Source organism: Pinus tabuliformis, chromosome Q (assembly GCF_031772625.1).
Source record: "Pinus tabuliformis cultivar Carrire ecotype Pingquan chromosome Q, CPIR1, whole genome shotgun sequence".
Classification (NCBI taxonomy): Eukaryota; Viridiplantae; Streptophyta; class Pinopsida; order Pinales; family Pinaceae; genus Pinus; species Pinus tabuliformis.
In genome coordinates, this window is record NC_142296.1 from 1,040,276,433 (window position 1) to 1,040,348,521 (window position 72,089).

Genomic DNA, 72,089 nt, shown 5'->3' on the forward strand with positions numbered 1-72,089 from the left:
CCGAGAAGCATGATCAGTCTCATAAGACAACGAATTCCGCGCACACCACCCCCACCTACACCACCACCGATTTCACCATATTCACCCCTGTCTCCACCCACACCACCTTCGCCACCACCACAGTTCAATATGGTGAACGCGATAAAATTGCTGGTATTTAGAGGAGTAGGGAACGAAGATCCAAACCAATTTTGGTTCGTAGTAAAGGCTGTATGGGAAGCACAAGGATTCATGGATGACAATATAAAGAAGGAAACGTTGGTAAGCATGTTATAGGATCATGCACTAACATGGTACATTAAGCATTCTAATGACCATCCAAATGTAGGGATCGCAGATATCCAGGCCATGTTGAACAGGGAATTTAGCAGGCCAAAATCAGAGACACAATCGATTATCGGGTTTAAGGAAATCATGATGCTTCCAGGCGAGACCCCATGGGACTTGGACTAGAGACTGAAAAGTATGATTCACAAAGCCAACATGACCTTAATGGATGGCCAACACTGCGCATGGCTTGTAGCATCACTAACACCGCATTTAAGGATGACACTGTCACAGTAGAAGCTATCCACCCAGGGCAAAGCTTTAGAGATTGCGATGAGACTGCACGAGACCCCAATACAAGATCCTGGTCTGGGAGTCCAACAAATCCATGCGCAACTGCAAAATTTGTGTCTGGAATTGCAGAGTTTGAAACATAACAGGACAACTTGGGTAGAGGTGTATGAGGTGGTATGGTGCATAAAATGCAAAGGCCAGGGGCATGACAAGGACCACTATCCAGTCATCGTGAACTACTTGGCAAGAGGAGGGCCAATGCCATTAAGACCAGAAGCAAAAGAAGGACTAAGAGTGGTGCCTGTATTATGGTGTGCAATTTGTCAGATAGGAGGAAAACACACTATAGATAATTGTCACCTATTACAGAAGTATACGCAGACGTCCCAACAATTGTTCTGCAATTTCTGTAGGTTGGTAGGCCATGATGAGTGCACTTGCAGAAGTTATGAGCTGATGATGGATCAGACTCCTGCCTATAGAGTGTAGACCAAAACGCCAACCTTCGATCCAAGTGCAGGGATGGCACACATTGGATTTCATGGGTGTGGACAAGGTCGAGGTGGAATGGGACCAGGAAGAGGTCGTAGACAACTGATTTGTTACAATTGTGGAGGGCTAGGGCATTATGCCCATGATTGTACAAATCTGATGAGAGCATCATGTTTATATTGTACCCAATTTGATCATGAGATGGAGGACTGCCCTACATTGATAGAAAGGTTGCACGATAAAGGAGTACTCCAGCCTCCCCCGACTCAGAACCTACAAATGATGAGTTCTAAGCCACGCGAAGAGGACCCAAATGTAAACATTGTGCTTCAAAGTGGTATCATGATGGGAGATGACAAAGGTAAGCAACCTGAAGAAGTGTGGGTTTGCAAGGCTCCTACAAAGGAACCTGAAAATGATTTGGAGTTTGTGAAGGAGAGATTCATGGAAGCTAAGAAGAGTTTCACAGAGGCCTCCACTTCAGGTAGTAAGGATCAACTAGAGCCAGAGATGGATCCCTCAATGATCACTACCTTTCTGGAGACATGTATGAAGTTGCTGCGTGACAACAAGGTTGTGAAAGGACTATAGGAACTTATACAGGAAATTATCACTAGGTGCACTAGGTCAAGACAACCACGCGTAGTCCGGAAGCTTGAGAAGCATAGATCGCGAATAGGGAGGGAAATGAGATTGACTGCACAAATCAGGGAGTATGAAATGGATCAAGTAATTTTGGATCTAGGATCGGATGCGAATGTATTGCCAAAACATACATGGGAACGTATGGGTAGGTCTGCGTTGTAATGGTCCCCTATTCAATTGCGAATGGCGAACCAACAGAAGATCCTACCGATGGGAAGATTGTAGGGGATAATAGTAGACATCGAAGGTGCGAGCGCACTTGCAGATTTCAAAGTGATAGAGATTTTCAATGACAGCAATCCCTATCCCACTCTACTAGGAATAGATTGGGCCACTGATATGAACGAAGTCATAAATCTGAAGAAGAACAAAATTATTTTTGAGAAAAATTCAATGCGCGTAGTTGTACCTTTAGACCCTGTGGAAGGATCATGCTACACAGAGCCAGTGTGCGACGATGAAAGCGACGACGAGCTAGACTGTATCTACAAGATAACTGCTCAAAAATAGGATTGGGTGAATCCTACAACGGATGGTTGGATTTTGTGGGAGCGCGAAAGCTCCTACACATCAGATTCGGATGAGGAAATAGAATGATGGTAGAACCGATTACACGAGGTAACCATGCTTAACTGCAACATGATGGTAAGATCACTACGCTGTGTGACAACAGAGGTAAGGGATCTGCCTATGTATGATGGGTTGACAGCGGTGGATGAATTTTTGAACAAATTTGAAAGTGAAGTGCCAGAATAGCAGTGGTTTGATGCTCTAAAGTGGCCACTGCGTGCTACACCCACGAGGTGGTGGGTACACATCAGAGAAGCTTTGAGGACTGCCACAGATGCAGAAGGATGATGCACCTACGATTTGGGAAATCATAGATGTGGCTGGCAGACAAATATGACAGACGGGATGATCCACATACACACCTCGCTAAATGGACCAAGGTCTATGTGGAAGAGCCACAGCCTGAATGGGTGCATTTGTTCTGTCATACCCTGGATGTCATACCCAAGAATTGGTAGACTGAGACGAAGCTCTGCCATGGTACGAGCGAATGGGATATCTTGCGCGAGGGATTTCTATTAACTTTCATGCTTGAAGACCGTTGGTGGGATACTGTTGATGATTCCCTACAAGCAGTAAAAGCAACTATCTTCAAAATACCCCAGGAGCCAATAGAAGTGCTTCAACCAGAATGGGTGACACAGCTGAGCTACGCGCTGGAGTGTTACAATGTAAATGTTGAGGGGGATGATGAGGACCCACGAAATATTAACATTTTAGAAATGGAACGTTGTTGCGAGGTTCGAGGACCATTGATTGAGGATCCTGAAATTACCATGCTGCTAAAAACAAAGTAGGTAAACATTGGAACGGAGGTGGAACCAAAGTATGCAACGCTTGGAGACTATTGGGATGATGCTACGCTAGATAAGGTCGCTGAGTTACTCTGCGAATACCAAGACTTGTTCCCGACCAAAATTACGAATTTAAAAGAGATCGTTGATGACTTAGGGATGATGAAGATGACCCTGAAACCCGACGCGAAGTCGGTTAAGCAGAGGCCTTACCGCTTGAATCTGAAATATAAGGAAAAGGTCTGTGAAGAATTAGACAAAATGCTCATAGCCAGAATTATTGAGCCAGTAGTCCTATGGTAGTGTAGGATAGGAAGCAAAAGGGTGAAATAAGAATATGCATGGACCTCAGGAAGCTAAACGACGCCTGTGTACACGACCCATTCCCGACACCATTGACAGATGAAGTATTGGAAAATGTTGGCAGCTAGGAAGTATACTCGTTCGCGGATGGCTTCTCAGGGTACCATCAAATCAAGATCATGTCGGAAGACAGGAGCAAAATGACCTTCACAATGGAATGGGGCTGCTTTCAATACACTGTTATGCCATTTGGATTGAAGAAGGCGCCAATCATCTTTTCGCACATCGTTGTTGCTACGTTCAAAGAATACATCCACAAGTTCTTGGAGGTCTATCTGGATGATTGGACTGTCTTCGGATTAGTTAAGCACCATGTAGCAAGCTTACACTTGATGTTAGATACTTGCCGATGACACCAGATTGCGTTGAACCTTAAGAAGTGCACATTCCTCATTCCCTTTGGAAACTTTTTGGGACATGTGGTCTGCAAACAGGGACTGATGGTGGACCCTGTGAAGATTGTTGTTATTCTAAATTTAGAAGCACCATGAAGTGTTAAACAGCTGCGCGCTACCTTGGGACACACCGGGTACTACAGAAAGTTTATATAAAGCTATGCCCAATTCACCGTGCTAATGGAAAAACTATTGAAAAGGGATGTTACATTTTATTGAATGACGATTACATGAAAATTTTGGATGTCCTGAAGGGGAAATTGGCCTTCGCTCCAATCATGGTCTTCCCAATATGGGATGTGGAGTTTCATGTCCATGTTGATGCATCGTGTATCGCGCTTGGAGTGGTGCTCACATAGGAGGGTGAGGAAGGCTTGGATAACCCTATTGCGTTTGCAAGTCAGAGTTTGTCCAAAGCAGAGAAGAAATATTCCACCATCGAGCACGAGGGGTTAGCGATGGTGTACGTGGTCCAAAAATATCGACACTATTTGCTCGGAGGACATTTCAAAATGTATACTGACAATTCCGCATTGAAATACCTGGTCAATAAACTTGTGTTGGGAGGGCGCATATGCAAGTGGCTCTTATTGTTCCAAGAATATGATTTTGTGGTTGTAGTAAAGCCAGGCCTCTTGAACGCAGGACCGGATCAATTATCGCACATTGAGACGGGTGAGGAAACTGCTAATCTAGAGGAAGGATTACCTAATGCACAGCTCTTTGCAGTGCGCGTCGCGGATGGGCACTTCGAAGATATAATCCATTTTTTGACAACAGGGACTGCACCGAAGGAATACTCTGTCCAACAGAAGAAGGAATTGGTGGTGCGCGCGGTTGATTTTTATATCATTGCGGGGCACCTATACAAAATGGGAAATGATGAAATATTTTGAAGATACGTACATGAATTTGAACGAAGTTAGATCCTCGCGGAACACATGGGGGTGCTGTAGGAGGACATTATGCAGGACGAGCAACTGTGCAAAATATTCTCTGCATAGGGCTGTGGTGGTCAACCCTGCACCAGGATTCGAAAGCGCACTCTAGGGCCTGTTATATATGTCAAAGGACTGGAAAACCATCACGGAGGGATGAGATGCCATTAAATCCACAAATGACACTATAGTCGTTCAAAAAATGGGTAATCGACTTTGTGGGACCAATCAAACCTCAGGGAAAGACGAGTGTGCACTACATCATCACTGCAACGAAGTATCTGACAATATGGGCGGAAGTGCAGCCAATCAAAGACTACACGGCCACTACGGCTACGAAGTTTTTGTTCGAAAACATGTTAACTCGAATTGGTTGTTCGAAAATCTTAATGAGTGACCGCGGAACACATTTCCTGAACGAAACTATCAACGCGATCACAGAAGAATTCTAGGTGTATCATCAGAAAAATACACCATACCACCCATAAGCAAATAGGACTATAGAATCTTTCAAAAAAATATTGGAGACTGCGCTGACCAAACTGTGCGACGCGCAGCGAAATGATTGGGACCTGCATGTACCTGTCGTACTATGGGCTTACAAGACAACATGTAAGAATCTGACAGGACAGACACCCTTCTGGTTAGTTTATGGCATGGAAGCCGTCATGCTGATGGACTATATCATACCTAGTATGTGAATAACAACGCTCACAGGAATGACAGACCGTGAAGCTCTGGAGGAACGGCTCGCGCAATTGGAAGAACTTGAGGAAGAACAGTTTTTGGCTAGATTTCATCAGCAGGTACAAAATTAGCGTGAAAAATCCTAGCACGACTTCCATATCAAGTTGCGCACCTTCAAGGTAAACGACTTAGTGCTGTTGTATGACAGTAAGTTGGAAAAATTTCCGGGAAAATTCAAAGTGCATTGGCTGGGACCATACATGGTTAAAGAGGTCACAGATGAAGGCATGGTCCAGCTAGTCAAACTAAATGGGGAACCCTTCCCAGGTAAAGTAAATAGCAGCCGCTTGAAGCCCTACATGGGTGGGTCGGCTATCTGACTAGTCGGATGAAGCACAGTCTTTGCGACCTAAGGAGTCGGACAAGGGTGCGGGATTATAAAACTACGCCGCAGATGCCGGTACCAATGTAAAGAAACAATGCGGCTATATAATAGTCTCAACAATGGAACCATTTGTTGGCTTGTTGGGGCTTGACCCAGGTTCAGAGGTGATTTAGCCAAACAAATCCTGGTACTACTGGCCCTTTTGGAAACAGTCCGCGAAGCACGGACTGAGGTCTCACTCGAAGTAGTATGGGAGGGTGCTAGAACAAATTTTCCACACCCTGGGGATATCTGATGGCTTCAAGTGGTCCGCGGTTCGACCCTGCACGCACGTCGCTACGCGTACTTACCCGTACCTCGCAGCCTAAGATGCTGCCTTCGCGCAACCCTATTCGGGGGCCGAACAATGTTATTACCAAAGTCCTTACTAATAGCTCGATATTAGTTGATTAACTTAGCTTATTTGTATGCTTTCAGTTATACTTAACAATATTCACCATCCATACAAGTGTGCGCAGTAAATAAACAATATAATTGCAAATGAGATCAAACATGTAATAATTCAGAAGAGATGCACAAAATTTGTAACAAAACCTTTCTTTATTAATCTTTTCTCCTATTACAGACTCAACTCTACCCTGCGCACTCACCTGCAGGGTTTTGCTCACTTAACTGCAAACTCTACTAGGCCTTTGTGCACTGAGCTACAGAGCCTCTTCCTACTACTACGACCCAAGACACACTTATATTTCTTCTTCTATGCTCCGCTATCTTCTCCTATCCATTCTATTCTATCATGATCTGCCCTCTTTACAATTTAGAGCCTCGCTCTATTTATACAATCCCCATGGTCCGCGGACCATGGGTAGGCCAACATTACATTCAAACTTAGGGCGGACAACCCTATGACTCTAACATACATTCCACGCCCACAATTCACGGAGCTTTACAATAATATCACTCAAAACTTGGGATTTGAGCCCCGAAACATGTTGTGGGGGGATTCCATTCCCAACAGGGGTCAAATCAATTGAATGCTTGAGCTGACACCGTAGAGATACCCCTGCAGGTGAAGAGAATATGTCTCTATATTCTTCCACAACCTTATCTAATTGCCTTTTCTATGTGGAGGAGCCATGTGTAGAGGCCATGGTTGTGGCGACAATATTCTCCTTACTTTGAGAGTGAGATAAGAAGAAGAAAAATTCCTAATCTAGGAGATGACCTTACGAAATTTCTTAGGAAAGATTAAAGAAATGGAAGTAGGTGGGGCTAACTCTAGTATCATTTATAGTTGTGTGCCCAAAGTAAAAATAAAACTACAAGGTATAAACGCATACACAATATGACACTCCGACAAGTATGGTTAGCCTAATAGAGCATTACAAACTTCAAGGGGAACAACATCACACAAGGCCCTTATCCTTGAAAGGCTTGATATTGTAGGGAAGGAAACAATGTTGGTTGATATGAAAATCTCTCCCTTGGTGGAGCCACTAGATGGTGTATGGTTGTAGGTGTGGTGTTGTTGGCAGGCCCAAACGCTTAATGACCTTTGATGAGATGACATTCTTTTTACTCTCTTTATCAACAATGAAACACAATGGATCACCCTCCAACCACATTTGTGAGTGAAAGAGTTGCTCACCTTCCTCTAGATCTCCAGGCTCACTTTATTGCACTTTGGTGGTGGAAATAGTGGCATTGGGTTCCTCATCAATGATTTGTTTCCCCTTTTCTAGGTCTGGTTCATAGTCGGAACCTGCGTCTGACTCTGAGGCTTCTTGCTTGACCACCAATGATGAGACATTCATTAGTTTTATGAGTGTGGCTCTTGTGGAACTTGCATCACTTTCTTGTGTATTTCATCATCTTCCTATTACCATTCTTTGTTTGCGGCTTATATGCATTGTCCTAGGGTAATCCATGTTGATTTTCTAGTGCTAATTAGACAAGCATAATTTTTTTCAACTGATAAATATTTTTGATGGTATATTATATTACTTTAACACACTCCAAAACATCATTAATTAATTATGCTTATAAAATTAAACTGGTTAAACATTGACTATCTCAGAAATTCGACTCTTTTAGTGCATAAATCTACATGAGGCTGAGAAAGGTAGGATCCAGGACCAACATCAAACCACGCTTAACCTGGTAGCTAGCCCTACCAGGTCGGGAGAGGGCTTTCTCCTGGTCAATCTCAGTGAAAATATGAGCAACAAGGACTTGCGATGACTGATATGCTGACTGATTTTAGGCTAGGTATGTGTGTGAAAGAATTGGATTGAATAAAATGATGTTTTTGTTGGCTCAAATGGAAAAGCAGATTTTGGGTGCAGGGAATGAGGCTTAGTTTTGCAGAGATCTCAATGGGGCAAGGTAGGCAAACTGATTTGGCACTTTAAATTGAATGAGATGGAGAGATTAGATAGGTGAGGAGTTGAAGAGGGCAAGAAAGCTCAGGGATCCTCTTCAAACAACTGAAAACATCAAAAGCTAAAGCAAACCCTAGGTAGAGCACTGCATTTTCAATGGATTCTACCTTTTCCCTTGTTTGTTTTAGTTAAGAAGAAACAAGATAGATAATGGCATACATAACACATAAGTAAATTCACAATTACAAAAGAAAGCACTATACCAAGACAAAATGCCACATGAATCCCAAAGAGTGTTGCAATCCCTGGTCTCAATTCCTTAGCCAAAATGCTGATATGAGTATACAATGAAGCTCCTTGCTTTCTCAAAAGTCCAACCATGCTAATGACTGAAAGATCACAAGATATAGACAAATCATAACTCATCCTAGCCTCTAGGGTTTGAGTTCACAAGTTTAGGAGCTGTTTCAACTAATTCTAAACTGAGAACTAGAAATCAGGCAGTGGAACAACTTGCCTCTAGAAACTAGGGAACTGATTCATTCAGTTTCAAACAACTTTTTGATAGATGAATCTACCTCCATAAGTGAAAATTTAACATATTTACATCATGATCCATCCATTTACATTAAATTACATCATAATTTTGACATTAAGAAGGAGAAAAAGTCAAACTGTCAAAAACTAGGCGAAAAATAGAGCATTCTTGGTCAAACTGAGCCAAATTTACCCAATGCGCCGCGCCAAATTCTCTATGTGTAGCGCCTGTTTGAAGCCACTTTTGGAGGCCTTCCTAGTGTCCAAATTTTCTCCAAGTGTGCTTGTTGGAAAGTTCTGCCTATCTACTTTCCAACCCAAGTGGAATTTTTGAATTTTTCCTCCATTTTCCCCTCCAAAATTTAGTTCTCCCAACACTGCTTCCTGTGTGTCAAAATAGGGGCAGTAAGGTCATTTTTTTAGCGTTTTTAACCTTTTTGTGGGCTCAAAACCTGTCAATATTTCTTGTCCATTGGTAGGAAAGCATATTTTTCCATGCCAAATCCAAAAATTCTGAGTTTTTATCATTTTGAGGCTCCCATCAAAAGCGAGCACCAGGTGGCGCAGCGCATATGGCAGAAAATTCTGTTTTTTGAGCCAAAAATTCCAAAAATGCAAAAAGTGCCCCAATTTTTTTGAAATTTGTGCTGAGTCTTCTCCATCAAGTGTTGTGGTGGACCAAGGAAGCCTCAGCCAAAATCGGAAGTCTATCTTGCTCCTTTTGCCTCCTAATTCTTGCCTTGCAGACTTTGTTTCTCGCCATGTAATGATAAGCCATATGCCTCAACAATGCCTTCTCCTTGTTGGCCTTCTCCAACCTCCTCTCCAAGTGGATATTAGCTCTTTCAAGCCATGACTCTCGATCGGCATTGATTTCTTACTCAAGTGATGTGAGCTTCACCTTCCTCCTTTTGGCAGCTTGGCGGTTTTCCTGAATGTTTTGCAACTCCATAATCGCTTTCTGATCCTCAAGCTGCTTGTTTCTCTGCTCCAGGTTCTTTCTATCCACTAGGCTCTTTCCAAGTTGAGGGACAAAGCATTGATGTCCGCCTGTTGCTCTTTGATGAATTCTTTGAGATTTGAGCTTTGTGGGCCCAAATCAGTATCATCGTCATGAATGAGAATGAAATCAGTCTCCTACTCACTTGAAGGCCCCTCATCATGTACTGGTCTCTTTCCCTTGTCCTGAACCTGTTTTGCTAATGAAGGAAGCGAGACCCCTTCCACCCTGGGTGGATATAATACTTGCTTTGCTGCTGCGAACAACTGTCTAGTGCCTTTCTGATAGGTGATAAACACCGGCATACTAGTGGTTTGTGTCTCATGACCCTCATGCTGATGTGAAGGTCCACCTGTCTCATGCAAAGCTTTTGGAGGTCCCTGAGGAGCTGTGAAGAGCTCACGAGAAATGAAATCCTTCCAAGTGATGCCCTACAAACCAAGCTGATGGATGACCACAATCTTAATGAGAGAAAAATGATATATACTGTTGAATTTCTGCTAAGGAGTCTTATGTTGTACTAGGGTGGTCATCTTCTCAATATTTTGGCACATGAAGTAGGGGAGATTCATCATTCTCACCCTGGTAAAATGCATCAGCAACCTGATATGATAGGCATATAAACAGGAAAACCGGCCCTCACAGCTAAAATACTTCATTATCAGTTTCATCAAAGGAGCATAGGAATCTTTCAGGTACTGAAAAGGAAAAACTCTACTGAGTTATCTCAAATAACCGGGCTTGATGTATGGTTCATAATGTTGCCTGTCAATTTTTTGCCTTTTGTTCCATTGCTCTCCAATATTAGGAATACTGGTCGCTAGAGAAATAGATTCTGGTGTTAAAGTGAATGTTACACCAGTTAGAGTGGCTTGACCATCATGTAAATGAAGCACAAACAACCGGGCCAACTCATGGTGAAACTAGACTCTAGCAACCATCTCATAGAACTCATAGCAGGACTGGTGCTGGAAACATGTCATGGTGAGAGGGCAGGCCTGTAGCTCAGCAAGGGTAGTAGGTTCCTCTCGTATGTGTTTGCCACCTCTATGAGGCCTCCTTGGTGCATGTACCTCTATTGGAGAATCACTATGTGTCTCCTCTTCATGACCATATGAAGCATCAGACTCCATTTTTGCTAGTGAGTGAGCTTTCTTGATGAAGAGTAGGAAATTGATCGTGTTTTTTGATTTTCTGCCACCAAGGGAAAAGTAGATGAGGGACTGTGGAGGGAGAGAGTATGAGGGATTTTGGGACTGTTAGGACAGGGTGTTGTTAGGGAAACAGGGGATTAGGGAATGATATGTAAGTTTTAGGGACAACAATTAGGGTTTTGGGATTTGTAGTTAGGATTTAGGAAATGGGAACTGGGAATAGGGATATATGTTTTTTTTTGGGAATATGGGAGTTAGGGAATGGGGAAATAAACTAGGAAAATGAGTGAGGGAGTGGAAAAATGAAGAGGTGGAAGAATAAATTTGACAACAAAATGATAAGTTTCAAACCCTAAGCAATAGTTTCTTAAGAGATGCAAGAGGGAGGGTTTGATTTTTGTTTACACAACCACCATAAACTTCATGACAAACTCCTTCACTAGCCAAGAGGAGAGTTTAACTTACTTGCTCACTGGAGGTTTTGGGCGATTTTTGCGATTTGAGGAAGTTTTTTAAGTGAAACAGGCTTGGCAGCTCTATGCGTCGTGCCTCAAACCCAATGCGCCGCGCCCTTTGAGTGCGTCGCACCCGTTCAATTTTGCACTGGAAATTGCGGCCCTATGTGCCGCGCCTACTGTGTGCGCCGTTCCTCTCACCCAATGTGCCGCGCCTACTGTGTGCGCCGTTCCTCTCACCCAATGCGCCGCGCCTCTGATTTTGCACAATTTCTCTCCAATTTCACTTGTTTGCTCACACACGGCCTTGCTCTACTCACACTTTGTTCTTTGAATGCAAATGAGTCTTTCAATTGAGAAAAATGATTTATACCCAAGAGCTTTTAATTTTTGTTTCATAAAACCCACTTTTACAATGTTTGCAAAGTGATTTCACTTTTCAACTCTGTTTTTTGAAACTTTTGACTTTATTTGAGCTTGTGATGAACTGAATGACTTGTGTTTTGTTTGCTTGGCAGGGGATTGGAGCTACTGAGGCTAGGGAAAGTGACCAGGATTGCAGGTGAAGTGATTTACATATGAAAGAAATGAAATTACATGAATTTATACAATAAAACCTGAAATACTCTGTTTTTCCTCAAAACAGAGTTTTGAGGAAAAATACATCTCTGAGCACTTTTTTATAAAAGTTATTAGTACTGGAACTTCCTCATGTGCCTGCTGGCTGTTATTGGACATTTTGAAAACCTATTTGATGAAACCCTAGACCTAATGACAGTGAAACCCTAGAAAAGACTTTTGCAAATTTTGACGACAAAAAGTGACTGCAAATGATTTTGATGAGTAAAAATGGGCCAGCAGGTAAAAGACATGAGGGAAAATGTAGGAGAAGCCACTACCGTCAGATGATCCATGCTCCTAATGGAATGCAGCTGACTGGGCGGGACACCTAATATGAAATGCAACAAGAGGATTTGATCTCTGACGGAGGGATGAAGATACCGACACTAACTGACTCCTTAGAAACCTCAACCTCTTCCTTAGATTACTTTCCACGTGTGAGAGAGAGAAAAATGTGAGTAATGAGTGAGTGAGTAAATGAGAAATTGAAGTGTCTTTTTATAGTGACATTAGGGTTCCAAAGAGTCACATAAATTTGCAAATTGACTCAATTTTCTTTCTTCTAAATAGTTGGGGAATACCCCTCACAGCTACCTAAAGATCAACATGAATTAAGCTATAATCCATATACATATTGTTTGACTTTGTTAAATTGTTCCTTTGTTATTTGTGCAATTTAGGTCACCATGAATTAGGTTATAATTCACATACATACTATTTGACTTTGTTAAATTGTTCCTCCATTATTTATGCAATTCTTTAAATAAATTTAGATAGAAGTAAAAATTAAATAGGTAGTACATTATTTATACTTGGGTAATTAAACATGTTTACCAGGAAACTACACACCATAATTTATGAAATTCTTTGCATAAATCTACATAGGAGTAAAAGGAAATATGTTGTACATAAATATTGTAACAACCCAAAAAATTTAACACTCCTTATCTAGGAAAGTATTCACTTTGACTTCCTTAGAGGTTCACTTCACTGAAAATTTCTTCATCATAAGAAAATAGTGAATGAACTTGCTATGTTAATGTATCCATAAATTTCATGTTCTATTCTAGAACTATGTAAAAATCATTCTACATTAGAATCATGGAAAAGATATAGTCACCCACTAGCCAAATACCCTTTGGAAATATTGTTAGGCGCCCCCTGACCAGGGTAAAAGAAAAACTAGTTCTAGGTCAACAACTAACCAAGTCGTCTTTTGGATACAAGTCAATTTTCCTTGACCAATAGTGAAACCCTAGGCCCATTTATCATTCCCCCATGTTGTCTCATTGCATTTGAATGGTAAAAATACTTTCCCAAAGATTTGAGGAACACACTCTACCAACTAGAAAATTAACCCATAGAAATATGTTCAGAACCCTCTAACTAGGGGAGCACTCCAAGCCCTGATGTTATTTGGGCCATTGTAATCCAGTAAATACCTTTGACCTAGAGATAATGTCTACCCTGATGTTACAACATCAACACTCCCTTTCAATGAGGAAAGCATTTTTATCCACTCTAAGCTTGTGCCTGAAGTATAAAAACTTCATCTAACACAGAGGATTTGTGAGAATGTTAGCAACCTGTTCACTTGTAGAAATGTATTGGAGGCTCACTACTCACTTCTATACCGTGTCTCAGATGTAGTGGTACTTGATCTCAATGTAAGGAACTATTAACTACCTCTTAATTCCTACTTCCTTGTAATGAAATGAGGTCCTTGGAAGTATACACTCCTCCATTATCTAACATCAGAACTTTCGTCTCATATCCTATCAAGTTCTCTACCTAAGCCGTGAACTCTTGAAACCTGCTAAATACCTCATCCTTGGTCTTCATGAAGTGGATCTATGTCTTCTACGAAAAATAATCAATGAATGTCAAGCAGTACAAGAAACCACCCAAAGATAATATTGTCTTTGATCTACATATATATGAATGCATTAGACCCAATATCCCATTTGACGTACTATCACTGCTTGGAAGATATCCCTTGACATTCTTTCCAAGTTCAAAACCCTTGCAAACTCCTTCATGCTATACCTAGAGCTCAATATGACCTATAACCATTTTCCTCAATGTTGGCAAAGATTGTAGTGTATGTGAGAAAATATTTGATTCCATAACTCACATAGATTGGTGTTATCATGTACCGATGAGTGGGTTGATTGTCCTATGAGTTTGTACAAGCCTCCCTCTCGAACACCAATCACCTTTGCATAATCTATGCATGAGCCCTTATTCCATACAAGGGCTTTTCCATTAAAAAATGAAACTCTTACCCTTTATCTTCCAAGGATGAACTAGAGATTAGGTTCTTTTTCAAACATGCTACATGAAACACATCATTTATATGAATAATTTTTCCTGGCTCCAACTGGAAAGATGTTGGCCCAATACCTTTGACTGCATACTTGGTATTGTCACCCATGTCCACTTTCTATGTTGACTTCCTCTCTACCAATTCTATGAAACTACCACAGTCACCTATCATATGTCTAGAGGCACCATTGTCCACCAACCAAATTTCACTATGATCTGCAACAATGTTTGTAAGGGAAGAGGTAATCCATATCATTTGTACTATCATCCCTATATCTCTTTTGATGTGGATGCTTATTATCATTAATTTTTTCTACTGAAGCATGCTACTTGCCCTTTCTCTTCCTATCATTCTTCTCTTTAGGACACTTATTTTTTATAATGTCCAAACTTGTGACAACCAAAACATTGAATCTTTGACATATCCTTCTTCTTCTTATTCTAAATGGGACCAGGTTCTACATGTATTCCTTTTATGAAATTTTCCAAAATTTCTTCTTCCTTTACCATTCTTCATATGAGCTACAAATGCTTGGGACCACCATCTTGAGGTCTCTAAATATTCCCCTTTTATACTAGGCTAGACTCCTCTTGGGTACATGAAGCCCATCGCTGATCAAACTTTCGAATTTGTGTTCTACCACAAATTCTTGATACAAATGAATCCCATGAATTCAGAAACCCATTAATGGTCACAGTCACAAGTTCTAATTCATCAATATTTTCTTCAATGGCATTTTACTGATCTCTCAACTAAGAGATCCTCATGAAGTAATAAGCCATAGTATCTGATCTAGACATATAAATATTACGAAGTTGATTCCTCAAGATCATCTTCTGACCAATATTGTTGACTGTATACAACCCTACTAGGGCATCATATATTTTTTTTTAAGTCCTCAGCCCAACAACAAATGGAATCAAATGGCCTTTTATGGATTCAACAAGAATCCTCTTGGCCTTAGTTTCCATCTTCTTATGCTTAAAATTTCCCTCATCATCATGAATTTCAATAATATTTCCTTCCACGTGTTCCATGACATCATTCTATTCAAGGATGTGATCCATTCTGGTCCTCCAAGCCCTAAAAATGGTTTCACCTTCCAGCCTATCTTCAAGCTTAATAGAGCGATCCATCTAGTCAATGATATAGTCATAAATCGAATTGAAAAATAGATGTCTTCAAGGGGTGATCTCAATGGGATTTCTTACCTAAAGCTCTGATACCATGTTGATTTTTTAGTGCTAATTAGACAAGCATATTTTTTTTGCAACTGATAATTACTTCCAATGATATATGATATTACTTTGCCCTAGGGGAAAGCTCAATTAGTGACCGAAGTAATGTGAAATATGTGAAAACTAAGAGATCCAAGGTTCAAATTCCCCCGATTGTGACCCGATTTATGGAGAGGAGGATAGGTCGTAGATCCCCAGAGGTTTACCAGAGGTTTACTAGTAGTTACATGTCAGGCAAGTTGTTGGGTTCCTCTAGGATACAAAAACAAATTATATATGATATTACTTTAGCACACTCTAGAACATCATTAAGTAATTACACTCAGAAAATTTAATTGGTTAAACATTGATTGTCTTGGTAATTCGACTCCTTAGAAACTTTGGTCTCTTCCTCAGATTACTTCCCATGTTTGAGAGAGAGGGAAAAATGTGAGTGATGAGTGAGAGAGTAATGATAAGTTCAAGTGTCTTGTTAAGAAATCCATTAGTGCAACAATGTAGCATTTTACTGTAATTGATTTCTCTTATTAGGACATTATCTTGTGATATTTCATTATTAGTTCTTCTTCCAATTTATATTGTTCTTATCAACAAGACTAATTCCAATCAATAAACAAACAAGGACACAAGATGTAGGCACACAACGAACGAAAAACCCCTAGGTAGGGGAAAACCCAGTCAAGAAATCATCCTTCACTAGATTCAAATCAAAGTGAGATAACCTAGACCAAGACAATGACCTCCTTCACTCCATCAAGTCAACCTATTTAATCTTCAATCAACATCAATGAGATTTAAGGTCAATGTATTCATGATAGAGATCTCATTCCTCCTTCTACTTCAAAAAATTCTCGGCCTGTAATACTTTCTTCCTGCAGCTTTCCTCAACTTCGCATGAGTGACAAATGATAGAAATTTGTTCTCCTTTTCTTAATTAGCTTCCCTGTACTTCAGATTGTCAAAATTTTAGAGTGTGATCATTGTATCATAAGGTCGAACTAATTATTATATATATAGTGGTTGTACCTCCTTCATGAGATTGACTAGATAAATGTTGAGGCAGACTTGACATGTTGGAGATCGCCTTGACTTGTTGAAGAGGCCGACTTGATGGAGGAATATGACTTTACAAAATATTTTTCTTTCTTTGACATAATGAGCCCTAAGAAGTGTCTCTTACATGAAAACTTTGACATTGACTTAACAAAAGGATCCTAGAGAAAATAATGAGTGCTTTTACCTATTAACCATTCACCAAAGCATGAAACTCGTGCTTTAATAAGTCAGTTTAATAATAATACAAATTTATTTTTGGAAATATATTGCATCATGATTCAAGTACAATTATGAAGACTGACATTAGTTACATTCTTCAACACTCCCTCTTAACTAGGGAGATATTCATAATTACATACATATGAAGTTACTTGGACGATTTCAAAATCAAATAAAATACGAAGAGTTCCAACACATTCAGTGCTACAGACTAGATACCTGCCCAAAGTAATCTATCTGGGTGGGACTAAGATGTACTCAAGCTTTCATCCACTTTAGGTACCATCAGGCTTACTTTCTAACCATCAACCCAGGGATCTAGGTATGTATCCAAGGTCAGAGCTCATGACCAATGCCACCCTCCCTCTTCAGGATCTAGACATCAACATGTTGAAATATGGCAACAAGAATATTCCAATTTAATTTTTCCTTGAATTAAATTGTGAATTAAAATCGAATTTAGTCTTAACAACTACTTGGAATTAATTAATTAATTTATTTTAAATTAATTAGTTGGAGAAATTCAAGTTAGAATTCTTTCTGAAGTCATGCAAGAGTTATCCCTTAAATTAAGGAGATAAGATTGAGTTATATTTGAGTTGTAATTAGTTAACTCAGTTTACTGAGTTAAGTCCAGTTAAATTAGTTCTAAACTATTTGAGTAACTAATGGTGAGTTAATAGTCAGTTGATGCATTAATGCACTCAACTAGTGCTACTCTAGTTAACTGAAGATTCCCTCATCAGAAACTCATGCATGTCTATTATGAGAAAGACCCAGTTGAGATTAATGTTCAAGGACAATGTACTATTAGTTTCATGTGTTTTCTCATGGATAAAACTCGTGCATGCTGTCAAGGATTCATCCTTGAGGATTGTGCAGTTTTGAAGGATTAGTTTTCCACTTGGTAATAGGCTAATCATCCATAAAGGAATAGTGCAAGGAAATAGGAGCTTGGAGGGCAGAGAGGAAGGTAGGAGAGAAGCCAATATTTCCTGTGAGTATTTGTGAGGATTGTACTGAGAGCTAGCTACTGTGAGAGCTAAGGCTTTGTATAACTCTTAGGTATTTCCACCATGTATGATAATACAATAGTGTAGGGTTTTTATCTGAGGATTTCCCCAAAGTATTTTCATGTGTATTGTGCCATTGATTCTTCTTCTTTTGGTTATATTTTTCAGCTCGATCTTTAAGCTTCCGCAAATTGATAATAGAAGTAGGTTATAGTATTCTGCTTTGATTTATATTGCATTATCAAGTTAACCTACACAGATTTTCTACATGGTATCAGAGCTATGAACAGTATATTGAGAAGAGAATTCAAAGTTTGAAGTTTGGGGTTACAGGTGCAAATCAAATTCATATCATACTTCAAGGTTGGCCAATGGTGTTCTATGGCTTGAGACTTGAGTATGTCTTGGAAGGTAGCTCGAATTACATAGCATGGAAAGACAGAATGGAGGTTGTATTAGAAGACAATGGCTTGAAGGAATTCATTGATCAAGAAATCCCAAAGCCAGCGTCAACTAATGCACAAGAGTTGGCTGAGTGGAAGAAGTGTGTGGTGAAGGCGAGACAGATCATCCTTGAGGGAGTTCAAGACCATATTGTCTTGAGTCTCCATGGGAAGGATACTCCATTTTCAATGTGGAAGACATTGAAGGACCTCTACCAGAATAGTAGCGAGCAAAGGAAATTGACACTCAAGGATAAGCTTCGAAGAATCAAGATGGAGAAGGGAGATACTATTTCCACATATCTGAACAAGCTCACCACCTGCAGAGATGAGCTTGGCAGTGTGGGAATAACTATTGTTGATGATGATATGGTGAGCCTCAATCTCCTTAACCTTCCAAATAGTTGGAATAGCTACCAAGACTCTATGAATGGAAGGGAGAAACTGCCAGATTGGGAACGATTGTAGTCAGATCTTATGCAGGAGGAGATCAGGAGGAGCACACGAGATGGTTCTTCATCCAAGAATGATGATGAAGAAAATCTGGGCTTAGCAAGTAATGCAAGGAAAGGGAAGGGGAAGGCTTCCCATTTCAAATCGAATTCTTCTCATGGAGGGAAGAAGGGTGACATGTCTAAATTAAGATGCTTTAATTTTCACAACATGGGACATTATGCGACTAATTGGCCATCGAAGAAGTCCAAGAAGGGATCCTCGGAAGGATCAGAAGGTGAGGCATTATCCTCTCAGTTCGAAATGGACTTTACCCTCATCGCATGCATGGTGTCATCGATGATGGGTTGTGTCTAGTATATTGACAGTGAAGCCTCATTCCACATGACCGGTGATAAAAATTTATTCAGTGCCTTGGAGGAGAAAGACCTCAAGATGCACATAGATATGGGTGACGACGGAAGGTATAGTGTTTCAAGAGTGGGCATGGAGCTCCTCTCACCTTGACAGATGTGATGTATGTGCCTGGACTGAAGAAGAACTTGGTATCAGTCGTGATGTTGGAGGACAAAGGCTATGATGTTGTCTTCAGTAAAGGAAAGGCGTTCCTAAGACACATAGACATGGGTTAGACCAAGAGGATAGGGATTCGAGTGAATAATATCTATAAAATAGAGGTAGATGATTGTGTAGCATTGAGTACGAAAGTAGAATTGCAAAGGCAAGACATTGGCGAGTTGTGGCACGGGCGATTGGGCCATTTGCATCATGGGGCTTTGAAGATAATGCAACAAATATCTATAGGACTTCCCAAAGGTAAACTTGAGCAAGTTGACACATGCAAAGGTTGTACCTTGGGAAAGTACACCAAGTCTTCCTTTCATGATTGAGACAGTAGAGTAGAGGCTATCTTAGAGTGAATTCATACTGATTTGTGTGGACCATTTTCAATGGCATCCACATCGAAACAAAGGTATTCTGTCATTTTCATTGATGACTATTCTCGTAAATGTTGGATTTATTTCATGAAAAATAAGGACCAAACTTTCACAAAGTTTTGTGAGTTCAAAGCTTTGGTCGAGAAAGAGTTAGGGAAGAATATCAAGGCCTTGAGAAGCAACAACGGTGGAGAATATGTCTCTCAAGAGTTTAAGTACTTTTGTGCAGCGAAAGGAATTAAACGAGATTTGACAACACCTCATAACCCACAACAGAATGGGGTGGCCGAGAGGAAGAAAAAAACTATTGTAGCGGCAACACGGGAAATGCTGCATGACCAAGGCCTACCACTTCACTTGTGGGTAGAGGCATGCAACACAACGGTCTATTTGCAGAATAGAAGCCCACATCGCATACTTGGGATGAAGACACCAAAGGAAGCTTTCTCTGGTAAGAGACCATATGTGGGTCACTTCAGGATCTTTGGATCATCGGCATATTTCCATGTGACAAAGGATTCACAGAAGAAGCTTGAGTCGACAGCAGAGTTGGGGATATTTGTGGGTTACATTGATACACCTCACAACTATCAGGTGTACTTTCTTACCAGTCGGAGGACAATGGTTCGCAAAGATCTCAAGTTTGATGAGCAGAAGGCCATGCGATTTTCCCTTGAGAGGGATCTCCAACTACAGGTTGTGGAGGAACGGTTGGTTCCTAAGGAGGAGGAGCCTCAGACTAATGCAAAGCAGCCACATGCAGAGGTTCCATGAGTGGAGACTTCTACTCAAGTAGAGTCTTCTAGAGATGGACAAAAGCACACAAAAGAAGCTAACAGATTGTTGGAGGATGCGAGAGAGAATGTGGGAGCACCATCTTCTCAGCAAAGACAGACGAGGTCACCTGAATGGTACACTGGATACATGGCCCTTATTGGGGAGTGTGTTGAGACTAAGCTATCTTCCTTTGAGGAAGTAGTGCAACAACTGATTTGGGTTGATGCCATGGTGGAGGAGTATGACTCCATAGTTCGTAATAGTGTTTGGGACGTGGTTCCGAGACCGGAGAACAAGTCAGTTGTGAGTTCCCATTGGCTTTACAAGGTAAAGCAAGCTACTAATGGTAGTGTGGAGAAGAATAAGGCAAGATTTGTTGCCCGTGGATTTCCACAGGTCAAGGGGGTTGACTATGATGAGACTTTTGCTCTTGTCGCAAGGTACTCATCTATCAGATCTATGTTGGTATTGTCAGCACAGATGGGTTGGAAGATCCATCAGATGGATGTGAAAACTGCATTCCTCAATGGCCAGATTGAGGAAGAGGTGTACATAGAGCAACCGAAAGGTTTTGAGACCTTCGATCATGAGTTACATGTGTGCCGACTCAAGAGAGTGTTGTACGAGCTGAAGCAAGCACCTCGTGCTTGGTACACTAGGATAGACAACTACTTCACCGAGTTGGGCTTCACAAAGAGTGAAGCAGATGCGAACCTGGACCACATCATGGTGAAAGGTAAGTTGTTGATCATCGTACTTTATGTTGATGATCTCATATTGACTGGTGATGATCAGTTGATCGTGTCTTACAAGGAGGACCTTGCAAGAGAATTCAAGATGAAAGACATGGGTCTCAAGCATTACTTCCTTGGCATGGAAGTGTGGTAGAAGGATGGGGAGTTGTTTATGTCTCAGGGCAAGTATGCCAACAAGATACTCAGGAGATTCCACATGGAGAAGTGCAAGCCCATGCAGACTTCTCTAGAAGCTAACTGGAGGAAGGAGGTTGCTACTTCAAGATAAGTGGTAGAGGCTACTGTGTACAAGCAACTTGTGGGTTCATTGATGTACTTAGTGAACACACGACCATATTTGTGCTATGTGGTGAACCAGCTGAGTCAAGCAATGGTTCAACCTACTAAGATGTTTTGGAAGGTGGAAAAGCATGTATTGAGATATCTCAGAGGCACATCTCAGTATGGATTATGGTATAGATTGACAGAGGGAGTGAAGCTACAAGGCTTCACTGATGCAGATTGGGCAGGGAGTCCATCAGATTGGAAGAGCACATCAGGATGGATTTTCAACCTTGGGTTAGTGGCAGTTTCTTGGTATAGCAGGAAACAAAGGTCGGTTGCACTCAGCTTGGCAGAGGCAGAATACATGGATGCAAGTCAAGCATCATGTGAGGCCATCTGGATGCAGAAAATCCTAGTTGGTTTGTTTGATTAGAGGATGGATCCAACTATGATCTATTGTGATAATTAGAGTTGTATCAAACTCTCTAAGAATCCAGTATTTCATGATAGGTCCAAGCATATCGACATCTAGTATCATCATCTCAGAGACTGTGTGGCGAGGAGGATCATGTTGCTGCAGTATATTTCGATAGAGGAGCAAGATGCTGACATTTTGACAAAGGCATTGTCAAAGTGTAAGTTCGAATTCCATAGAGACAGGATCGGGGTGGAAGATAATCCCTTTATTATTGAGAGAGATTGTTGAAATATGGCAACAAGAATATTCCAATTTAATTTTTCCTTGAATTAAATTGTGAATTAAAATCGAATTTATTCTTAATAGCTACTTGGAAATAATTGTTGAATTGAGGTTTCTGTGAACCATATCAAGTTTATGAGAAAAAGTTTTTTGGCGTAAATCACATGATATTTCATTTGTCGATTCGTTTCGAACCAACGAGTGTGGTTCATCGTCAGGACAAGTTGAAGAATCAGATCATGGCTGCATATTAAATAGGGAGAGCAAATCATCAAATGGCTAGGTTTGACTGAAAAACAGTTATACTGGAAAACGACTATATTAGATCATACTAGAAAAACGACTAAGCTTGACAAAGAACGGCTAGATTTAACTATTCAAGTGTATAATTATATAATACTATTATGCTAAAACAAACATTATTTTAATATCTATCATATGTTATTTAAGTGAAAAGTTAACTATATTTGAGTTAACTAGGGAATATTTATAATAAAATTGCTTGAAATGTTAACATATAATAATATATCTAGGGAAAGTAATTGTTAGTAAGCGAAAGGATTTAATAATAACTAATAATAATTAATATTATATTATTATTATAATAATGTAATAGTATTAATCTTGTTATTAATGTCTTGTGTAACCAATTAATATAAATTTAATAGTAAGGCTATTTAATTGGAATAAGTATTAATAGATCTAGGGATATTAGTAAAAGTAAGGATTCAATATTAACACAAATAATATTAATTATTGTTATATTATATATACTAGATCATATAGATTATTCATTAAAAGGGAATATCTATATTAATATTTAACATATATTAAAAGTAATATTAGTTATAGTAATAGTGTTATTCTTGTTATTAGTTGGAGAAATTCAAGTTAGAAGTCTTTCTGAAGTCATGCAAGAGTTATCCCTTAAATTAAGGAGATAAGATTGAGTTATATTTGAGTTGTAATTAGTTAACTCAGTTTACTGAGTTAAGTCCAATTAAATTAGTTCCAAACTATTTGAGGAACTAATAGTGAGTTAACACTCAGTTGATGCATTAATGCACTCAACTAGTGCTACTCCAGTTAATTGAAGATTCCCTCATCAGAAACTCACGCATGTCTATTTTTAGAAAGACTCAGTTGAGATTAATGTTCAAGGACAATGTACTATCAGTTGCATGTGTTTTCTCATGGATAAAATTCATGCATGCGATCAAGGCTTTATCCCTAAGGATTGTGCAGTTTTAAAGGATTGGTTTTCCACTTGGTAATAGGCTAATCATCCAGAAGGAACAACGCAAGGAAATAGGAGCTTGGAGGGTAGAGCGGAAGGCAGGAGAGAATCCAAGAATGCTTGTGAGCATCTGTGAGGATTGTACTAAGAGCTGGCTAATTGTGAGAACTAAGGCTTTGTATAATTCTTATGTATTTCCACCATGTATGATAATAAACAGTGTGGGGTTTTTATCTGAGGATTTCCCCGAAGTATTTTCATGTGTATTGTGCCATTGATTCTTCTTATTTTGGTTATATTGTTCAGCTTGATCTTTAAGCTTCCGCAAATTGATACTAGAAGTAGGTTATAGTATTCTGCTTTGATTTATATTGCATTATCGGGTTAACCTACACAGATTTTCTACACAACACATAGGCCGACCAGATGTCCTCCCAAGCATCTTGACATTAGATTCTTCATCTCTCCTTAATAAAATAAATTAGATATACTCATTTTTCCAAGCATGCTTCCCAAGTTTTCATTCTTCTTTATGGAGAGATTTACCTGTATAAACACAACCCCAATCAATAATAAACTTTTAAATATACATACAAGAAAACACAAACCTTTGCTGTCTTCATTCATTTGGATGATACTTATATCATCATCAAATTATTCAATATACAACTTGTCAGAATCTTTCTTCTTCTTTCATTTCTTTAGCAAAACCAAATACATCCTCATATCTACTCAAGTATTTTGTTTGCAACTTCATGAACATTTACCGATAGTACTTTCAAAGTATTCATTGTTATAATATGCCTTCCCTCTCAACTAGGGAGATATACCCTTTCTTCTATCCAGGATCCCTCTCCACTTAGGGGAATCAACCACTTCCTTCTTCTATAAAATTGGAGAGACTTTCATTACTCTGTTCCTTCTTACAACATCAAGGTCATATTAATCGTCATAATTTCCTTCATCTTTCTTACCAATATTATCAAATCATTTTTTCTTACGAACATCTTCAACATATTGAAGATTATGTACCTATAAAACTTTAAAACAAGGTACAACCAAAATGCAAGCATGAAGTTTTAACTATATCAAAGTCATATTATTATAATGGAAGCATCAAAACATTCAAGTTTTAGACATCAGATACCTAAACCTATTTAGTTTTATAATCAACAAAGGTTACATTCCTTTACATACTAGACTTTGACTTATTGCTAGGGTTTTTTCATAAACCCTAGATTTCATCTTTGAGACACAAAGCCTTAGATATCAAATAAAAAACATACTATTCATCTAAGGTTTCCACAATATTCTTTTATGTCAAACTCTACAAGGATTAGTAGCAAACCCTAGATTCTATCAAAACAATAACAATCTTTACTAGGGTTTTGTTATATACCCTAGATCGACAATCAAGCTATCATACATATGCATATCTAGGGTTCAATAATCATATACTATAGACTCATATTAATACTTACTTAGGTAAACCCTATATACAACATATCAAAGTTAGATGTTAGGGTTTCAATTCTGAGGAAAAGTATACACCTAAGGTTACATTCCTAGGACCTCATTTAATACAAGGGTTTTTCTCATAAACCCTAATTTACCAAACCCTAAAAATGTAGGGTTTTGGCTTATAACCTAGATAATGAAAAAAACCCTAACATGTCACAACTTTAAATATTAAGGGTTTTGGACAATAACAGTAAACCCTAAAAGACTACGATTTTATAATGATGCCAAAACCCTAAATACTACAAGAATTGACTTTTCATCATTGGTTATTTGTTAACAAACCTAAGAGGATTAGGGTTTCAATATTATTATCCTAAGAAAGGATGGAATTTCATTTTACAAACCCTAAGTAGACTAAGGTTTTTTCGACATACCCTTAGGTTAGGGTTTTATAGTGAACCCTAAAGGTTAGGGTTTCATAGGAATGATCAATAGTATAGTAAAGATAGATTTACCCTAAAAATAATCTTAATCATTCAAAACCTTAGACATAATAAAGTTAGAAAATTTTTAATGGAGAATATTTATTCCTTTTCATTTGAAGAATATTTGCAACAAATCAAATCAAACATACCTTGAGTTTCTTCTTTAACAAACATTGTAGGGTTTTTTCTTGAAGTGCTCTCCTTGATTTTTAGCCATAATCTTTATATTTGCAATACTAATTGACAAATATAACAAGAAAAATATGTGATACCAAGAGTATGATGTCAATTGTCAATTTATGATTTTCACTAATGGAGGATGGAACCTAGGGTTTCCAAGCAAAAATCAAATTATCCACTTCGTTTATTATACACCCTAGATTACCTACAAACCATAGAAGTCAAAAGTAATCAGTTACTATGGTTAAGGTTTCATAAGGATTTTCATGGTCCAATTAAGGTTTACGTTCTTAGATAACAATAGTAATATCATCAAGCTTTTAATAATGAAGATAAAAAACCTTATAACCAAATAAGCAGTTAATCCTATACCTCACGATTACGTACCTCTATCCTCCATGATCATAGAAAGTGTTGTAAGGTTTGTTATTGGATGGTGGTATCTTCTAACTTTTGATATCATTGTTCTACTAACTTCTGATAGGAATATAATGAGGGAGCTTATTGCAGATTTTCAATAAGTTGATTTGATGGATATTTCATTAGCATAAGATCTCAAACACATCTTTCTGTTGTAGATTGTTTTTATTGCTTTAAAAGTTGAATAGAGATAATATGTTGTTTCTTCTTTTATTAATTTTTTCTACAGTACAATCAAAGAGATTATTTATCTAGGAGACTATTCCTTTTTAAGTCTTAGAAATGTTCTCTAATCATTGTTTCAACTTCTTCTAAATGTTAGTAACTTGTTCAAAGGATGATCTTCAAAGGATAACCATTGTTTCCTTTCTTGAGATGACCCTTGTTTTAGAACAACTGTTGATAACCATTTGAGAAGGCTTCAAAAGTCGCTTTGTCCAGAATATATGTGCTTAGGATGACTGTTATTTTTGGCTTCCAAGGTCAGCCTGATGATTCAAGCTTGAACTTTGTAGATGTATATATATGTATCACAATGTTTCTTATAACCTTGTGGATTTTATATCACTATATGGATTTGCATTACTTATTTGTAGGAGAGTCTCGGTTTTCTTTTACAGACTTCAATAAATATCTTGGAGATCTTAACTTGAAAAGAATCCACCAAAAATAATATACATAAATTTCAGGTTTATGTGGTAACACAAAGATTTCAGTTTCCTTAAATGATGATTTTAGACCTTAAGGAATATGCCCAGGACTTTGGCTCTTTATTAATGAATTGAGCCTTCTATAGACTATCATATTAGCCTATCGGTGCTTCAAATCAGGACTTATGAGCCTCTCAAAAACCTTTAGTATTTTCTCCTTAGACCTGCGACCTTAACATAGTAACTAGGGCTTCTAAATGTGCCCAGAAACTTGGTTTGAAGCCTTTAGGGGCTCGATTCTAAATATTTAGGTTCTCCTTGATGCCTTGCGTATTTTGTTGACCTTCTTCCCGCCCTTACCCAAATGAACCAAGATCTCGAACAATGTTGAGAAATACATTAGGGAATCAACTTATGATTTTACTTTAATTGATTTCTCTTGTTATGATATTATCTTGTGATATTTCATTATTAGTTCTTCTTCCAAATTATATTTTTATTATCATAAAGACTAATGTCAATGAATAAAAAAAGGAGGACACAAGATGTAGGCACACAACTAGGGAAAAACCCTAGAACTAGTAAAAATGGGGCCAAAATCAAACGCTTATTAATCGAATATGTGACTTATTGACATCGACTATCAGACACATTTGTGTTTATCAAGTCTTCACTAGAATTCTATTGAATACTCAACATTTTATTCACCATTGAATATGTGACAGTATAGTTGTCAATTATTTGATGCATAAAAATGTCGAAATGGTCATTAAAAAGTTGATGTTTAGAAGTTAGTTTTGCGATGCTACAAATCGTCAGATATCTAACGAACCGAATGTCGAATATCCGGCAGGTCTCGTACAAGTCTGCAGTCAGATATTTGACACATAAGTCATTTTTTCCAATGGAAAAACTGAAATTGAGGGGTTGGGTAATCAACAGAATAAGTAAATTGTACGTCATAAGTGTTGTCTCTCCAACACTTTCAAACAGAAGGCGACGCATCGGATATGCGATGGATATTCGACACATAGATTGTTTTGACCGACGTGAAAAACCAAATTTGAGGCATCAAATAATCAGTGGAATAAGTAAATTGTGCGTCATAAGTGTTGTCACTTCGACGCTTTCAAACTGACGGACGAGAAAAACCTAAGTTGAGGCATCGGGTAGTCGATGGAATAAGTCAATTGTGTGACAAAAGTGTTTTCGCTCCGATGCTTTCAAGAGGATGGTTAAGTGTTGGATAGTCAATGGATGGGAGTTTCTATCTAAAAAGAGTGTCAAGGTACCAATGATTTCATCCATCGATTCAGTCATCAAGTATTCGACGAGTACTTCGACCATAGTTGTCGAATATTTGACGACCTGCCTCTGCCATCGAATATTTGACGGTGATAAGCATTATATATATATATATATATATATATACACATAGACTGTGAGTTTTCTCGGTGGCTCTGCTCCCTTATATAGTTGATTCTTGCAACAGACCAAAAGGTTTTCTGGGTGGCTCCACTCCCCACATTCAATTCTTGCAGCAAACCTGAGGGTTTTGTAGAATTTCCCACTGTAGATCAACAGATTATGCAATATACTAAAGCAAAATACAAGATCTACTTCTACAACAAACTTGCGGAAGCTTTATCGATTTTTAGCAAGATCAAATAGAACACATATAACGGAGAATGAGAAAGCAATCACACATGAACACAAAAGAATACTCTGGGGAAAGCCTCAACTAAAAACCTCGATCTTTGTATTATCATACAAGTGGAAATATGTTTGTATTACACAAAGCTTTAGCTCACAAGCTATCCAGCTCTCAGTACAATCCCTCAATACAGCTCACAAACTGAATAGACACAACATATGCCTTCCCTCATCCCTCCAAGCCTCCTATTTCCTTGTGTAGTTTCTCTTGGGGTCCAATGCTGCCACCTGTGTGAATTTGCCTCATCACACACTCATCAAACTCAAAAGTAACTACGTAAGCTTCAAGGAATGAATTCCTTCTATATGCAAGAGATATCCTCCATGGAATATTCCTGCAACTGATAGTACATTGTCCCATCATCTGATCTCAACTGGGTCTCTGACTGAACTAACATGCATGAGTTATTTATGAGAGAATATTCAGTTATCTGAAGTGCAACAGTTACATGCATGCATGCATTAACTAAATGAACTCACAATCAGTTCCACAAACTATTGGAACTAATCTAACTGGAATTAACTCAAATAACTCAGCTAACTAATTACAACTCAAAGTACAACTCATCCTGATCTCCTTTAATCAAGGGATAACTTCCTCAATCAATGGAGAAACTGTTGCATGTCTTCACATAGACTTCATGTTTGATTTCCTACAACTAATTAACTCAAGATGAATTAATTAATTATTTTACAAACAACTGCTAAGATCAAATTCAAATTTTAATTCTCAATTTTAGTTTAGGGACTAACTAAAATTGGAATGTATCCCGAAATGATATTTATAGCAGTGTTATTTTTAGCACTTCTATTTTTAGCATTTCTTGTTGCTATTTTCAACACTCCCTCTCAACAAGAAAGGGATTATCAGTCACCCCAATCCTGTCTCTGTGGAACTCGAACTTGCATTTTGACAATGCCTTAGTCAAAATATCTGCATCTTGTTCCTCAGTCGAAACATACAACAATAACATGATCCTCTTCACCACACAGTCTCGAAGATGATGGTACCGGATATCAATGTGCTTGGACATATCATGAAATACTGGATTCTAAAAGAGTTTGATACAACTCTGATTATTGCAGTAGATCATAGTTGGATCCATCCTCTGACCAAACATTCCCACTAGAATCTTCCGCATCCAAATGGCCTGGCATGCTGCCTGATTGGCAGCCATGTATTCAACCTCTGCTGAGCTAAGTGAAACTAACCTCTATTTCCTGCTATACCAAGAAACTGCAGCTGAACCAAGGTTGAAGATTCCTCCAGAAGTGCTCTTCCAGTCTGATGGACTCCCTACTCAATCTGTATCTATGAAGCCCTAAAGCTTCACTCCCTCCATCCATCTGTACCACAATCCATACTGAGATGTGCCTCTGAGGTATCTCAGCACATTCTTTGCTGCCTTCCAAAATAGCTTGGTAGGCTGAACCATAGCTTGACTCAGTTGGTTCACCGCAAAGCATAAGTCTGGTCATGTGTTCACTAGATACATCGGTGAACCCACAAGTTGTTGATAAACAGTAGCAACTACTACCTCACCTAAAGTAGCATCCTCCTTCCTCCAGTTATCAACTAGAGGAGTCTGCATGGTCTTGCACTTCTCCATGTGGAACCGCCTGAGTATCTCATTGGCATACTTGCCTTGAGACACAAACGCTTCCCCATCCTTCTGCCACACTTCCATGCCTAGAAAGTAGTGCATAAGACCCATGTCTTTCATATCGAACTCTCCTACAAGGTCCTCCTTGCAAGATTTGATCAACTGATCTCACCTTTCAAAATCAGATCATCCACATAAAGAACAATGATCAATGGCTTACCTTCGACCATGATGTGGTAAAGGTTCGCATCTACTTCACTCTTGGTGAAGCCCAACCTAGTGAAATAACTGTCCATCTTGGTTTACCAAGCACGAGGTGCTTGCTTTAGCCCATACAAATCCCTCTTGAGTCGGCAGACATGCGACTCATGATCGAAGGTCTCAAAACCTTCTGAATGCTCAATGTACACCTCTTCCTCAATCTTCCCATTGAGGAACGTTGTCTTCACATCCATCTGATGGATCTTCCAACCCATCTAAGATGATAGTTCCAACATCGATCTTATAGATGAGTACCTTGCTACAGGAGCAAAGGTCTCATCATAGTCGATACCCTCAACCTGTGAGAAACCATGGGCAACAAACCTTTCTTTATGTTTCTCAACACTGCCATCAACTGCCTACTTTACCTTGTAAAGCCATCAAGAACTCACCACTGACTTGTCTTGAGGTCTTGGGACAACATCCCACACACTGTTCTGAATGATAGAGTCGTACTCCTCTACCATTGCATCAACCCAGACTGGTTGTTGTACTGCTTCCTCGAAAGAATAAGGTTTGGTCTCTCCTCACTCCCCAACCAGGGCCATGTAATCAGTGTACCGCTTGAGTGATTTCCTCTGTCTTTTCTGAGAATATGGTTGTCCCACATTTTCTCGTGCATCCATCGTCAACCTGTCAACTTCCCTTGAGTGTTTCCGCCCATCTCTGGAAGACTCAGCATGAGTGGATGTCTCCACTCCCTGATCATCTGCATGCGGCTACTCCACATCAATCTAAGGCTCCTCCTCCTTAGGAACTGAAATTTCCTCCTCTGCATGCAACTTGAGCTCCCTCTCAAGTGATAATCGCATGGCTTTCTGCTCGTCAAACTTCAGATCTCTGCGTACCACTATCCTCTGACTGGTAGGCAGGAACACCCAATAGTTGTGGGGTGAATCAGTGTACCTCACAAGTATCCCCAACTTATCTATTGGATCTAGCTTCTTCTGGGCATCTTTGGTCACATGGCAATAAACCGATGATCCAACGATCCTGAAGTGACTCACATCTAGTCGCTTCCCGGAAAAGGCCTCCATAGGTGTCTTCATCCCTAGTATACAGTGTAGGCTTTTGTTCTGCAAGTATACTCTTGTATTGCATGCCTCAGCCCACAAATGAAGTGGTAGGCTTTGGTCATGCAACATCGCTTGAGCTGCTCCACAATTGATCTATTCTTCCTTTCAGCCACCCCATTATGTTATGGGTTATGGGGTGCCGTCAACTCCCGTTTAATTCCTTCTGCAACGCAAAAGTCCTTAAACTGTTGGGAGACATACTCTCCACCATTTTCGCTATGCAAGGCCCTTATTTTCTTTTCATATTCTTTCTCTGCCAAGGCTTTAAACTCACAAAAACTTAAGAAGTTCTGATCCTTCTTATGCATAAAGTAGATCCAAAATCTACGAGAAAAATCATCAATAAAAATAACATAGTACCTTTGTTTAGTGTTGGAGGCTGTAGAGAATGGTTCGCAAACATCTGTGTGAACTCACTCTAGGATTTCTCCAGCTCTACTGTCTCAATCCTGAATGGAATATTTCACATATTTACCCAAGGTACAACCTTTGCATGTATCCGTCTGCTCCAGTTTTCCCTTGGGAAGTCCGATAGAAATCTGCTGCATGATCTTCAAGGCCCCATGGTGCAAGTGGCCTAATATTCTATGCCATAGCTCGCCAACATCTTGGCTCTGCACCAACTCAGCTTTGGAACTCAATGCATCATAGTCGTCCACCTCCAGCTTATAGAGATTCTTAACTCGAATCCCAATCCTCTTGGTCTGTCCAATACCGATATGCCTCAGGAATACCTTTCCTTTACTAAAGACTACATCATAGCCTTTGTCTTCTAGCATAGAGACAGACACAAGATTCTTCTTCAGACCCGGTACATACTTTACATAAGTCAGGGTGAGAGGAGCTCCATGCTCCCTCTAAAACACAACCGTACCTTCACCTGAAACATGGTACTTTCCATCATCACCCATCTCGATCTGCATTTGGAGATCCTTCTCCTCCAAGGTATTGAAAATATTCTTGTCACCAGATATGTGGAAAGAGGCTCCACTATCCAGGTACCAAACACATCCCACCATGGATGAAACCATGCATGCGATGAGAGAGAAATCCAATTCGAACTGTGAGGCCAGTGTCTCACCATATGATACCTTCGAGGATCCCTTCTTGGATATCTTCTGTGGACAATTCGTAGCATAATGGCCCACTTCATGACAATGAAAGCATCACACTTTAGATTTGTCAAACTCCTTGAAACCATGGGAAGAACTGGATTTGGAATGGGACGCCTTCCCTTTCCTTTTCCACGCCTTACTCGCTAAGGCTAGATTTTCTTCATCATCTTGCTTTAATGAAGATCCATCTCTGGTGCTTCTTCTTATCTCCTCCTGCATCATATCCGACCAAAGTCATTCCTAATCTAGCAATTTCTCTCTTCCATTAACCGGGTCTTGGTAGCTATGCCAGCTCTTAGGAAGACCGAGGAGAGCAAGAATCACCATGTCATCATCGGCTGTCATGATCCCTACACTTCCAAGGTCATCCCTGCAGGTGGTAAGCTAGAGATTGTGTCGCCCTTTTCACACTTGATTTTTCGAAGCTTGTCTTTCAGTGCCAGCTTCCTCTTATCGTTGTTGTTCTGGTATAGATCTTTCAATGTTTTCCACATTGAAAACGGTGTCTCCTTCCCATGGAGGCTCGAGACAATGTGGTCTCGAACTCCCTCCAGGAGGATTCTCCTCGCTCTAGCCACACATTTCTTCCATTCCGCCAATTCTATAGCATTAGCGGTTGCTGGCTTGGGGACTTCTTAATCAATGAAGTCCTTTAGACCGTTGTTCTCTAATACTGCTTCCATGCGATCCTTCCAAGCTATATAATCTGAGCAGCCATCAAGGGCATATTCGAGTCTTAAACTGTTGAATGCCATTGGTGAAATTTGAGATGTGATAAGAATTCAAATCCTATAATCAGGAACTTCAAACTTTAAACTTCTCCCTTCTTTGTATATTGTTCTTTGCTTTGATCACCTTTGCTCTGATACCATGTAGAATTTCCCACTGTAGATCAACAAATTATGCAATATACTCAAGCAAAATACAAGATCTACTTCTACAACAAACTTGCAGAAGCTTAATCGATTTTGAGCAAGATAAAATAGAACACATATAACGGAGAATGAGAAAGCAATCACACATGAACACAGAAGAATACTCTAGGGAAAGCCTCAGCTAAAAACCTCGATCTCTGTATTATCATACAAGTGGAAATATGTCCAGATTACACAAAGCTTTAGCTCACAAGCTATCCATCTCTCAGTACAATCCCTCAATACAGCTCACAAACTGAATAGACACAACATATGCCTTCCCTCAACCCTCCAAGCCTCCTATTTTCTTGCACAGTTTCTCTTGGGGTCCAATGCTGCCACCTGTGTGAATTGGCCTCATCACACACTCATCAAACTCAAAAGTAATTGTGCAATCTCCAAGGAATGAATTCCTTCTGCATGCAAGAGATATCCTCCATGGAATATTCTTGCAACTGATAGTACATTGTCCCATCATCTGATCTCAACTGGGTCTCTGATTGAACTGACATGCATGAGTTATTTATGAGAGAATATTCAGTTATCTGAAGTGCAGTAGTTACATACATGCATGCATTAACTAACTGAACTCACAATCAGTTCCACAAACTGTTGGAGCTAATCTAACTAGACTTAACTCAGATAACTGAGCTAACTAATTACAACTCAAAGTACAACTCATCCTGATCTCCTTTAATCAAGGGATAACTTAATCAATGGAGAAACTGTTGCATGTCTTCACATAGACTTCATGTTTGATTTCCTACAACTAATTAACTCAAGATGAATTAATTAATTATTTTACAAATAGCTGCTAAGATCAAATTTGAATTTTAGTTTTCAATTTTAGTTTAGGGACTAACTAAAATTGGAATGTATCCCGAAATGCTATTTATAGAAATGCTATTTTTAGCAGTTCTTGTTGCTATTTTCAACAGATTTCTTGGTGGATCCTCTCCCTACATTTGATTTTCTATGTACAAGTTTGTTCAAATATGAATTAGACAACGAGTTCTGTCCTTTATTGTCTTGTTTATTAATTCCATTAGACACTAGTTTCCTACATCTTTTTAAAGGAAACAACGACATTGGTATGGTGTCATACTCGGTATGTAATTGTTTTCCAGTATAATAACCAGAATTGGTATTCTCGTCTTCATCATAAATGGACTATATAGAGGCATGTATTACAAGAATTGCTAGATCACATTACAAATAACCAAGTATTGGTGATAATCCAACATCCAAAAAAATACATAAGCACAATCCAGGTTGGTTTCATCAAATATGTTGTTCATGTACCAAAGGTGTACAATGAAACATTACAACCATAAATTAAAATCCATAAAATATCACAGTTTTGTTACTATTTGTCCTAACAAGTATTAAGATTCAAGAAACAGTTGGACTTGAAATGTGGAATATCATTTGTGTATACCAGTGTTCTCCATAGAGACCACGAGTTGGTCATACTAACCCCACATGGATTCCAAACAAGTGGCTCTTTTCATGGACAAGTAGCTTTGTCAATATATGATAGCCAAAAATAAACATTACGCTTTTAACACAGTGAAACAAATTTAGTAAGCTTGCAAACATAGGTAGTGCCTTGGTGACTTTCATGAATGGAGGTACTCATTTATGTACTCTAGCTTTATTTTTTATCACATATCATGGTTCACAATTCACTTGGTTTCACTAGAAATGTTTTGTTATTCATGCTCAATATTTTCAGTTTTTCTGAAGATCCCATTCCAACAGAGTCCTTTATCCTGCTATGATATCAACAAAAAATGAACTACCACAAAGATTATGTCAATCTAAAGCCTAAAACTAAAATCATTTATGAAAACTAACATAATTTACAAAGACAAACATATTGATTCAATGACTAGAAAAGAAAAATGAACATGACCAACTCTCACAATTTAAATTGTGAGACTAGAAAGTGGAAGATGAACAACCCCCAAGGCATAGTGAGGAAATATAACATGTAAAATATATGCAACAAGAACAAGACTAAGGATGGCTAGCTTGTAATCCTAATGTGCCCTTTCTGGAACAATACCTTTTACAATTTCCAAATGCACATCAATAACGATCCAACAACTAATATTACTTAGGTTTGACTGAAATTGGACCTTGAACAATATGGATGACGATAGCCTGGTGTTGTAGAGGCTACGAACACCCTCCAAAATTTTACCTTCGCTTTGTTTTGGAGCCTCCCTCCTCAAATCATAGCAGCATACCTTGCACTACTCAGGTACTTGTGTTTTATTTGAAGTTATCTTTCACTATGTAGCTTGTGTTCGCTAACCTATTTTTCTGACCAACCAAACGCTGACCCCATGAATTGGTTCACAATCGGTTCCTGCACTATATTGGAAAAATGCGCAATCCTAGAGGACAACCAACCTTGCTCTCAGGAATTGCATAGAGAAACCCGACAGTTAGCACTGTTCTCTAGAAATGAGTAGAGCAGTCCGGTAGAATTCCTTGCTCAGAGAAATTGTGCAAAACATTCAAGAACTGGGTTTTGGCTCAAGAAATGCACTAACCCAGCTGGAATCTTGTCTTTAGCTGGGAAATTGTGCAGAAGAAACCAAATCCACTCAACCCATGAATTGCAAAGAAGCATTCCCCAGTTTGTTGACTGATGCATGTGCCGCCAAGTTGCGCGATTCCCTCCAAAACTATGCAATCTTCCCATGCATGCACGACAGCCTTTCCCAAAAAAGAAAAAAAGAAAAAAGAAAAAATAATCCCTAAAAATAGGGATCTATTTTCAGCACTGGGAGTTAGCTGCAAAGTCAATTTTAGAGACTTCCTGCCAAGTGTCGCTTTTTCCTAGATTTGTGGAATGCATGTCATAAACCATAAATATTCTAAATATATTTAATTGACACCCTAGAGGTCATTATACACATTCGTTCTTGGATCTATGGCATTCCCAAGGCATCTAGGAACCTTCAGCACAGTTGGCACAACTTTTCTGGGTAAGTTTTGCTTTTCAAGTCTTTTGTTGTTTTTTCTGTCGCTTTTATTTCCTTGGCTTGTGTGAGTGTTGTTTTACAAGTTTTATTGAATGACCAATGGTGTTTTAGTTTGTTTTAACTTGTAGAAGTGTTTTTTCAAGTTTTTCATTATCTTTCCCAAGTATCGCATGCATAAAATTGTTTTTGCACTAATGGTCGTCGTTGAGGGAACCCTCTCCACCATCTTCGATGTTCATCCATTTCATTGATTCCTACATTAGTTTTGATTGCATGCATAATTATTCACTCCTATCTGCACCATCATTTTCTTTCGATTTTGAATCTACTCGTTTTCAAGTCGCCCTTGGGTAGATCTAGGTTGCCTTGGATCATATCTTTCTTTCAGCGGCATGCTCTGTGCATTCCTAAACTCGAGGCTCTACCTTGGCCCTAGGAATTTTGCAGAGGTTTCTTGTCATTGGTCTTCAGCAGTGCTCTGTGTTGTCTTAGGAGTCAGTGCCCATTCTTTCCCACTAGGGTTGTGCAATTCACAATCCCAGCTAGTAGTCAAGCCGGACTGAATTGTGCATTGCTCAGTTCCTGTCCACTGTCAACCTAGTTGGACTGCGCTCTACGCAGTTCCAGTCAACAACAAGTTCACTGGAAGTTGGGACTACGTAATGCACAGTTCCAGCTAATAGTCCCTAGCCTCCCAGAGTTACTACTGCACAATCTTTCCCAACAATCACCCAGTATGTTGCATGATCGGTCCGTAAAGTAAATTTTGTTTTTAAACTAACATTTAATTGTCGTGAGTGTCTGCTCTGTCTCCAGGTACATCAGTTGTTGAGTAGTCTCTCAGCAGTACATGCATCATGGTTTCTAAGAGATCTGGATCAAAGGACGCTATAGAGAGCAGCACTGGAGTCATCATTGAACATGTGCCAATGAACTTTCCCATCTATGCACACACACAGTTGTTCATAGAGAAGGACATGAAGATCACATGGCAAGAAATAAAGGACATATTTGCAGGCACTTTCAAGGAAGATCTGGAAGATCATCAAGTCTATGTCAACATTCATAAGTCAGGCTTGTACACAGTTCATGCAGGTACCCTGCCTTCCCATGCACAGATGTCATTTACTGGGTTGTCTCACATACTAATCCCAAGACGATGGCACTAAAAAGTGCTAGTGGAACAAAACTTGCCACCTTCAGGAAGGAAAATTGCCATCAAATGTATCACTTGGCACAGTCGGTAAACTACATGGATGCACTGTTCTTCACTCCTAACAAAAATGTGACCTCAAGAGATATCTTGAAGCATTGGGTAAAAGAGCCATCGAAGTTTAGGACAACACCCAACTAGGTCTACAAGATGAAGTCACTCAGGAAGGCTTATAACCTCCTCATCATCTTTGCATGTCGCTTGTATGACCAAGAGAGTATGGAGACCTTCCCGCAGAGTTGGGTTGTTAGGTTGGATCAATTGGAAAATGAATGGCCTTTCAACTGGTCAGACATGTTGGCTCTTCAGCTCAAAGTGCATGTGTCAAATGCCCGAAATCCGCCTGAGGATGTACACGCAAGGTTCTGTATGTCTGCATACCTACTTTATGCAATATGTTCCCAAAAATAGTTCCTTGGCATGGGTTGGACATGGACACCATCAGAAGAAGTTGTGAATTTTTATAGCAAGTTTCTCTTTGAGTGTTGCAGGAGTCATGACGAGGTTGTCTGACCACTTCATCACCCTGTTGTACAGGATGATATTTAAATAGGATCCACCTTGCTCAACATTAAAGATGTGGCACCTTCATTAGGATGTTTGGCGTGGAGAAGCCTCTGCATGAACTATCAAGTTTTCCCATGGACAAGTTGATCATGCAAGAGGTTGCATACTACATATCCATGGGCTTATCAGCAGGACTACACAGGAGGAAGAAGGCACCATGGCCCACTTTGCCTTTGCAGAAAGGGTTGTACAAGATCCGTACCTTGAAATATGAATATGTCGAGACCAGGGACTTGAAGAAGTTCGGGTTTGGCACCAAGAGATTCAATCCATATGATCCACACTGCATATGCAAAAACCACTGTGCAAATGTGTACTACCCATGGATCGACAGGGCATGTCATTGGCTAGAGGAAGATCCTTGGAGGTATTACTATAACTCCTTTAAGCTCAATGAACCAGCCAACATGGCTATAGATCGGAATGTGACACTATAGGTAGCAGCACCACAGGAAGCAACAACAACAACAGAAGTGAGAAACAAACCGGTGCAAGACAAAGGTAAGAGTAAGATTGCTCAGAGAACAGAGACTGAGAAAAGCTACAAGTTCAAATAAGATCCACTTATTGAGAGAGTATATTTGGAGATAGATGCAAAGAGGTGACAATGGGGGAGGAGAGTAATGTAGAGAAAGAGGGAAAAGAAAATATTGGAAGAGACAAAAAGGAGATTGCAAGAGACACAAAAGAAGTTGAAAGCAGAACAAGAACTCAAGAGGAGAGAGAGTGAAGAAAGGAAGAAATAGGAATAGGAAGAAGGACAAGGTGCATTGACAGAGAAAACTTCACAGATATAGGTTGAGATAGCAGAGCAGCCAATAGATGATGAACAAGGTGAGAAGGTGCAGGTTTGGGAACTTGCCTAGCAGGTTGAGCAGTTAGTTGAGGTAACATACATGGAGATGAAACCGGAGCTAGAGGACCAAGACATCGATCTCATGTCGAGGGAATCTGAGGTCGAACCATAGTCTCTGCCACCTCCAAAACCACAACCAGTCCCCAGCGAGCAAGGAGAAGTTTTTCTCCTTGAAGATGATCTGGAGAGAGATGTGTACAATATGGCATTTTACTAGACACAACAGAGGATTGTATAGATACAAAGAAAGAAGCTCCCAGATGATCATACATCACCTATGCACACAAAAGAAAGGATGATTATACCAGATGTTAGAAGAAATCCAATTTCTATGACTGACGCTTCTAAGGCTTATGCAGAAGGCATGAGTTCGACAATCAAGTTCTTGGTAGCAGATAATGATCGAATGGTGAAGGACTTGCAAGAGGCCAGGCAAAGAGTAGAGCAGTGTGCAGGGTCCTCCATGACAGAGATGAAGAAAGAAATAGCGACAAAGATATCAACTTTGGAGGCCACCATGCGGATGGTGTATAGAAGATTTGTCATCATGCACAAAGCAGTTTTCCATTTACATGGTTTTCAGTAGCAGTGCACGCAGACAACCCAAAATCTCAAAGGCATTCACACTGCTATTGCGCACATGCAAGAATGGACAATGAGGTACAAGGGAGCCCTGCTTTACTTGCATAAGAAGATTAATTTGCAGGCTGAGCTAGACAAAGCACAGATTCAGATGCAGATCCAGAATTATGAGTAGCTCCCTCTGCTCATCACTAGCATTGAGGCTTCCTATGCATGGTTGTTCAGGATTTTGGATGTCATAGTGTGAATGCACAAGATCCCTTCCATCATAACCCTCACACAGGCCATGAGGAAGAACCAAGTCATGCTGGATGTTGACAAGTACATAGAGAAGTTGATGCACATAGTCACCAACGATGACTTGTAGCTCAATGCATAGAACATGCAAAGGTACATCAGTGGTCCAACCACACGCAGGACAGTGTTGCACATGCTTTAGGATGATCTGGACAAAGGTTTTAGATCCATATACTAGGAAGCCATGGAGGCAAGGGTCTGCTTTGATAAATATGTCATCAAACAGTACGGGGACACAATAAAGCAGTACCAAGCTTGGTATCAGTTCTTCATTGAAGATCAATGCGAGGAGGTTACTGAGTTGGTCTTTCCTCAAGACCCTGACTGATGTTATTTGTCTTGTCAGGCTGAATCAAGCCTATTTTGTCCCACATGGGTATATGTGGAAATTGTATTATTGTAAATGTATTGTAGTGAAATTCCAAGTGTCATTAGTGGAATGTGAACAGTTATTTTTGTAATGTGAAGAGTCATGAGGGTATTCCAAGTGTCAAAGGGGAATGTCAAGGGTCACCCCACCATTTGCTATATATATATATAACCTCATAACTCATAGTAGGGGCTTTTAGGAGCTAAGATTTTAGCTAGGCATTGCTTAGAGAAGTCTTGGAGAGTATTGTGACAAGCTTTGCCTTCTCTACAGTGCAAAGCAAGTACATCTCTTTGGAGGAGCAGGCAGTGTTGGCTATAATGTTCCACTATTGGGGCTAGTGGTTGTCAATGGTGTATGTATGGATGGAACTTTCACTTTATATATATATAACAGAGCCAACACATCTTCATGCATATGTTGTTATTGTAGTTTGATAATTCTGGTTACTTTATCAATGTTTGTTATTTAACTTACACATTTGTGCATGAACTAATTTGTATACGATTGTATAAATCTTGTTGAAGTCGTGTTTTTGGTTTAACCCCTCACTTTGGATTGTGAACTATTCTTGTTTCCAACTTGTGATGTAGTTCAAATTGTGTGTTCCTTTCAAGCTGCGTACTATTACAGGCTTCTAAGGGGCACACTTTGTCTTCCCTCTCCATGTGTTAGAACACCCATGCATCTCACTTGAATCGCTACAAGGTCAAACACTTGCTTCTGACAAAGATATCACACTTACCTCTTCGTGTTATTGTGGTCAAGGAATAGCTTTACTAACCGCAGCTGGGACTCCTACTCCAAATGGTCTAAGGTCTAGTTGGGACTTCTTACTGGGGAGGTCCCCTTGACATGTTGGGTGGTCCAACACTGCCAACATGTCTGACGCTAGAAGGAGGGCTAGATGACAAGCTGAGTCCTCAAAGTCTATTTTGAATCTCTACACATATTTCATGACTAACATTAAAATTCAACCTTCGACATGTCTATCTCATGGACATGATTTTGAAGTGTCGAAGGATATCTTGAATGCCTTGTCACATAACTTGTATGATAGTGAATGCAGAGCAGATTTGCTTAGTCACGGTGTTTCCTTCATGGGTTTCTATGAAAGAAATGAAATCCATGAGGATCACATTGCTTGCTCATTGTTCGCAGTGACATTTCGAGGGCATGCATTGCAATGGTGTGTCACATTGCCCACAGCTTCTATGCGGAAAGCACCTGATGAATCTATTGAGAAATTTCACAAATGCTTTCGTAATCTTGCATTTCAAATTCCTGAAGATGAAATTGATTGGAAATTTCTTAATGAAATATTTCAGTATCTTCTTCACATATCTTAGAATCATTAGAACCCCTCCCATCATACCTCAGTGTTAGAGCTGCTAAACACAAGACAGAAAAGGTTGTTGTTACAAGTGACCTTCCATCTACTTCTCATCAAACAGATCTAGCTCTGCAGTGCGGGGTGCGAGAAGGTTCTCGCAAATATATTGAATTGTCACATCCTCCCACCCCACCTTCTCTAGATATATGCTCATATTTGGCTTGAAAGCCTGTTGTTTTTCATGATGTCTCGTTTTCTCAACCTCCATCCTCTCATTATGTTCATCCTCCGGATTGTACTGTGTTTTTTTCTCCTGTTATGGACTACAGATATGTTGTTCACGAGGATCAAGTTTCAACGAAGTTGGTGTTGAGGCTATCATTTATAATGAGTATGTGTGGGAATTTGAAGAAGAACCCATGGTGAAGAATGACCTCCTTATGTCTGCACCTGATCTGTTATTTCTTGACATCTTTTGTGATTCTACCATTTCTGATTTATCTTGTGAAAATTCATCCCCGGATGTTTCTACTTCCGATCATTCACATAACACACTGGATGTCAGTTTGTCATTTGATTGTGGAGAGGACACATATTTCTTTCTGAATCCACCCAATCTATCATCTTTTCTTTCTCAAAAATCAGAGGGTGAACATTCTTGTTTCTCATCAACCCCTTTGTATGATTCGTCAAATCATGAGGATGTTGATGAACATATCGAATTTTCTTATCTTGGCTGTCGTGATCCCTTCACTCCTTTGTTTGATCACAATGTTGATTCATTCATTGTCGATCTTTCTAAGATTCCAATTTTTGATGATCTACCTCATGATGAAGCAGAAACCCCTCAAGTTTTTTAGACACTTCAGCTCGCACTGATGGTTATGGCAGGTCCTTGCTATCTTGAGGCAGTTCCACTTCTTATCAAAAATCTATTTAAACATCCCATGCTCCTCATCACTCTCCTATTTTCATTGAAGATCAACCTAGTTTACGAATGTCATACCCTCCACCTAAATCACATGATCGCATCGCTCATATGTTGGAGGAATCATACACAACGAGCACTCTTGCTACACAAAATTTGTCTTACTTTTTCATGTTTGCTCGTGTGTCACGGTCAAAAGAGTGTACATGCTCATCATCTATGCACATTGTGTTGCAACACCATGGTATGTCTGCAGAGTGTTTGTCTTGCTCTTTTACTCTTTTCTTTTCTTTGGACGCTTTCAGACTTCGAGCGTGTTGGTATTCATCGTTTTATCTTTCTTGTATGTTGGTTTGCTTGTATATCTTTCTTGTCAACTATGCCTTCACCAACATGGGTCAACTAATGCGTCAATGGTTTCTTTGGAAATATCACTTCACATGAATAGGCCCATGCATTGTTTAGCTTAGGAGTAGGATTAGTGTTTGCTTCTTTTTTTCTTTGCTTGCATGTTTTGCTTACTTGTTTTTCTTGCACTTACTTTTGTTCTTTGCTTGTTTGTTTCGTTTTCTTGTTATGCACCCGTAGGTTAGATTCGCATGAAACCATGTTTGGCTCTTGAGACAAAAAGGGTGAAGTGCGAGAGGACTCCTATAGTTCTCAACAAATTGGTTATCTATTGTCCCCTCTCTTTATGAAGATATTTTTGTCTTTAGTTGATGATACCCTGATGGAAAATATGTTCTGTTCAGAGTGAGTCTTGGTGAAAACATGACGCTTGCACTTTTAATGAGCTCCATCTACTATAATCAGCTATTTAAATTCTGTTAACCCTTGTCAGCTCAGTCAAGTAGAGTAAGGTGAGGGGGAAAACCTTAAAAAGTATGTCAGAGGTATATATAAAATACATCTGTGAAGGGACAACCTCTTCTACTCTCAATAAGTGAGGATCCCTCTTCTACCTCATGAAAATAAATAAGTGCCTATGCACAGTTCTTTGAAAAATGAAAACGAAAAAAATAAATAAAGTTGAAAGAAGAGAAAGGCTTCCTACGCAGAGAGGTGATGCAAGTAACTCTGCAAGGGTACTGACCAGGCTCACTGGAACCAGAGCGATGCTTGTGTTCCTACGTGACTCTGCCAGGGTATTGTCCATGCCTGCTGGCAGCGGAGCAACACCAGAGATGAAACTAAAACTCTGACAATTATATTACTTGTGCATCAATATACCCCTCATTCCGAATCGAAACAACCTTAGTTGACTTTGTTTGGTATGTGTGCTAACCGATCAAGAGAATGGCAGGGACTATATATTTAAATCATTCTAGTGTAGAAGCCTTGGTGATCAAAGAATCGAACAATACTTCTAAAGGAGTTAGACTCGCTTTTCACGAGACAAGCTCCATAAATATAGATGGACTTCTACCCGTGTGTCGCCAATGTTGTAGTGGCTACAACCACCCTCCAAAATTTTTCCTTCGCTTTGTTTTGGAGCCTCCCTCCTCAAATCATAGTAGCATGCCTTGCACTGCTCAGGTACTTTTGTTTTATTTGAAGTTATCTTTCACTTTGCATCTTGTGTTCGCTAACTTGTTTTGTTGACCAACCATAAGTTGACCACGTGACTTGGTTGACATTCGGTTCTTGTGTTGTCTTCGCAAATTGTGCAATCTTTGAGGGCAACCAACCTTTCTCTCAGGAATTGCGTAGAGCAGCCCAATAGTTAGCACTTCTCTCCAGAAATGCGCAGAGAAATTTGGCAGACTGCCTTGCTCAAAGAAATTATGCAGAACATCCAAGCACTAGGATTCAGCTCAGGAAATTCACTGACCCAGCTGGCAGCATTTTGTCAGCCAGTAAATTACGCAAAGGCAGACAGAGCCACTCAGCCTAGGAATTGCGCAGAAGCATTCCTCAGTTTGTTATCCGATGCATGTGCTGGAAAGTTGCCCGGTTACCTCCAGAACTATGCAATCTTCCCATGCATGCATGACAGTCTTTCCTGAAAAAAGGAAAAATTAAAAAAGCAAAAAGCATCCCTAAAAAATAGGGATATCTTTTTAGCACTGGGAGTTACATGCAAAGTTGATTTTAGAAACTTCCCGCCAATTATCACTTTTTCCTAGATTTGTGGAATGCGTATCATAAACCCTAAATATTCTAAATCTATTTAAACGATGCCCCAGATCTCATTCTACACATTTGATCTTGGATCTCTAGCATTCCCGAGGCATCTAGGAACCTTCGGCACAGTCGGCACAGCTTTTTTGAGTAATTTTTGTTTTTCAAGTCTTTTGCTGCTTTTTTGTCACTTTTATTTCTTTGGCTTATTTGAGTGTTGTTTTGCATGTTTTATTGAATGATCGTTGGTGTTTTCATTTGTTTTAACTTGTAGAAGTGTTGTTTCAAGTTTTTCATTGTCTTTCCTAAGTTCCGCATGCATAACACTGTTTTTTCAATAAGGGTCGCCATTTCGGCGACCCTCCCCGCCAGCTTTGGTGTTCATATGTTTCACTGATTCATACATTAGTTTTGATTGCATTCATAACCATTCACTCATGTCTGCCCCATCCTTTTCTTTTTCTTTCGAATATACTCGTTTTCAAGTCGCCCTTGGGAAGATCTCGGCTGCCTTGGCTCAAATCTTGCTTTCTCCGGCATGCTTTGCGCATTCCTGAACTCGAGGCTCTGCCTTGGCCCCAAGAATTGCACAGAGTTTGCCTGTCATTGGCCTCTAGTAGTGATCTACATTGTCCTAGGAGTCAGTACCCATGGATATCTTGAAGCGTTGGATAAAAGAGCCATCAAAGTTCAGGACGACACCTAACCAGGTCTATAAACGAAATCACTCAAGAAGGCTTACCAACTCCTGGTCATCTTTGTATGTAATGTGTATGGACAAGAGAGTACAGAGACCTTTCCATAGAGTTGGGTTGTTAGGTTGGATCAGTTGGAAAATGAAGGAATGCCTTTCAACTGGTCAGACATGTTTGATCTTCAGCTAAAAGTGCATGTGTCAAATTCCCAAAATTCACCTAAGGATGGACAAGAAAGATTTTATATGTCTGTATACCTGATTGATGCAATCTGTGCCCAACAGCAGTTCCCCAACATGGGTTGGACATGGACACCATCAGAAGAAGCTATGAATTTTTATTACAAGTTTCTTTCTCAGTGCAACTACCGTGGAGTCATGAAGAGGTTGTCTGACCACTTCATCACCTCGCTGTACAGGATGATATTTGAACAGGATCCACTTTGCATGTCCCAGGAAGTGATGCAAGCATTGCTTAACATTGTAGATTGGTATGCCTCAGCTAGTGGCACCTTCATTAGGATGTTTGGAATGGGGAAGCCTCCACATGAGCTATCAAGGTTTGCCACAGACAAGTTGGTCATGCAAGAGGTTGTGTACCACATCTCCAAGGCGTTATCAACATGACTGCATATGAGGAAGAAGGCACCATGGCCCACTCTTCCTTTGAGGATTGGGTTGTACGAGATCCATAACTTGAAAGATGCAGATGTCAAGAAAGAGGACTTGAAGAAGTTTGGGTTCAACACCAAGAGCTTCAATCCATGTGATATGCATTGCATATGAAAGAACCACTGTGCAAAGGTGTACTACCCATGGATCCATGGGGCATGTCATTAGCCAAAGGAATATCCTTGGAGGTATTGCTATAACTCCTTTAGGCTCAATGAACCGGTCAGCATAGATGTAGAATGGAAAGTGGCACTACAGGTAACAACACCACAGGAAGCAACAACAACAACAGTGAGCAGCAAATCGGCACAAGACAAAGGCAAGAGGAAGATTGTCCGGAGCGCAGAGGCTGAGAAAAGCTACAAGTTCAAAGAATATCCAATTATTGAGAGAGTAGCTTTGGAGATAGATGTAAAGAGGCAACATCGTGACATGAGAGTAGCGCAGAGAAAGGGGGAAAGAAAATATTGGAAGAGACAAAAAGGAGATTGTAGGAGACAGAGAAAAAGCTGAAAGAAGAATAAGAACTCAGGAGGAGAGAGAGTGAAGAAAGGAAGAAACAAGAACATGAAGAAGGACAAGGCACATTGATAGAGAAAACTACACAAATACAAGTTGAGATAGCAGAGCAGCCAACAGATGATGGGCAGGGTGAGCAGGTGCAAGTTCGGGAACTTGCTTAGCAGGTTGAGAAGTTGGTTGAGGTAATAGACATGGAGACGGAACCAGAGCCAGAGGACCAACACATCGATCTCATGTTGAGGGCATCTGAGGTTGAACCACAGTCTCTGCCACCTCCATAACCATAACCTTTCTTGACCAGCAAGGAGAAGTTTCTCTCCTTGAAGATGATCTAGAGACAAATGTGTATAGTCTAGAATTTGATGAGACACAACAGAGGATTGTACATGCACAAAGAAAGAAGCTCTCGGATGATCATACATCACCTGCGCACACAAAAGAAAGGGTGATTGTCCCAGAGGTTAGAAGACATCCAATTGCCATGGCTGAGGTTTCTAGGCTTATGCAGAAGCTACAAGTTCGAAAGTCAAGTTCTTGGTAGCAGAGAATGATCGAATGGTGAAGGACTTGCAAGAGGCCAAGAAAAGATCAGAGTGGTTCGCAGGGTCTGCCATGATAGAGATGAAGAAATAAATAGTGGGGGAGATATCATCTTTGGATGCCACCATGTAGACAGTGTATAGAATATTTTTCATCATTCACAAAGCAATTGTCCATTTACATGGTTTTCAGCAGCACCGCACGTAGACAGCCCAAACTCTCAAATAAATTCACACTTCTATTTCCCACATGCAAGTATGGGCAATGAGGTACAAGGGAGCCCCGCTTTACTTGCACAAGAATATGAAGCTGTAGGATGAGCTAGAAAAAGCACATATTTAGATGCAGATCTAGAATTATGAGCAACGCCCTTCGCTCATCACTAGCATTAAAGCTTCCTATGCATGGTTGTTCAAGAGTTTGGATGTCATAGTACGAACACACAAGATCCCTTCCATCGGAACCCTCACACAAGCCATGAGGAAGAACCAGGTCATGTTGGATGTCGGTAAGTAGATAGAGTAGTTGATATGCATAGCCACCAACGATGACTTGCATCTCAGCGCAAGGAACATGCAAAGGTACATCAGTGGTCCAACCACACTTAGGACAGTGTTGTGCATGCTTCAGGATGAGTTGGATAAAGGTTTCATAACCATATACCTGGAATCCATGGAGGAAAGCGTCCGCTTTTACAAAGATGTCATCAAACAGTATGAGGACATAGTAGAGAAGTACCAAGCTTGGTATTAGTTCGTCACCAAAGATCACCATGAGGAGGTTACCGAGTTGGTCTTTCCTCAAGACCCCAAGTGATGTTGTTTGTCTTGTGAGGCTGACTCAAGCCTATTTTTCCCCACATGGGTATATGTGAAAATTTTATTATTGTAAATGTATTATAGTGAAATTCCAAGTGTCATTAGTGGAATATGAAAAATCGTTGTTGTAATGTGAAGATTCATGAGGGTGGTCCAAGAGTCAAAGGGGAATTTCAAGTGTCACGCCACCATTTGCTATATATATAACCTCATAACTCATAGTAGGGGCTTTTGGGAACCAATATTTTAGCTATGAATTTCTTAGAGAAGGCTTGGAGAGTATTGTCATGAGCCTTGGCTTCTCCATAGTGCAGAGCAAGTACATCTCTTTGGAGGAGTAGGCAGTGTTGACTGTAATGTTCCACTATTGGGGCTAGTGGTTGTAAACGGGTATGTATGGATGGAACTTTCACTTTATATATATATATATATATATATATATATATATAACAGAGCTAACACGTCTTCATGCATATGTTGTTATTGTACTTTGACTATTCTGGTTACTTTAGCAATGTATGGTGTTTAACTTATGCATTGTGTATGAACTACTTTGTATACGATTGTATGAATCTTGTTGAAGTCGTGTTATTGGTTTAACCCCTCACTTTGGATTGTGGACTATTCTTATTTCCGACTTGCGATGTCATTCAGCTTGTGTGTTCCTTTCATGTTGCATACTATTATAGGCTTCTAAGGGGCACACTTCCTCTTCCCCCTCAGTGTGTTAGAGCCCCCATGCATCTCACTTGACTCACTGCAAGGTCACACACTTTCTTCTGACAAATATATCACACTTACCTCTGTGCGCCATCGTAGTCAAGGAATAACTTTACTACCCATTGCTGGGGGTCCTACTCCAAATGGTCTGAGGTCTAGTTGGGTTACCAAGGAGATCCCCTTGACATGTTGGCGGGTCTAGCACCATCAACACCTGGTTAGTCTCAACTTCACTAGAAAATTGAATTTTAGCATAACCAAAACCTACTCACTCAAACCAAATCATGATACTGGAATTTGAACTATCCGCAAGGCCTAGTGAAGAAATACAATGTGTAGAATGTGCAACAGAAACAAGACTGAGGGTGGTCAACTTGCAATCCTAATGCACCCTCTCTAAAATGATGATTGCTAAAATTTCCAAATGCACATTAATACCTATCCAAGAACTACTATTGAGTAATATTGGACCATATTGATCAAAGTGGATGATGCAATCTGGTGCCTCAACTGCACTTGATATGAATGTGAGGAGAATATGATGAATAAACCATTAAAAATAATATAATACATAAGTTTTTTCACTAACAATGGAGATATGCATTTAATCTAATATATATATATATATATATATATATATATATATATATATATATATATATATATATATATATATATATATATATATATATATATATATAATACACAATACTATTTTCAAGGCTACAGAATGCCTTCGCACATAGCATCCTTCTTTGTTGATCACCTAGAGTTGAAGCTAGAGGATATTGTGGCTTATAGAGTTATGGTTATCAACAACAATAAGAAGAGAGATTATTTTGTGTGATGGAAAGATACTCTAGAATAGGAGAACTTGTAACAAATCTTTTTCCATAAAAACCCATGTATATAAACCTAGTTATGTAAATTATTTATTTGTGAAAATAAATTGATGTCTGGCTTGAATGGAGGGACATACGAATCCAAAGTTATACAAGGTAAATACTATGGTGGGTTGGTGCATGGGAATTGAATGCCTATTGCTTATTGGTTATTTCCCTATGGTGTATCGTGAGTAGGCCCATACGAACCACCCTTAATTGTCATTACTATCTGCCTAATGAATTACCGGCCTACGCTAACAAGCATTGAAGTCGGAGTGGGCAGCTTGTAATGGAGGATGGAATCGTACTTCCTCCTCTCATGAAATGTGGATGGAGACAAAGAAGGTAGTGGACAGAAAAGGCCCTGAGTGTGAAGGAAGAAGGATTGAGAAACTTTAGTCTTCTAGCATTGTGGAAAGGAGAATGGTCAAAGTGTGCAGAGAAGGCATAGAGAAATTGGTGCAAAACTTTTACTGTGCAGAGAGCACTTAGACGAGTTGAGTATGAGCACAAATATTTATAATCATGCCTCACATCATGAATTGGTCAATGAGTTTGGGTGAGCACCCTAGAACATGACTTAGCATGTGCAATGAGTGGGTGTGGTTAGTTAAAGGCACACCCAAACCAACACTTGAGTGAATGGTTATGTATATTGCATGGAGGAGATGTGTGTCGTTCAAATAATCTTGGTGAGTCAACTTGCATGGGTGTCATGTGTCAACCCCATGGGACTTGAAGGGACATGATCCTTTTCTCTGTTAACTTTTGCAACTGCAGTAAAATTCCACATTGGACAACTTGGATGACCAAGATGATGCTTGCATTAAATTCCTCTTTTCGAGAGGATCAAAATGGACCTAAAGATCACTTGATTTGGTCAAGCAGAAGTTAAGTTTTAAATTATTTCATTAATTCATTCATTATGGAATGGGTCAGCCCTAACCACTTGGGTAACTTCTTGGGTCATTCTTAACCCCAAGTAAACCCTCGAGACAACCTATAAAAGGAAGCAACCTCAAGATCATTTAGACACACACTCATGTTATGTTTTTATTTCTTCTACTTTGTCTTGGCTCGTACAGGTTCATTGGCATAATTCCTCATTGGGTCCGAGATCACAGGCGAAAGGTTCTCTTTGAGTTAGGGTATTCTGGATCTTAGTTGTTGGCATAGATATGAAGTTTTTCATCCATAGTCGTTGACACAAAGTGGGTAAGAGAGCGATCTTGTCTCTCTGGTTGTTGGGAGGCAGTTTAGAGGGAGTGAGTTTGCCTTCAGAAGGTTCTGGTCTCTGGTCACTAGCTTCATGTAGCCTAGGGAGCAACTTTGTTTTGTCAGTCACTCGAATAACACTTCATGAGTGTGACTTTTCCTTGATCGGTCACTCAGATAACCCAACAAGGGAGTGAATTTGGATATTTTATGTTCATATCCATAGTCCCAGGCATAGAGACCTCCTGGGAGCGACTTTGTTGTTACTACCACCCAAATATTGTCTTTGTGAGTGTGACCCTAAAGTTTTACATCGCACACAGAAAATGTTGATGATCGTGACCCATTTCAGATATGGGATTTTGACATCTCAGCATCAATGATCTGTGGATTTGGGTTAATCTGTTGCAGATCTGTAGATTTGAGTTTCTCTATTTTTATAATAGATCTATAGATCTGTAGATATGATTTATTGTTAACTGATGTTGATTATATGTATCGGGCTCATTGTAATCATTGTTGTAAATTTTTATGACGATCTACTAAAGAAGAAGAATATTTGAAAGGGTTTCCCCCTTGTCGGGTTTTTCCCTGGTCTTGGACAATCTGTTGTCTCTTATGGTTGTGTGTTGTTGTATTTTCTATCATTGCTTATATTGTTCAGACTTCAGTTATGTTTATGATTGATTATATTGCTAATAGTTGATGCATTGTTAATGAAAAGGATAAATTTGGATAAAGTAACTGATACAGCATTAAACAATTACAAACTTTAACATGGTATCAGAGCTACAGTGAAAGTGAAGCACAAGAGAAGAGAAGTCTTGAAGCCCTCTTCTTCATAAAGCAGATCACCTTATTCAAAGTCAAGATGTCGTCCTCTACCTTCAGGGAGCATGAAAAGCTAGGTGATGCATCAAACTTTGATGCATGGAAAGTCATATTGGAGATCATAGCTGAAAACCATGATGTACTAGAACATATTCAAGGAAGTATACCCGAGCCTTCAGAAGATGATTCTGCTACACTCAATAATAGGTACAATAAATGTGAGTCTAAAGCAAAGCAAATTATGGTTGATGGTTTACAAGATCATTTACTTTCTTATGTTGGATTTAAGAAATCCAAAGATATGTATGAAAAGATAACTGGCATGTATGAAGTCAATAACCTAAATGATATCATTACCTTGAAAGATCAACTCAAGGAAGTCAAGATGAAAAAAGGAGAAACTATTCAATCTTACATTATGAGGATCTCGCATCTTAGAGATCAATTGCAGAGAGTTTGAGAAAATATACCTGACAGGGAACTATTAATGGTGACTCTTAAAGGTCTACCCTCTATATGAGAAACCTTCATTACTACCATTAGAAACAGTAATGTCCTTCTAACATATGATGAGATCGTGGGAAAACTTGCTCAGGAAGAATCTAGGTTGATAGCAAGAGGAATAATTCAAATGCATGAAGAAGGAGAACCTGTAGCATACATCACTCATGGCAAAAGGAAGAAGAAAATTGGAAGTTCTTATAGGAAGCCCTTCTTTCAAAACTCAAAATGGAAGAATGAAAGATTGACATCTCATATTGAATGATTCAATTATCACTAGAAAGGTTATTATGCGCGAGACTCTCCTAAGAAAGGAAATATATCACGCTACAACTACAATAACAAAGGAAAAAAAGATTATCAAATAAAGAACTGTGACAGAAGAGATGAGAGAATATGAAGAGACTCCTCAAGCGACCATGAAGAACATTATCCTCAAAATAAAAAAAAGGGCACCCAGGTATGAAAGTAACACTGCAAATAAATCTGAATACATTCTCATTTCTTCTCTTACTAGTTCTTCTCCACCGGATTTGTGGGATAGTTGACTAGTTAACAGTGGGGCCACTCATCATTTCTATGGTTATAAAGAAGTATTCTTTGATCTTGTAGAGAGGGAGACTAAGTTAAAGATATTTCTTAGAGACAATTCTACTCATCTCGCAAAAGGTTTTGGGTTTTTCAAGTTTTAGCTAAAGTCTGGGAATCAGTTCTACTGCATGATGTCATGTATGTACCAGAATTAATGAAGAATCTGGTATCTGTATCTGCACTGGAAGACAAAGGGACGAGGGTTACCTTCATCAAAGGTAAAGTTCTATCTTTGCCTATTGATTCATCTATGAAAGATGCCTTTACACTAGGATCTAGATTTTAAGAACTCTACAGGGTCACAGGAACACCTCTCCTTGCACTAGCTCATAATACAAATTACTTGAGCGAATTATGGCACTGTAGACTAACTCATATTCACTATGATGCACTTACAAAATTGAAGAAATTGGTCTCTAGTATTCCCGATGTTCTGGCTCAACATGATGGAGTCTCCCTAGGTTGTGCAAGTGGAAAGAAAATAAGGGGACCATTTCCCTCTAGTAAGAACAAAACTTATGACATTCTTCATCTAGTTCATTCTAATATCTGTTGTACGATGCATGTGCATTATATTGGAGGTCATCCCTACTACATTACCTTCATTGATGACTTCTCAAGAAAGACATGGATATATTATCTTAAGCACAAGGATGAAACCTTTGAAAATTTCAAGGAATTCAAAGAATTTATTGAAAATCAATCAGGTAAGATAATCAAAGTCTTCAAATCTGACAATGGAGGAGACTACATGTCAAAAGAATTCATAGCTTTCTGCAAGAAAAATAGAATAAAAAAGAAAATTATTGTGCTATATGCTCCTGAACAGGATGGTCTCGCCGAAAGAAAGAACAAATCTATATTAGAAGTTGCCCATGTTATGCTCCATGATCAAAAGATGCCAAAGTTCCTTTGGGTTGAAGCTACATCTACTACAGTATATGTTAAGAACAAGGTGCATCATAAAGCATTGGAAAACAAGACTCCTGAATAAATATTCACAAGGATCAAACCTGATATCAACCATTTTCATGTATTTGGTTGCCCAGTCTATTTTCACATGCCAAAAGACAAAAGAAACAAACTGGAGGCTACTAGCAGAAAAGTTACATTTGTGGGTTATTGTGATAATTATAAAGCTTATAGAATTTATATTCTTGTCCAAAGAAATGTCAAAATTAGCAGGAATGTAACATTTCATGAAGATGCAGCTCTTGGAAAAGCAAGAGATCTTCCTCCACTTCCTCCTCCTAAGGAAGATAATGATCGTTGGGATATTCTGGTTGGTACGGCTACACCTGAACCTGATATGGTTGACGATCCCATAGAGCTTACGGATCTGTTAGATCCTCCTTCAAGTGATCCTCCCTGTAAGAAGAGATCAACATGGCTCTGTGACACTTTACAAGATACTAAAAGTAATGTCCCCATCTGCATATCATTCATAGAAAGGAAACAATCTTGCAGTTATCAGGGATATGTTGTTGCAATGAGTACTATGATTCATGTCGAACCGTCCTCATTCGAAGAAGCAACAAAAGAACAAGTTTGGAAGGATTCTATGGCTGAAGAATATGAATCAATTATGAAAAATGATGTCTAAAGATATTGTACCTAGACCGAAAGGGAAGTTTGTTGTGACTTCAAAATGGTTGTTTAAAATAAAGCATGGAAGTGATGGCAGCATCGAGAAATATAAAGCAAGGTTTGTGGCTCATGGCTTGTCTCAGAAAGAGGGAGAAGATTATGATGACATATTTGCTCCTATAGCTCGATATACAACCATCCACTCTATAGTTTCTCTTTTTGCAAGTCAGGGTTGGACTCTTCATCAGATGGATGTAAATACTGCCTTCCTCCATGGCATGTTACATGAAGAGGTATATGTTGAACAACCACAAGGATTTGAAGTGGAAGACAAGAAATCACATGTGTGCAGGTTGAAGAAGGAATTGTATAGTTTGAAGCAAGCTCCCCGAGCTTGGTATGTGTGTATTGGCAACTACTTAGTAAAGTTGGGATTCACAAGAAGCAATGATGATCCCAACCTCTACATCAAGGTAATCCAAGTTATGCCATTGATTTTGATTTTTTATGTTGATGATCTATTTTTGATATGTAGTGAGCCTATGATGATCGAATGTAAGAGGAAGCTAGCCTCTGAGTTTGAAATGAAAGACCTTGGTCTTATGCACTACTTTTTGGGCCTTGAAGTGTGGCAAAATTCTGGTGAAATTTTTCTCTCGCAAGGAAAATACATTGTAAAGTCACTGGAAATATTTAGAATGACTGAATTTAAATCCATGGTCACTCTTATGGAAATAAATTTCAAGAAATTATGTGGAGATGTTGCAGGACCAAACTTAGAAAATCCATCTTAGTATAGACAACTGATTGGGGCTCTGATGTTCCTTGTGAACACCTGTCCAGATATATGTTATGCAGTAAAAACTCTAAGTCAATTTATGACCGAGCCCCACCACTCACATTGGATAGATTCCAGACACATATTGAGATACTTTCATGGGTCAATTACACTTGGACTGAGATATTCGGCAGGAAATGTTCAACTTCATGGATATACTGATGTTGATTGGGTCGAAAATACTTTTGACAAGAAAAGTACATCTAGATGTTGTTTTAGCCTTGGATCTTCCATGATATATTGGATGAGAAAGAAACCAAATTCTATAGCACTGAGCACAACCAAAGTACAATATATTTCCGCTAGCATGGATAGTTGTGAGGCAGTATGGTTAAGAAATCTCTTTGGATAGTTGTTTGAGCAGTTCCTAGACACCACAGTAATATATTGTGACAACAAGAGTGGGATCTGTTTGGAAGAAAATATTGTGTTCCATGAAAACTCAAAGCATATTGATATTTGATATCAATTCAATCAAGATATGGTGCAGAGAGGAGTCGTCAGGCTCCAACACATATCAAAAAATGATCAGATTGCAAATATTATCACCAAGGTATTACCGAAGAGAAAGTTCTCGTTCTTTAGAGAACAACTTGGAATGATGGATGTAGCCACTCTGGATAAGGGGCAATGTTGATCAAGGACACTGAGCATCATCTTCCCACCCTACTTGAGCTCCTAGGGTGAGGAATTGAGATACAGGGCTCTTGGGGTTGAGGAATCTGGACAATAGGGCGGTACCCTATCTGTTACCCAGGGTTGAAGAATGTTGCTCCCCTATCTTTATAGGGTCAGATAATTCTTCTCCCCTCTTCGTCTTTGCAGATTATACCCCAGCTAGCATCATACCCTCAAGCAGGCCAGTTTGATGGGAATACTGCTCCTCCTTTTGGCCAATGAGTTGAGAGTGTACTTGGGGTGTACAACCCAAGTCGATTATGATGTAGGTGTTCTACCATCGAAGCGAAGATCGTTAGGCAATAGGATGGGTTGAGATAACCCGATATGACTTTGGGTTGAGAGTAAGCTCCCCAATGAGATTTCAGGGTTGAGGGTGTACTCCCCTGTGACGAGAGTTATCCTATTGCTCAATATTGGTGGAAGCTATTGCTCCCCAACATGGTTCCAAGTTAATATGTGGTCCCTGACGATGTACTCTCCGATGACGATTGATGATGATACTACGGGTGGCAGTATGGTAGCAGAGATTCCAGACAATAGCCTGATGGATAGAGGGTGGTAGATTAAGCTCCCCTCCAGTAACAAATTCTTCTTCTTGTAGATCAAAGAAAAATTCAATAGTTAGAGTTTAGCAGAGATAGTCAAGAATTACAACAACTTGACAAGATGATATAGAGATAAGGGCAAGTGGAATTCTCCCTAGTTGAGAGGGAGTGTTAATTTTTTCAACTGCGGTAAAATTCCACATTGGATAGCTTAGATGACCAAGATGATGCTTGCATTAAATTCCTCTTTTTGAGAGGATCAAAATGGACCTAAAGGTCACTTGGTTCGGTCAAGTAGAAGTTAAGTTTTAAATTATTTTATTAATTCATTCGTTATGGAATGGGTCGGCCCTAACCACTTGAGTGACTGCTTGGGTCATTCTTAACCCCAAGTAAACCCTCAAGATAGCCTATAAAAGGAAGCAACCTCAAGATCATTTGGACACACACTCAAGTTATATTTTTATTTCTTCTACTTTATCTTGGCTCACACAGGGTCAGTAGCGGAAGTCATCATTGGGTCCGAGATCACAAGAGAAAGGTTCACATTGAGTTAGGGTATTCTGGATCTCGGTCACTGGCACATATCTAAAGCTTTTCGTCCATAGTCGCTGGAAAAAGTGGGTAAGAGAGCCACTTTGACTCTCTGGTCACTAGGAGGTAGTTCAGAGGGAGCGACTTTGCCTTCATAAGGTTCTAGTCTCTGGTTGCTGGCTTCAGGTAGCCTAGGGAGCGACTTTGATTTGTCGATCGCTCGGATAGGACTTCATGAGTGTGACTTTCCCTTGATTGGTCGCTTGAACAGCCCGACAAGGGAGCAACTTTGGATTTGTTGTTCAGATCCATAGTCATAGGCAGAGAGACCTCCTCGGAGCGAATTTGTTGTTACAGTCACCCGCATATTATCTTTGTGAGTATGACCCTAAATTTTTCTGTTGCACACAAACAATGTTGATGATAACGACCTAGTTCAGATGTGGGGTTTTGACATCTCAGCATCAGTGATCTTTGGATCTGGGTTTCTCTGTTACAGATCGGTAGATTTGAGTTTCTCTACTGTTATAACAGATCTGTATATATGTAGATCTAATTTATTGTTACCTGTTGTTGATTATATGTATTAGGCTCATTGTACTAACTGTTGTAACTTTTTATGATGATCTACTAAAGAAGAAGAATATTTTAAAGTGTTTCCCCCTTATGGGGCTTTTCCCTGGTCTTGGACCAATCTGTTGTCTCTTATGGTTGTGTGCTATTGTCTTCTCTATCAATGCTTATGTTGTTCAGTCTTCAGTTACGTTTATGATTGATTATACTGCTCATAGTTGATGCATTGTTAATTAAAAGGATAAATTGGGCTAAAGTAACTGATACAACATTGAACAATTACAAAATTTAACATTCTCTCCATACACCCCATATATATCCAAGCGTGTGGAGAGGAGAAGGCATAATAACTTGGTGTATCACATCAAATTGTATGATTAGTTCATGGTGAAGAAAGATGAATATTGTCTTGTAACAAATCAAAATTTGTCGTGGGGATAGTTCTATATTTTTTGGGCATGTGATTAAGGCTACTCTTCAACCTGAGTTACATATTGGTTGGAGAAGGGGGCCATTAGAAAATTTAAAACATGTGTTTTTTTGGTAGGTCTATGCTACTGAGTGGTTTTGTTTAGTGGTGCATGTAGCTGAGTTGAAATTGAATTGGCATGCGACCCAAGTTTTGTTTGTAGGTATTGCAGGTACGTTCAGGTGAGACCCGAGCCCTTGGTATTTGCATTGTTTTGTATTTATATGGAGTTTTAGGTTGTGGGATGCTTCATAGAATATGTTTGAAAAAACTCACATTAAGATGATAGTAGTGTAGAACACATGGTGGTCACATGGAGACACCTAGGATTATCACACCCAAAGTGCAATGTGCTACATGACATGTCAATGGACATGGATAGTGTTGTTTTACTAATGATGTGGAAAATCCACATAGGATGAACCCAACTAGAGTGTGACATGCAAACATAACTGGCTATTGACATGTCACTAGTGATGTGGCATTTTGGATAAGATTTGGTGTCGCATGCCATGTTAATGTGGAATGCTGGCATGGAATTCAAAATTTCATAGATTTGACTGATTGATTGTAGCAAAATATAGAAGAGATGAGAAGAGTGAGTTGGAAGAAAAATAAAACCATGCATCTAGATGGATTCAAAAGTTTTGGAAATCCTAGATCTGAAAAAGTGGAAATTTGGAAGATTGAATATCTATAAATTTTATAAAAGTATTTTACAGAAATTTTGTGATAAGAATGGATCAAATAGGATGACATTTCTAACTGAAGATGTGTCCTTATGAGGAGGAAACATGTGGGCATGGAAGTTTCCACATGTCAATTGACGTGGAATTTTATGGTGCTGACACAAGGACAAAGGGCTACGATGTGGATCCGAATGAGTTTATAGGAACTCATCATAACTAATATCAAGATACCAGATACCTTGGATACATTTTACAACACAATTTAATGAATAAAGTGAATACATTATTTAATAATAATATCATTTCTTTATGGGGTTTCATGCAAAAATCATTTAAATCTGGAATAAAGGCATGTTACACATAATGTAAATATCCCATATGTATATATATTAGATATCTTGTATTGTCCTAGATTTTATGTTATATCTGGATCTGGATCTCTTAAGGAATGATTTACATGAAAACCTTCCCGATTATGATTATTTTCCCCTTTTTCTTCAATCCACATCTGGTCATATTTTTAAAATAATTCTTCATGTTCTTTAGGATTACTGGATACTAGGTACATTTTTAATCATATATTACATTTGGACCTAGGTCAAAACAAAAAATATTACACATGTTTTAGTCTAGATACCTTTGAGTGCCAAAGCCTATTTCTGGTGTTCTTGTTTGCATTGTGATCTTATTTATTGGCATTGTCATGATGATGAAGACAAAATAATAATGATGATGACAAACTAACATTATATCACAAGAATTGTCAATATAACAAGAGAGAACGTTATAAAAGAAACCCTAATTCTGTTTGCCCTAGTTTTTCTCAATATCTATGGTCTTGGAAGATTTGCAATGTAGAAATAAAAAATTTCTTGAAATCAAATGCAACGTAAAACTAAATCACGCACTTGGTAGCCAAGTTCTTGCTAGGCTAAAGTTGAGCAATACTTCGACAAGTTTTTTTCATGTATATGACTCCAATCGTAGTTAATCTTTCAAATCCAATTACACAAATGAAAGTGCCTACAAAACAAAGGATGGAGGAGAAGTTAGATGCAATAAATAATTAATAAAATAGAATAAAAATCATACGAATGCCTTATTCCCAATTAATAGAGTAAGAGTTCGGGGAGGCTAAAGTGGGAGGGGTAATTATCAACCTTGAAGAAAAAGTAGAAGTAAAATATGCTTGGGGTCTTGGCATTACGAAAAATAATTAACCAAAAGCCCTTTCCCTTTGGCTGGGTCTAAAAATAAGTTTGGCTAATGGTATCAAAATTTCGTCTATAGTTGGTGATTCCATGATGATCATCCAAAAATGTGTAAAGCTCCTCGAGAACACCAATCTCCTCGATGATGAAACCTCCTCAATCATGGCAATAATTATCTATTTGCTAAAAAAAATGATAAGGTTTATTTGTTCCATGTGTTGCGTGCCAATAACCATACGAAGGATTGTTAGGTCAATGTGGGGGTGGTATTAGAACAAGGTCGATTATGTATAAATCAAAACAAACCCTTATGTCACATCCCCTGATTGGTTGTAGCGGGTCGACACTGTACTGTGGAGGTATGGGTTGTCAAAGTATTAATATGATAGTTAAGAAGGCTAGATCCCTAAGGTCCCTTCGCAGTGCCTTGGAAACAGAGATGGTAGGTTGTGAGTTAAGATACAGGTGTGGTGTTGTTGGAATGAACATCATGTACGAGGACAAGTGGGCATCAAGGTTTCATTTACTCACCGAAATATGTAATACAACTATTCCTCCTGGGAAGAAGGTACCATCACATTACAATCATGGTTATTTCTAGTGGTGGGAAATATGGAGGCAATTGAAATTGAAAAGACTCTGAATCATCTTGAATTTATGAAGGATAAGATCAGGTGGAATGTTGGGATTGATCACGCTATTATATATTGAAGCTAGCTTTGGTCAGTTAATCAAAATATTGTTATTGTTCAGAGGTGTATTACTACAAAGATGGCCTCTGCACGTAATGGAAGTGGGTTAGGTTCAGGGATTAATAGCTCAGGGTTTGGCCATGTTTCGAGGCTTGGAAGCATTGATAACTTAGTGGAGAGCTCCTATAAACAAGTAGTAAAGGATATCATCAAGGAAATTAATGAAAACATGGTTGTTATTTATGCCCAATTATTTGGATTGGGCAAAGATTTGGAATTACTGCAGAAGACTATGGAAGGCCTATGCATAAATGTGTTGAGTGTTCAACAGAAGGCTGAAAACATTGAAATTAAGGTGGAAGTTGTGACTGTCAGGGTCTTAAAGGAATTTTTTAGGGGTGGGGATGCTTCAACCATCAGCGCAACTGGTGCGGAGGTTGTTGTTGTTGTGCGGGTCCTGGACGAAGAAGAGGATGTCACAGAGGAATTGACCACTTTTGTGGATGATCCCATGGGTGAAGAAGTCGAGCCTGTTAGTAGCTAAAAGAATTCCCCTTATATATATATATATATATATATATATATATATATATATATGTGTGTGTGTGTGTGTGTGTGTATGTATGTATTATGTCGATGTATAGAATATAGTGGTGTTTTCTGGAGAGTCTACAGTTATAGTTTTTCTATAATAATATATGTAAATAATACCGGTAGCAAGAAGGTTCCTATCTAATGTAAATTGATGAAAATTGTCAAAAGAACAATCCTGAATTTTGTACGAGACCTGGCCCTTTTTCAATATATATAATGAAAATGATACCTATTTCCTTTTTAAAAAATAATAAGAGTAAGATTTTCTCCTACTACCCTACATGAAAAATGACAATTTGTGGTCTTTCATGCAAATAAAAACAAAACTGTCAAAGAAAGACAAATACTACATGAACTTTTTCATGGAAAATTTTATTATTTCTTATCAAACTTTATGTAACTTCCACTCAGCCAAGACATACAAGACAAATATCAAACAAATTTTATTGTCTCACCTAAACCCTTACTAGTTTGGCTCTTTTCTTTAGATAGTTACTCCAATTCAACATCTGAATTGAAACTAGTTGTCCTATGCATATTTATGAGACCAATGAGGCAAACTTAGATTAAATTTGACCAAATATTAAAATTAATTGTTTGAATAAATAATTATTAAAAAGACTTGTGTGCATGAATACCTAAATGAGCTCCTCTTGGTTTTGATAATAAATTTTTGGAGTAGTTTAATCTTTGAAAAAACCTCCATCCAGTCAACGAAGCAGTAGTGAAGTCAACATTGACTTTGTTGTTGCTCTATTGAATTGAGGGTGTTTTACTCTAAGATTATCTAAACCCTAGTTTATTTTCTACTGAACAGGGCCAACCATGTGAAGGTGGAAGCTTTCATGGCCCCTCTACCCCCCTGTAGGTTATAACCCCGTATAGAAATTACCTACATATGAATTCTAAAACACATAAAATAAACAATGTGAGAGCATAACACATAAAACACATATACACGGAGATTTTCCCCTGGATCCCAAAACCAGGACTATCATCTTGATTTTTCATTATGTTCCTTTCAATGTTACAATACATATTTATACATGCCAAAGCATCCAATACCATGGACCCAAAACCATCACGTCCAAAACCATGTGCAAAAATCATGCACAAAACCATAGGTAGGTCCGCCCAATCTAATATAGGGTCCAAAATACAAAAATTTTCACGGCGCTACCCCAGACCCCATAGAGGGGGGTTCCCTGCACCCCTCAAACCCCCTGTGACCCCCCTGCTACGCAATCGATGCAACGAAGGGGGGGCTCTGCCCCCCCTCTAACCCCCCAGTTAACTACGTGGGCTAGTCGTGGAAAGAATATAACACAACCCAACATTCTACCACTTGTTGTTTTCTTTCCATAGGGGGCCACAAGAGAGCTTAGTCATTTATCCAGCCCTGCAATGCCCATTGTTTCTCTACACCAAGAGAACTTCTCAGAGCTCACAAATTTTGTCAATGCATCTGCAGTATTCTTCAAAGTGTCCACCTTTACCAGCAACACCTTTTTGTCTTCTATCATATCCCTCACAAAGTGATACTGAACATCAATGTGCTTTGTCTTTGAATGATATGCAGGGTTCTTTGCCAAGAAAATTTCACTTTGGCTGTAACAGTCTATCCTTATAGCTCCCTGTACTAACCCCATACTTGAACACAATTGCTTCAACCAAACTGCTTCCTTGCTTACATGAGTGGTTTCCGTGTATTCTGCCTCTGTAGTTGATAGTGCCACTATAGATTGTTTCTTACTCATCCAACTGACTGCACCTCCAAATAGGTTAAACACATACCCACTTGTATATCTTCTTTGATCCAGATCTCCAGCCCAGTCTGCATCAACAAAGCCACGAATATCCAACACTCTGTCCAATATTGGTCTTCCTTGGTAGCACAAACCATAATCACTAGTGCCACGCAAATACCTGAAAACTCGGTTCATTGTTGTCCAGTGCTCCTTCCCTTGTTTTTACATAAACCTGCTCAATACTCCCAATGCATGTGCAATGTCTGGTCTAGTACAGAGCATTGCATACATCAGGCTACCAACTACACTTGCATATGGAACACGGGACATGTCCTCTTCCTCTTCTTGTGTCTTGGGACATTGTTCGGTAGATAAATTCACACCTACAGGAACAGGAACTTTCACCAGTTTACTATCCTGCTTATTAAACCTCTGCAGTATTGTCTCAACATACTTCCTCTGGTTTAACCAGAGCTTCCTCTTTTCCCGATCTCTTTTAATTTCCATGCCCAAAATATAGTTTGCAGCACCATGATATTTCATGTCGAATTTGGAGGACAATTGGGTCTTCAAATCCTGGATAATTTCTTTGTCATTTCCAACCAGAAACATATCATCCACATACAAGACCAGATAAATAACACGGTCAACAATTAATTTAAAATATACATAGTGATTTGCTTTGCTTCTGGTGAAGCTAAGTCCCCGTATAAATGTATCAAATTTTTGATACCACATCCTTGGTGATTGTTTTAACCCATACAGAGGCTTCTTTAACTTGCATACCAGTTCTTTCTTACCCTTCATCGCAAAGCCTTCAGGTTGCTTCATGTAGATTTCCTCTTCTAGATCCCCATGGAGAAATTTTGTCTTCACATCCATCTGTTCTACCTCAAAATCAAAAGCAACAACATATAAAAGTAATCTAATAGAAGTTACCTTGGCAACAGAAGAAAAAATATCACCAAAATCAATTCCCGACACCTAGGAATAGCCTTTTGCTACCAACCGAGCTTTGTATTTCTCCACCTTTCCTTCTGCATTTGTCTTCTTCTTGAACACCCATTTGTTGCCAATGGGTTTCCTTCCAGCCGGAAAATCCACCAGATCCCAAGCCTCATTTTGCAAAGATGCCATTTCATCAACCATGGCCTCTTTCCAGAGTTTGCAATCCTCTAAATCTACTGCTTCCTTCACAGTTCTGAGATCATCGTCAGTAATAGATAAATAAAAATTTGAACAGAAAGTAGATGGACTATATGTTTCTGGTTGCCTTCTTTCTCGAACTGATCTTCTCACACCTGGAGTTTGTGGCTATTCATCTTCTAATTCCTCCTTTGTTATAGAGTTTGATTCTTCCTCCTTAAACTCAAACTCTACCTTCTCAGGTTCCTGTGGTTGGACTTCATGTTTAATAACATCTTTCACCTCTCTGAACACCACATCTCCGTTGTACACAACCTTCCTTTTTACTGGGTTCCAAAGCTTATAACCCTTTAAACCACCATTATACCCAATAAAGATGCACTTTTCATATTTACTATCCAACTTGGTTCTTTTCTTCTTTGGAACATGTACATATGCATCACATCCAAATACCTTCAGATGTGAAAGAGAGGGTTTCTTACCAGTCCATACCTCTTGTGAAGTCTTATCCTCCAACACTGATGAAGGTGATCTATTGACCAGGTAACATGTTGTCTCCACCGCCTTTACCCAAAATTCTTGTTCTAACCCGGCACCACTGAGCATGCTTCTTTCCCTTTATATCAACATCTTGTTCATTCTTTCTACAACTCCATTTTTCTTAGGTGTGTATGGAGTAGTATTCTTTCGTGCTATACCACACTTCTTACATAATTCTTCAAATTCCTTGCTACAAAACTCTCCACCGTTATCTGTCCTCAACACCTTTATCTTCTTCTCTATTTGGTTTTCCACCAGAGCCTTAAATTCTTTAAACTTGTCAAAGACTTCAGATTTCTTCTTAAGGAAACATATCCATGTATTCCTTGAGAAGTCATCTATAAATGATACATAGTACATAGACTTACCCAATGATGGAAGCTTCACAGGTCCAAACACATCACTGTGCACAAGTTCTAATATATGTTTCTCCCTTTTACCACTAGAGGGGACACTCACCCCATTTTGCTTCCCATATACACAATTTTCACAAAAATCAAAATCCATAGAGCTATTACTCATACCTTCTACCATACCTTTACCATGAAGTATTCAAAGGCCCTTCTCTCCAATATGTCCAAGCCTTTGATGCCACAACATGGTCTTCTCTCCAAAGACCACTAGATTTTCTGCTCCACTTCCAGGAACCACAGAGCTGTTGCACCCATCAACAACAGTGCTACCTCGAAGCTTGTACATAGTTCCAATCTAAACTCCCCGCATCAACACCAATGCTCCCCTAACCATCTTGGAGGTATCCTTCTCGAACACTGTTTTTACTCCTGCATCATCCAGCTTGCTTATAGAAATCAAATTTCTTGCCAATGCAGGAATATGCAGAATGCTCGGAAGTGTTCTAAACCTTCCACCTTGCAACTTCAACTTTACTTTTCTGTGACCAATGATTCTAGCCTTCCTATCATCCCCTAAGAAGACATCACTACCATCGTATTTCTCATACTCGCAGAACCACTCTCTATGGGGAGTGAAGTGAAAGGATGCACTTGAGTCAATCAACCATGCCTCATGATCTACATGTGTACTTGAAGAAGCCAAGTATACATCCCCACCTTCATCTGAGGTGGTTTTCGCCTCTGCAGAAGGAGCATCATCAGATCCCTTTCCTTTATCACGAGCTTTAGATTTACAGTCCCTTTTGTAGTGCCCTTCCTTTCCGCATTTCTAGCACACCACCTTTATAGGTTTTTTTGAAGATATAGATCTCCCTCTAGATTTAGATCTCCCACTCAATGACTTATTTTTGTTTCCGTTCTGGGACCGTCCTCGTACAGACAAGGCATCACCATTCTAGCTCTCCATATTTTTTCGTCTCATCTCCTCCATCAACAAGGATGAGACTATTTCATCAAACTGCAAGGTATTTGTATTGTTACCTATTGCAATAACCAGACTATCCCACGAATCTAGTAGAGAACACAACAAACTGATGCACTTATCTTCATCTGAAATTTTAATATCAACAGATAATAACTGACTTACCACAATATTAAATGCATTTAGATGCTCTGTCATCGAGTCTCCATATTTCATTTTCAGGTTATACAGCTTTTTTCAGAGGAACAGTTTATTCACTAGAGACTTAGATTGGTACAAAGTCCCTAACTTGTCCCACAAAGCCTTCATCATAAATTCCCCTGATACATTAAGCAATACTGAATCTGAGAGACACAATCGTATTGTACTCTTTGCCTTCCGATCAAACTTCTTCCATTCTTCATCGGACACTCCCGTTGGTTTAGTACCTGGATCTACCGCGATCCACTGATCTTTATCCACCAACAGATCCTCCATATTGAGTTTCCACAACTCAAAACTCTAACCATTAAATTTCTCGATCTCTATCTTTCCACTGCTCACCATCTTCTTTCACCACTAGAATCAATCTTGCAGATCTCCCACTGAACAGGGTCTACCACAGGTTTGAGCGAAACACCTTAGCAACAAAGGCGTCCCCTTGCAGCCAAAACAACTTTGATACGAAATGTAGGTTATAACCCCATATAGAAATTATCTGCATATGAATTCTAAAATACATAAAATAAACAATGCGAGAGCATAACACATAAAACACATATACACAGATATTTCCCCTGGATCCCAAAGCCAGGACTACTAGCTTGATTTTTCATTATGTTCCTTTCAATGTTACAATACATATTTATACATGCTGAAGCATCCAATACCATGGACCGAAAACCGTTGCATCCAAAACCATGTGCGAAAATCATGAACAAAACCATAGGTAGGTCCGCCCAACCTAATATAGGGTCCAAAAAACAAAATTTTCCTGGGCGCTACCCCAAACCCCATATAGGGGGGTTACCTGCACCCCTCAAACCCGCTGTGACCCCCCACTATGCAATCGGTGCAACGAAGGGGGGGCTCCGCCCCCCCTCTAACCCCCCAGTTAACTACGTGGGCTAGTCGTGGAAAGAATATAACACAACCCACCCCCCACATCACTCTCAATTCTCCAGTACCCAATCTATCTACTGTATGGGAAATAGTTGAAAGAAAGACATTAAAATACATATAAAAAAAACAAATAGCAAACATTCATTCATTCGTAAATACACAAAATATTTCATCTCAATAAATTTTATCATAAAAAGTATGTTTGCATAATATGAAACAATGTCATGTACACAAAGAGACAGATAGAAATTATTCATTAATATAATTAACATATAACATTCGTTCATTCATTCATTAATCATAGACACAAAATACTTCATCTCAAAAAAAAATTATCATCAGAAATATGTTTTCATAATATGGTATGTGATGTTTCTAATAATATAACTATTACAATCATTTCTTTCTTTTTTCCTTTATTTTTGATGGCTTGGTCGTGTACTAATGACATTTTCGAGGTTTCCGCAAGAGGGGTGGATCATTAGTTGTAACGAAAAAGAAAATTTAAATTGATATTTTTTTAATTATTCATTAATAAAAATAGAACTAGAGTTTTCTTTACCTTGTGCACTAATCGAGGCTGTAATTTAAAAAAGGAAACAATTACCACAATATCAAAACATAAAAGTGTAATTTGTAGATACTTCTCATATAGAGTGTCGGCATTGGTCAAGACAACCAATATTGCCTCCCATCTTCACTAATAGTGTGTATGGAATCTATGCAGGAGTATGTTTGGAATTCATAGATGCCCCAAGTGCTGCTAGTGAAGATGGGAGGCAATATTGGCTCTCTTGATCAATATTGATGCTCTGTTTGAGAAGTATCTGTAGAATTGTACTTTTCCATTTTGATATTGTGGTAATTATTTCCATTTTTTAAGCTTTGAAGACAAATTCTAGGTTTTGTTAACGTCTGTCATTTTGTTCTTAAACATGAATCACTAATGGATTGTGGAGGTGCTACAATGGTTGAACGTTGTATTTGTAAAGAAGAGGACAACAAAGTAAATATGGAGATTCTAATATGGAGAATATGAAACAAAATCTTTCTAATATGGATATTCTAATATAAACAATATGAATACATAAATGAGCTCCCCTTGGTTTCAAGCATAGATTGTTGGAGTAGTTAAATCTTAGTTGATAAAATCTCCCTCCACTCGACAAAGCAACAATGAATTCAACATTGACTATGTTGTTGATTTGTTTGATTGAAGGTGTTTTGCTCCAAGATTATCCAAATCCTAATTTATTCTCTACCAAACAGGGCCAACCACGTGAAGGTGGAAGCTCTCATGTCCCCCTCCCCCTCACATCACTCTCAATTCCCTAGTACCCAATCTATCTACTATATAGGAAATAGTTGAAAGAAAGACATTAAGATACATAAAAAACAAATAAGAAACATTCATTCATTCATTCATTCGTAAATCAACAAAATATTTCATATCAATAAATTTTATCGTAAAAAATATGTTTATATAATATGAAACAATTCCATGTAGATAAAGAGACATATATCAATTATTCATTAACATATAACTTTCATTTATTCATTCGCAAATCCACAAAATATTTCATTTCAATAAATTTTATCATAAAAATATGTCTACATAATATGAAACAATGTCATGTACATAAAGACATATAGCAATTATTCATTAACATATAATGTTCATTCATTCATTAATTCGTAAATCCACAAAATATTTCATCTCAATAAATTTTATCATAAAAAATATGTTTACATAATGAAACAACGTCATGTACATAAAGATACATATAACAATTATTCATTAACATATAACATTCATTTATTCATTCATTAATCATAGACACAAAATACTTAGGGGTTTACGGGAATAGATAAGAGGGGTTTGTATAAAATATTTAGGGAAGAGTGTAGTTGATGATTTTTTTAGATTCTTAAAATGAGAAATTTAATAACATTGGAAAATTAATAATTGCACATTTATCCTTCAATAGATTAGGCCTCATCCAAACGGCATGCATGAGAATTGTTTTTGAAACTAGACATCTGAATTGTTGCACCATTTCAAAAATCCAAATACAAATATTGATCATGATTAAAGACTGAAATTCACTTTCTGAATAGGGTATTCAAATTAAATTTGAAAACACATTGTTAAAAGATCAGACCTAGTCTGAAAAATACACTCAATGTACTTGAATAGGACAAAGCGGTCTTGCACATACATATATAAGATCTGAAGTCTGAACAGGAGTATAAAATCCAAGAGATATGTTCAATGCATAGATCTTAATTATTAATATTGGATCAATATTGGCATATGTGTATGTGTATATGAAACTTCTAATATCGGTCAAACTAAGAAAATAGAGAATATGTATAACCTACAGGATCCGAGACCTATGACGCAATGTTTGCAAGATCTTCTGAATATGGATTGAGGACAATAAACTACCTTCATTAAATTCATACTAATTAATCTAGACTTAAGTGTACCACTTCAAGCTAGAGAGTCATGCAAATAGTGAAAGAATACAAGTCTTATAAATTGTCGTAATTTGAATAGAACCTCAAAGCAATATTATGACATTCAATGATCATTGGGATAAAGCATGAGACGAGTTGATACATCATCCCATGAAGCATCAATATTAGTCTCGTATCAATATTGTCTCAATATATGCCAGTCGATATTGTTGGAATGGTTGTTATATTAATTTCTACTATATTTATTGTAACTAATCTATATGTTGGTTGCATTTTCTAATACATATGTCTAACAAAATTATAACAATATCAGTTGTCAATTCATAATACTTTGTGATTATGATGAAAATTTAAGTACACATGAGTGTAATTTCCATGGTGGGATGTATGAGTTGTCCTTTGCACATTTCTCATCAATGATTATAACCTTGAATGGGCTAGCACTGGTTTTTCATCACAATGTCAAAATGTCCAGGTAGATGAAAATTTACCATGTCTATAATAATCACTTCACATTGTCTAATAGATGACCCTTTTTACATATTATATGCATGAATTTATGGTAGACCATCCCCTCTACCTAGCCTATGATTTATTGTGATAATAGGTGAACAATGTACAACTTATAAGTAGCGGATCTTATCAACAAAGATCTGCGAATTTTCCTTTGTGCACTTGTTGTCACAATCAATCATAGGATAGGTAGAGGGGATGGCCTTCCATAAATTCATGCATATAATATATTGAAAAGGTCATCCATGAGATTTGTGAAGTGATGATGATAGACATGGTACATTTTCATCTGTTGGGACATTTTGAGATGATGATGAAAGACCAATGCTAGCTTATTCAAGGTTATTATAATCTTTGAATGGAAATTTGGGGATGACAATTCATACATCCCGCCATGGAAATTACACACATATGTACTTAAATTTTCATTATAATCGCAAATTTTTGTGATTAGGCATTGAAGTAGGAGTACCCAACACCTAAATTAGGAGTGTGGTAGTGTATGGTGGAGTGGGATAGGTATACAAATTAGTAGAGAGTTGACTTATCATGGGCATGGTTTTTGTAAAACCTTAGTTTAACATGGGAATTTGATTATAGGCTCTTGGTGTTCGTAACAAAGTTAATTGACTTATACCACAAATTTATCAAATTAATGGTATTCTACACCCTCCTTGTATTACAAAAAATATGTTTACACAATATGAAACAAAACCGTTATAATTTTCTACAATGGAAAAATCACAACTTTTTTTTAAGATATTCTAAATCTACATGTACACATGCCATTAGGCATTCAAACAATCAGCCACAAATGTGGTAGTAAAAAAACAGGCTCTAAACAAAAAAGTTTAGTCATTTTTAATCAGCTTTATTTCTCCTTTTTAACATGTAATAAGTTAGTATGTCTTGATCTTCACCCCCTTCAATTGTTGGGGTCTTTGGTGTAATATGTTTTGTTGCTCACCTAGTCATACGACTATGTTGTTGCAAGTGGGACAAAGCATCAACTGCAATAAGAAAGAAATGTAAATTTCATATTTATAGTTATTATTATTACAAATGTTTTATTAATAAAAAGAGTAGTATAGTTTTCTTTACATGCCTTTGTAGTGGAGAGAAGTTGAATACTTTTGGATGTGGCCATATGTTCCCCCTCTTCTCTGGCCACATCCTATAAATGCTCTGGTGTATAAACAAGAAAGGTTATAATTAATACATCATTTGCATTTAAATATTTTTAATTGTATTCCATACTATAACACATGAAATACCCCCAGTACCGAGTTGAACATTAGTCTCAAGATCAATCACTCCACTGTCAGTAGGCTCATGCATTGTATGTACATTTCCTGCTCGCTTTTTACAATCAAGCACATTACTCTATGGCCAAAAATAATAACCAATAGGTTGTACAAGCAATGGTTTATAAATGTTATTCATTACTTTTATTTTCCTGGGTGTTATGTTTGATGTTGGAAGATTGTGAAGATGCCAATCTTTTCCTTCATTCAACCACGGTTTGATAGTTGTACTTGAAAGCAATCTTTAGGTGTTCCTCCGTGGGAGCATCTTTGAATTGTGTCCCCTATGACTTTTCATTAGAACATGAATTTTTATTCTTTTGTTATATTAAATTAAAATTGTCAACAATTTATAATTTGGATGCAAATTATTATTTTATATACTTACAATTTTTGTGGCCAATTTTGAGTAACCACCCGAGCCAAGATGATGTTTCCCATGTTTGGCTATTCTAGTTTGTGTGGATTTGGAAGTATATGGGAGCCTATATTTAAAACATTGAAAAACTTAATTACATGTCACAATGATGATAAAGCATCAAATTACATTATTAAACGTGCCTCATACCTGTTAGGATATTCCGACACATAGGATATAGTTAAGTTCAACTTGGTCTAGTGTAGAGTTAGGTATAGAGTTAGGTAAAGTGTGTTTCTTTACCGTTGTACATTTTGTAACTTACAATCCGACGGTCACGATATGTAGTGATCCGACGGTTCACTCTCTCCTCGGTATTACCGACACTTGATCCGTGGCTTGACACCCGATTGGTCCATGAGTTCTATTTAAAGCGCATGGAGGGTCATTGTTCGGGTAATCCGTGCATGAGAGAAGCTTATGTAAATTTTCATTCTTTGATTAATAAATTGCCTGTAGTAGCCACGTTGGCGCAGGTCGTGGACTGTTTCCCTCTTTGAGGGTTTTAACCACGTCAAAAATACTGGTGTATTGATCTGTGATCTGGTTGTGAGCGGTGTCCT